General features: G+C 35.9%; 1 protein-coding gene across 1 annotated transcript; it reads right to left on the bottom strand.

Annotated features, from left to right (window-relative positions):
• Positions 1-39,698: 39,698 nt before the first annotated feature.
• LOC110216354 (trafficking protein particle complex subunit 2-like) lies at positions 39,699-40,121 on the bottom strand. The gene has a single exon (XM_020998162.1). The coding sequence runs from the start codon at positions 40,119-40,121 to the stop codon at positions 39,699-39,701; it is 423 nt and encodes a 140-aa protein (XP_020853821.1).
• Between the last annotated feature and the right edge of the window lie 31,968 nt (positions 40,122-72,089).

Genomic DNA, 72,089 nt, shown 5'->3' on the forward strand with positions numbered 1-72,089 from the left:
GGAGAGAGAGAGAGAGAGAGAGAGAAAGAGAGAGGAGAGAGAGAGAGAGAGAGAAAGAGAGAAGAGAGAGAGAGAGAGAGAGAGAGAGAAGAGAGAGAGAGAAAGAGAGAGAGAGAGAGAGAGAGAGAGAGAGAAAGAGAGAGAGAGAGAGAGAGAGAGAGAGAGAGAGAGAGAGAGAGAGACAGAGAGAGAGAGAGAGAGAGAGAGAGAGAGAGAGAGAGAGTCCTCTTTGAAGTCTATGACATATTTTCTATCTAAACAACTCATACCATACTACATTAGCATTTGTATAGTGATAAAATTCTAAATTTTACAGTCTTGTAATATAAACATATGCGTATTTCTATGCATATTTGCATATAATGTACGCAAACTATATATGTTCATTCATTACAGTTGTGTTCAACTCTTTGTGACCCCACTGGATATTTGCTTGGCATGCATAGTAGAGTGATTTGCCATTTCCTTCTCCAACTCATTTTACAGATGAGGAATTGAGACAAACAGGGTTAAGTGATTTATCCAGGGTCACATATAAGTGTCTGAGACCAAATTTGAACTCAAGAAGATTAATCTTCTTGATCTTAGGCCCAGCGCTCTATCCACTGTACCACATAGCTGCTGACAAACTTTATATTCTTATCTATATATCTCTGTATCTGTATCTGTCAGTTATCAGTGTTCTATCGATCATCTCTCTGTGTTCTGTTATGTGTGGATATTTTCCCATGGCTGCATTTTTGTGTTCTTCTCTATCATGCCACATAATTCTCTCCCTCTTACATGCCACAGAATCGTCTACATCCTGCAATGGAAGATTACATCAGCTCTACAAGTAAAAAAAAAACACAAAAAACACAAAAAACTTGAACTTGGACCTCATGATCACCCTTTGTCCCTGAGACTCTTATCTCTCTCATAGAAGAGTGGAGATCACTTCCCAGAACCCCCATTTAATGAAGACCCTTAGGCCTACCAGCTCCTGATTTCCCACCCTTGAGTATCACTTGAATTTCGTTATGCTTTCACACTGGTTACCTCCTCACTTCCTACTAACTTTTACATGTTGTGTTCTCAATTAGAATGTAAGCACATTGAGGGTAGTGACTTTTTTTCCTTGTATTCATATTCTCAACACTTAACACACTGGTGGTTAATAAATTCTTTTTGGTAAACAACAACGTAGATTTTATATGTGTGTGTATACGTGGATGTTGCACGCGTGTTAATTGTCATCCTCATCATTGATATAACAATCATTATTATTATTGTCATCATCATCACTGTCATCATTGCCATTATTGAGAGACAGACTGTCATCCTGAGTACTTGACCTCTCAAATATGATAAGGTGGATTTGTCTTTTTTCTGTGCTCTAAGTTCTATGACTCTAAGGAAATCTTTTAACTTCTCAGGGCACTTGGACACTTTCTAGAACTATGAACCACCTAAAAGGGGATGATCTCTATTAGTAGACAGAGTTTGTTTATTACAGTAGAACTGTGGTGATGACATTTAATGCATTAGCATTTTTTTTTAATGGAGGTCACATAGAAGTGTTTCTTGGACAAGGATCCTGCTACTGTTTTCTTAAGCTTAATGTTCTGTCAACTTGAGGAAAATTATGGAAGGGATTTGGGGCAGGTAGGTGGTGTGTGGATAAAGCACAGGGCTTGAAGTCAGGAAGATCTGAGGTCAAATCTGGCCTTAGCCATTTATTAGCTGTGTGACCTTGAGCAAGTCACTTAACCCGGTTTATTTTAGTTCCTCATCTGTGAAATGAGCTGTAAAAGGAAATGGCAAACCACTCCAGTTTTTTGTTTACAGGATTATGTTCAAATGAATTCAACAATAGAAATACACACTTCTACATCAACATATATACACACATACATAGATGTGATGTTTGTATGCATTTGTATGCACATACTTATGCATGCATGTATATTTGAAAATGGCTGCTGCATTGTAAGCTTATCTTTTGTTGGATTATTGAAAGCATTTTTCATAACAAATTCTGTAGCAGACCATATGATAAAAATGAAATATACTTCTTCTGTTACTAGATAGCTTTGATTTCTTTAGCTAAGCTTTTTATTTCATGTACTTTGGAGTATGGAGATTGAGAATTCAATATGGCAACATGTAGTAAAATGGTTTTGTTTTCTTTTTTAGGAATTAAAAAATGTCCGGCCCATAATGATGATGCTAAAATAAAAATTGTGATTTCATCATGTGGGAGATTCCCAGGGCAGAAATTACTTTCCCCAATGTCAGTCAATAAGAGATTTGCAATTGAAGGAATAGACAATTTAAATGATTTGCCCAGGGTCACAGAAAATCTATATCAGAGCCATTTCTTGAACTTAGGTCTTCCTAACTTCAAGTTGGCCCCTGTTCTAATACAATGCCTCAATCACTATTGATGTGTGCTTATAGATTTTTTTTAAATAAATGGAGTTAGCAACATCTAGGTTCAAATCTTGCTTTTAGCATTTACTGTCAAACCATTGGCAAAACAATTGACATTTGATATTCTGTTTCCCAATCAGCAAAATGGAGATAATAATCTTTCTCTTGCTTATCCCACAGGGTTATTATGAGATAAAAATGAAACATCATAAGCAAAGCATTTAGAAAACCTTAAAATGTTATAGAAAGCTATTATCTTATTTTTACTACTATACATACTCATGTATAAGTGAATGTGTTTGTCTCCTAGATCTAAATGTGCTTTCTATAAAATAACTTTGGAAGGAAGTATGTGTGTGTATGTATGTATGTATCTATCTATCTATCTATCTATCTATCTATCTATCTATCTATCTATCTATATCTATATCTATATATATATATATATATGTGTGTGTGTATGTATATATATATGTATATATGTATATATGTATATATGTATATGTATATGTATATATGTATATGTATGTATACATATATACATACACACATATATGTATATATAAATACACACATATGTATATATGTATATGCATATGTAAATGTATATATGTGTGTATACATACCTACATGTATTTTCATATGTATACACATTTATATGTATGTGTGTTGTATTGCACATGCATGCATCTATGTGTACACACATGAATATGTATATGCATTGCATGAGGTATAGATATGGAGATATAAATGGACATAAATATAGAATTAGATGTAGATGTAGATAGAGATCGAGATAGAGATCGAGATCGAGATAGAGATAGATACTGGTGTGTGTCTATTTGAACCCGGTAAACTTTTTTTTTTTAAGATTTGGTTTCCATACTAGATACAATATAAGTATAAATGCCATTATCTCCCTCAATGAAGTAAACACTCCACTAAAAGGCAAAAGAAATTTCTTTCCCATAGTATTTTTAAACATGAGTATCTTTAAGTTTAAATGTTTCTGCAGTCTTTTGGCTTTTTTAGTCTAAATGTTGCATATGCATATGTGTATGCATACATTTATGTATATTAGTCTGGTATACACACACATCTATTGCGTTATTATCATTCAGAGATAGTGCTGCCTACTGAATAGCTTGCCCACTCTCTATCCATAATAACTCTCTGCCTCTCTATAATACATATATACATGAATATCTAATTCCTATAAGTATATGTATATGAATTTAAATAGTGAAGATTCTTCCCAGACCAGATTATAGAAAGAAGATTTAGACCTAAAAGTATTCATTTGAGCATAACATTGTAACCTTTTTTTTCCCTTGTAAATGAAAAGTGAGTTCATTGAAGGAGTTAACATTTCTAAATTTATTAACATTTTATCTTCTGAAAGTTAAAACAGATAGTAAGTTTTCAATTGTAGTTACTCTGATTTAATTGACAATTTCTTTTTCTTCTTCTAAATATTTGAGTGGATTGAATGAGTAAGTGCACAAAAGACTGTATGGCTTATTAAAGGGAGCTTTGCTTCTCCCTTCTGTCACTGAGGTAGGCTAGCTTTCTCTGTGTGCTTGTTCTCTCTTGTATTTTTGGCATGGCGTTTACTGCATGGGCTAAAGGTTGAATTTTGTTACATTTCAAGATTTTTTTTTTACTGACAAATATTAAGCAACAACAACACTTAATTAATTGTGTATAAACCAAAGCATTAAAACCTTTTCCACATCATTTTGGTTAATAGTAATTTTTGGCATATTAGATATCCAATTGAGACTTTGTTTCGAATATGATGTCTTGTGTCAAACTTTTAAAGACAATAATGTTTAATACAAGGGAAGAAATCAGTCTACTGTGCTGACCTGATAAAATCATATCTGGACTGTTGTGTAGAGCTTTGGCTACCACATTTTACAAAGGACATGCATAAGCTCAGAAGTCTTGGTAGCAGGAAAATTAGAAAGAAAGTCTTCAAGATTCTGCCCTATGAGAAAGAGTTAAAGAATTTGTTTGTGTTTTGTTTTGTTTTGTTTTGTTTTTGGATAAAAGATGACTTAAAAGGAACCTGATGACTATCTCTAAGTATAAGAGGCAAATTGCATGGTAACAATGATTTCAAGGTGTCTGTTTAACTCCAAAGGAAAAAAAAAAAAACTAAATCAATGAGCAGAAGTTTCAAAGTGTTGGAATTAGGTTCAAATCAAGAGTTAATGCTGAAAGTTAATGTTATCTAAATGTGGAATGTGTAGCCTCAAAGCCTGGGAATTAGGGTCCTTTTGTTCTAGAAGCATGCAGTAAGACACTGGGTGGTCACTCATTTGACAATGTTGAAGGGGAGATCCCCACTTAAGTACTTTCAGGTATCTAATTTCAGTGCTCCCACTGTCATTTATTTGGTATTTACACTTCTGTAGACTTGACTGAAGTGCATGAATACTTGTATTCTTAGGGGAAAATATTTTGATTAAATATTTGAGCAAACTGATTCTGTTGATGAATTATGCATTTTAAGGTATTTCATAAAATTCATGGGTGGAAATCAATATTGAAAAATTTGAAACTATCTTTCTGTCTGTAATTCTCTAAACCCATTTATTACTATATCTATCTTTAATTCTCTAAATCAATTTATTAGTATATCTATCTATCTATCAATTTTCTATCTGTCCGTGTGTCTATCTTCTGTCTTTCTGACTTCTAGCTACTTATATTTATCTGTATCACATCTTAGTACAAAAAGAACAAAGGTATACATTTGAGATTCCAGTCCACTCAAGGCAAACTGAGTTTACTGCTACCACTGGTGAAAAATATTCAGTGTATCCCATCAAAACACTTCTAAATTAAGAAATTGCATGATCCATCCTAAATTTAAGTTTCTTTATCCTTCCATTCCTTGGTATTTCCCAGGGAATTCCTGGATTTTATAAAAGCGTAGGATACATGAACTATTAAAAAGGCTGCAGGAAGTCAGCCACAGAGGGTGCAAATGTAAGTCCTTATTTTGCCCCTTTTATTCATATTCAATAGATAAAATATTCATTGTGCAGACATCCACTCTCCTTTCATGACCATTATGCATAATGAGATGGATAGGGGTACCTATCCATCTTGTAGATTTATTTGTTTAATCAACAGGTAACTAGGTGGTACAGCAGATCTAGCACCAGGCCTGGAATCAGAAAGACTCATCTTCTTGAGTTCAAATCTATCCTTAGACACTAGCTGTGTGACCCTGGGCAAATCAGGGTCTATTTGCCTCAGTTTCCTCATCTATCCAATGAGCTAGAAAATGGCAAATCCCTCCAGGATCTTTGCCAAAAATACCTCAAAAGGAGTCACAGAGTCAGATGTGACTGAAAAACTAATAAGCAACATGCATTAAACATGGGTTATATGATAGAAAATGCTCTGGGTATTGGAAATACAGAGACAAAATGCAAAACATTTCTCACCCACAAGAGATTTGCATTCTTTTCATGAAAAGTCATATGTACACCGAAAATTAAACAAGTTTGTACAAATTAATTTCAGGATAAAGGGTACTCACTAGGGAGGTAACCATAGGCTTCCTGTAGGAGATAGCATCTGAAATGATGGAAGCTAATAATTCAAAGTGACAGAGGTAAGGATGGGAAAGTCTTCCAGGTATCACAGAAACCATTTTTTTCTACGATGATCTGAATATTTCACTTGTGTTGTGATATTGTCCTAGACTAATTTAGGCAACAAAAGGACCCACTCATATCTGAAAAGGGCTCATTCATCCTTCGTAAGATACAAATTCACTCTGAGTAGAACACAGGCTTACGCTATGATCCAATATTAAAAGAACACTAATTGTCAAGTGAGAAGACCTAGGTTCAAATCCAACCCCCGCTGTTTACTTCTGATGTGACTTTAGGCAACTCATTTAACCACGGAGGTTCTTATCAAAAAGTCAAAAAGAGTGAGTTGGATTAATTAGATGGTTTCTGAAGTCCATTGTAACTTTAAATCTAGCATCTTACCAACCTAACTCATGCATCAAAAATTCGCTTAAAATACACATTTTCAGAAAAATATCAGAAGAGCAAAATATTGGATTTTGGTTATTGTTTTGCCCACATACTTAGCTAGTCTCTCTGCTTGGTATTCAGAAGATGTAGAGGAACTCATTTGGCTTTACAGTACAAAGCTATACTTCTATTTGTATTTGTATCTTTCTTTATAATTATTTCCTGACAAACTGCTTCCTACATATGCTTGATTTTGAGAAAGTATCACTTTATAATACTAGCCTACAAGCAGAAAAAGAAAGGTCTGAGCTATAAACTCCCATACTATCCCCCTCTAGTTATTTTCCACCCAAGTGTTTTGTCGACCTGGAGTATGTTTAATGTTTAATGACATCTGTTATCAGCTACCAGAACAAAATAATAGGGTTATTTGTTATTATTCCCAGAGGCCAGAAAAAATTGCAGCCAATTTTCACATGTGTTTCCATTCAAATAATAAAATAAAATATGCTACAAACACATTTAAAGACAGTTGAAAATGTAAAGCAACAATAAAATTGGGATTTTTGTGTGATTCTGTGTATGTATAGGGAATACCATGTTTTCCCCCCTACCCAGCAAATATAATTTAAATCGGACCTCATTCACCTCCTTCATTTAACATGAATATTCAAATGAAAATTATTTTCAGTTTTCATAGAAGTCTTGCTTCACTCAGATCTACATGTAAAGCAACTGTATTTCTTCTTGTATCATCACAAATATACTCTATGTAGAAAATGTGAACTTAGAAAGATGGAATTAAAGGAATGGATTGGGGAAAGCTTCAAACTAGCCAAAAAGGAACATTTTTTTTTTCCAGATAGAGCTAGTGGGATAATAAATATGAAAATTTGATGAACTTACTGTTTTATGAGAAGTAGCTGATATATGTCAGTGCCAGAACATGCTTATTTAATAATATAAATTTTATAGTTAGGAAAGACCTTAAATAGCATTTATACTAATGTCCTCATTTTATGGAGGAAGAAATGATTCTAAAAAGGTTAGGTGACTTGTCTAAGGTCACCCAGGCAGTAGATTGCAGAACTGGGATTTGAACCCATTTCTGACTCCAAATTAAAAGCCTTTTCTATTATTCCATGACTCCCTCTGTATTGGGAACACATTATTGTCCTATCCTTAAACTCTTCCTCTTTCTTAAATTGTACAAAAGCAGAGTGTATCTTCTACAAATGGTTCTCCTTAGGGTTACAATTCCTCCCTGATAAAGTACCAGGCTAATTTCCTTCCCTGAGGGAGTCAAACCTTCAGGACAACTGGAGCCCTGCATAGGAACCAACATCTTTACTTACTAGGTGTATATGTTTAGAATTAGAAGAAACCCTAAAAATATCTGGTTCAGTGCTCTCATTCCACAATGAGGAAACTGAGGCCCATAGATATTAAGTAACTTGTCCAAGGTTACACAAGGAGCAGGCAATAGAATATGATATGAAAACTGATCTTTTGCTTCCAAAGTACACAATATTTCCACTGTACCACCTAGTAGGTGCCTTATACATTTCCTATTGAATTGAACTGGGTTGCCAAAGGTAATAAAAGGGGAAAAATCTGTGATGAATGGGATCCACATTAAGAAGTGACTCTTGCCATAACAAATTTTAGGCTTCAAAAGTGTCATTAATGAGAGTAGATAAGGGTAGCATAGCAACAGACAGTGCTCTCCAGCAGTGTTTTTGCAAATGCAGTTTTTTTTTTTGTGACTAATTATGATCAGGAAGCACTGGCCAGAGTGCTTAATCAAGCACTCTGGATTTCACTTTCATTTATCATCATCATCATCATTCCTATCATCAACAGGGCTCATTTCCTAAGTGGCCAGCCATCAGGACATCATTTTCATTGTAGTTGTTGAGTCCTGTGCTACTGCAGGAAATAGGTTAAATTCACTTCATTTCAACACTCTATGACTGTTCTGCCCTTCCCTTCCCCTACACATGCACACACACATATATATATATATATATATATATATATATATAGTACACATAACTGAACACACACACACACCACTGCTCAGCATGACATGTATTCATTGTTTCAAATCAAGTGCCTAAAATTCATATTACCATGAAACATGTACTCAGGTTATCAGAATATAAGTCTGGAGCATTCAAATTTTGGGGTTGAAAAATATTATTCAAGAAATTTAGAGTCTAAGCCTTTTTAGAAATTCTCTTCAGGGACTGACATCAGAATTTTATATGCACTGGCATCCTTAACAATTCCCTTTCTCCAGGGTAATCAAGGTTTTCAGCTAAGCAAGTAGTGAAGAATATTGATTAAGGTGATCCCCCACCCCTTATATGTCCTGGAGAATTTGTTTGGTTACAGTATACTCTTGCTAATGAACTCTGCCCATGGACTTGAGCCCTGTGGGATCTCTCAGCTTAAATCTGTCCCAAGGACAAAGACTGCACCCTTCCTCATAAGGGGCCAATCATTTTGCAAATCGGTACCATTGGCTCCAAGGGAGCTGGGCCAAAATACTGCTAGGAAAGCAGAGCTAAGCACATTTTCTATAGATTAAGAGACAACTTCAGGCACATAAGAAAACCAACTATGTTTATGTATAATGAATAAATGTATAGGTAGGTAGATGTAGAAGCAGAGTTCTTTTGTGTCTATTTTACATATTCCTATTGTTGTTGTTGCTGCCATGTTTTATGGTAGAAAGATAATTAAAAGTAGAAATAGTATAAGGGGGTTCAAATTCTGGGTCTGCAACTATGGAACATTGGGTGAATTTAATTCAATTTAATAACCATTAATTATCTACCATGTGAAAGGTGCTGTTGTTTAGTTACTTTTAGTACTTAAGTACTTTTGTTTAGGATATAAAGAAAAAAAATGAAATTATTTGACACTCCATTTTCTTGTTTTTAAAGTGAGGTATGGCCAAGATGATATCTAAGATTCCTTTTGTCTCTGAATTTGTAAAATTTTCAGTCCACAACTGACCTTCAGAGTTTTAGGATGGTATGATTAGAAAATCTGGATTTCTAATGTAACTGGAATTTAAAATCAGTGAGATTTTATATGTTCAATAGAAGGAAAAAGTACAGAAAATGACAGTGTTGGCTAAAAGGTACTTTTTTAAAAGTTATGGGGATGATAAGTTTGACCATCAGGGAAACAGATACATCCTTTCAAAAGAAATGAAAGAATTGATTTGGTTGCAATTCCAAATAAGGAAAAATCAAAGAAGTGGGAAACTCCTACAAATAGTCCTCAGAAAGACAAACTACAAAAATATGCATAGTGCTTCTTTTAGGGGTCAAAAAGAATTAGAAACTGAAAATAGTGGAATAGCTGAAGGAATTATGGAATATCAATATGATACAATACTGTTGTGTAAGAAATGATGGCTTGGCAACACCTGTATGAAAATTGTGATCTATAGAGAGATGAAAATATTGTAAAGACAACTTTGAAAGACTTGGGAACCTAAGCAATATAGGGAGTAACTACAATTCCAGAAGAAACATAATAACAACATACTTCTTACTTGTGAATAGAGAGATGGATTCAGATTGTAAATTGAAGTATATGTACGTTCATTTGTGTGTGCAGATATTTATATACATATATGAAAACAGAATTCATATTTATATGTATATGAAATTTCATATGGCAATACATTGTACATTAATATGTATATATTTATACACATATTTTATATAATCTAATCTATCCATCTATATACACATATATACAGAAATAGACATAAATAGAGATCCATGGCAAATGCAAAAATTTGCATATATACACATATATAAATATATACAAATGCACACACATACACACACATATATTATATGTATACACACACACACACATATCCCCTTAAAGAGGTTTTGTTTTTCTGACTTTCTCAGGTGGAAAGGGGATAGGTGAAAGGGGAAGATAGGTGGAGTTTGTTGATTAATTTTTAAAAATAGGTATGGAGTCTACCAATTAGACATTTATTTGAAAGCAAAGCAAAGAAATATTGATTAGCCGTGGTTGTCCATAGGGAATTATTTAATATTTGTAAATAGAAGAGTGGTACAATGATAATGAAGTAGAAAGAAAATTGGCCTTGGCAAGGCTATTGATACCATATATGATGTTGTATAAATCTTGGTTTTAAGAAGCATAAAGAAAGGAGGGTGGAGCCAATATGGCGGAGTGAAAGCAGTGACTTGCTTGAGCTCTCCTCCAAACCCCTCCAAATACTCACAAAAAATGGCTCTAAACAAATTCTGAGGCAGCAGAACCCACAAAAACAAAGAGTGAAACAAATTTCCAGCCCAAGACCACCTGGATGATTGATCAGAAAGGTGTATCGCGCCTGGCTGGGAGCGCAGCACAGCGTGGCGTGGGCGCACAGGCCGCAGCAAACCTGGAGCAGGCCTCAGAGGACTGAATTGGGCAGCTGTGGAGATTTCCAGACTCCTCAATCCATGAATGTCAAAGACAATTTAGAAGGTCAGTGGGAAATGTCTGTTTCTGTTGGTGCTGAGAAAGGAAGGTGGTGTCTCAGCTTCATTCCCCAAGAGCGTGGCCCTGAGGGGGGCAGCTGCTTCCAAGCTTCCGGCCCACAGACTGAGGGGAATCCAGTGGCTGATCAGAGAGGTATTGCAGGAATCTCTTTGCCAGTGCTGAGGCAAGAATATCTTGCTTTGCCCATGTTTGGATCTGGGTCACAGTTCTGGGAGGCAGTGCTGGGGTGAGGAGGAACGCTGGTAGAGCTTGCAGTGGTTGTGGAGAGAAACCCCTCCTCACAGTTACAGGACAGAAAGGAGTACTTGTTGTCACAGGCCAGGAAAGGACTAAACACCTCGCCCCTTATCATACTGCCTTGGAAGAACTAAAAATTTACAGGTCCCTACAAGTATCTCTGAAAACAGCTGTACAGACCACTGAAGCTTGGGACAGTACACTCTCCACATTGGAAGCAGACTCTTACCTTAACAAAGAGTTTAAAACTCAAGTAATTGGCCGGGATCATGAGCAAGCCATGCAAAAAGAGTCAGACTATATTGTCTTACTTTGGTGACAAAGAAGATCAAAATATACAACCAGAAGAAGACAACAAAGTCAAAGCTCCTACATCCAAAGCCTCCAAGAAAAATATGAATCAGCCTCAGGCCTTGGAAGAGCTCAAAAGGGATTTTCAGAAGCAAGTAAGAGAAATAGAGGAAACACTGGGAAGAGAAATAGAGGAAAAACTGGGAAGAGAAATGAGACTGATGCAAGAAAATCATGAAAAACAAGTCAACAGCTTGCTAAAGGAGACCCAAAAAAATACTGAAGAAAATAACACCTTAAAAAATAGCCTAACCCAAATGGCAAAAGAGGTCCAAAAAGCCAATGAGGAGAAAAATGCCCTAAAAAGAAAAATTGGCCAAATGGAAAAGGAAGTCCAAAAGCTTACTGAAGAAAATACTTCCTTAAAAATTAGAATAGAGCAATTGGAAGCTAGTGACTTTATGAGAAATCAAGACACTGTGAAACAAATCCAAAAGAATGAAAAATTAGAAAACAATGTAAAATATCTCATTGGAAAAACAACTGACCTGGAAAATAGATCCAGGAGAGAGAATTTAAAAATTATTGGACTATCTGAAAGCCATGATCAAAAAAAGAGCCTAGACATCATCTTTCAAGAAATTATCAAGGAAAACTGCCCTGATATTTTAGAACCAGAGGGCAAAATAGAAATTGAAAGAATCCACAGATCTCCTCCTGAAAGAGATCCCCAAAGGAAAACTCCTAGGAATATTGTAGCCAAATTCCAGAGTTCCCAGGTCAAGGAGAAAATATTACAAGCTGCCAGAAGGAAACAATTCAAGTACTGTGGAAACACAATCAGGATAACACAAGATTTAGCAGCTTCTACATTAAAGGTCCACAGGACATGGAATGTAATATTCCGGGGGGCAAAGGAGATAGGATTACAACCAAGAATCACCTACCCAGCAAAACTGAGTAGAATCCTTCAGGGGGAAAATGGTAATTCAGTGAAATAGAGGACTTTCAAGCATTCCTGATGAAAAGACCAGAGCTGAATAGAAAATTTGACTTTCAAATACAGGACTCCAGTGGAACATGAAGAGGTAAACAGGAAAGAGAAATCATAAGAGACTTATTAAGATTGAACTGTTTACATTCCTGCATGGAAAGATGATATTTGTAACTCATGAGACCTTTGTCAGTATTAGGTAGTTGAAGGAAAAAAAAATATGTATGGAGAGAGAGAGAGAGAGAGACAGAGAGAGAGACACAGAGAGAGAGAGAGAGACAGAGAGAGAGAGACAGAGAGAGAGACAGAAGAGAGAGAAGAGAGAGAGAGAGAGAGAGAGAGAGAGAGAGAGAGAGAGAGAGAGAGAGAGAGGCATATGGTGAGTTGAAGATTAACGGTCATATCTGGAGAATAAAATTAAGGGATGAGAGAGGATGATACTCTGAGAAGAAGAAAGGGAGAGGTAGAATGGGGTAAATTATCTCACAAAAAAAACAGGAAAGAAAAGTCTCTTACTGTGGAGGGGAAATGGGGGAAGGTGAGAGGGTATGAGTGAATCTTATTCTCATAGGATTTGGCTTAAGGAGGGAATAACAGACACATTCAATTGGGTATGGAAATCTGTCTTACCCTACAGAAAAATAGGGGGAGAAGGGGGCAAGAGAGCAGGGGGATGATAGAGAGAATGGCAGATTGGGAAAGGGGGTAATCAGAAGTAAATACTTCTGAGGAGGGACAGGGTCAAAAGAAAGAATAGAAGAGGTGGGAGGGCAGGATAGGGTTAAGGGAAATAGAGTTAGTTTTTCATAGCATGTCTACTATGGAAGTGTTTTGCATAACTGCACATATATAACCTATATTGAGTTGTTTGCATTTTCAGTGAGGGTGGGTGGGGAGGGAGGAAAGAGAAAATTTGAAACCTAAAGTTTTAAAAACATATGTTACAGGAGATGGGTATAGAAGTCTATCCTGCCCTACAGGAAAATAGAAGGGGAAGGGGATAAGAGAAGGGGGGAGAGATAGAAGAGAGGACAGACTAGGGGAAGGGATACTCAGAATGCATACCATCTTTGGGTGGGGGAGTGGGGAGATGGGGTGAAAATTTGGAACTCAAAAACTTGTGGAAGTGAATATTGAAAAGTAAAAATAAATAAATTGATATTAAAATAATAATAATAAAATTTAAAAAAAAAGAAGTATAAAGAGTTTGAAAGCTTTAGGAAAAATATACATCAAGATATGGGAAGAGATATAGACAAGAGCTTGCCATTTCTAGTGGCCAAGGAAATAGGTTGCTTAATGTTTGCATTTTGAAAAATGGACTAGAAATACAGTGGAATGTCAGATAGGATTCCCAAAGAACTTGGAGAATGTTTTTGGAATATTTTTACCTGTCTTGCCCCAACCCTTTCTTAATATGAAAAAGCAAAAATCAATTTAATTAGGAAAGGAGTATGCTGTTGGTCTTTAGGATAATGTATGGATTCATGAAGACCAGAAAAAATTTTCAATTTTAATTAGTGTTTGATGAGAAAGGAATATTGAAATACTGAAACTAGAAGCAAAGAACCAAAGGGTGGTGGTTAAGGAAACAGAGAAAAACAAAATAAAACATGATAATATCAAAAAAAAAAGAAAAAAAGCAAATAATTGTGATGCAAGAATGAGCTAAATGATTTTTTTATATTTTTAAAGAATTATCTAAAAATGAATGAGCCTGAAATGGATGTGTGTGACCCTGATAAAATCTCAGAGAAAATATCAATTATGCTTTTCACAAATGGTTTGTGTTTTTCTTCCCTCTTTTCCTTGGTTCTTTTATTCATTCTATTTTTAGATAAAGTCATCTAATTACCTCCCCCCTCTTTTAGCTCTCCAGTCGTAGTAGAACTTATACATTGTCCAAAGGCAAGAAGGAACACGAATAACCAACAATAGAAAAATGCTTTTGACTTTTCAATGTATGTTACATGATATTGTATCGTTTGAGCTACACAGCATATCTGTATCTCTTATTGTTTTTCTCTGCATGGGGAAATTGAGCCCAAAGAAATGAAGTGATTTATACAGGATCATAAAGCTCAGAAGGTCAGAAACTGGATTCACACTCAGGTCTTCCTAATTCTGAGTCTTATCAATATATAGGTTATACCAAGAGGGTTGACTTTTTATGGCCAATGCAGTCACTCAGTTGCATTTATATTAAAAAAAAATACAGAGGGAAGGAGAATATAGTTCTCTCATTCATCAAAAACAAATATCAGTACCAATGAACCACCTTCAGAACTTTGTCACAGAGAACTCAATTTATCAAGAAGTATTAATTATGTGAATGAATGAATGATAAGCATTCATTAGATACTTAGCATGTACTAAGCACTGTGCTAAGTTCTGGAGGTAGAAATATAAGTAAGCAAGACTGTCAATCCCAGCAGCATGGATTAAAGACAGCTAAGAAGTGAAAAAGAGGCTTGGTTGTAGTCAAGATATACTGAAACCTCACTTGTTGAAGCCCAGATATTCAAAGCCAGCATCAAGGAAGATCTGGTGGAAAGAAGTAGAGGAGGTAAGTCAGAGGGGAGATAGGGTGGATTCAAAACAGTTTTTCCAGGAACTTGGGATATGAAGAAAAACAAACAGTCCTTCCCTTCAAGCTATTTATAATTGTACCAGAAGTGACAGCCCCTCCCCATATGTGTGTGTGTGTGTATGTATGTATGTATGTATGTATGTATGTATACGTTGTTGTTGAGTAATTTTTTTTTTGTTGTGTCCAACTGTTTGTGACTCCATTTGAGGATTTCTTGGCAAAGATACTGGACTGGTTTCCATTTCCTTCTTCAGCTCATTTTATAGATGAGGAAACTGAGGAAAGCAGGGCTAAGTGATTTGCCCAGGGTCACACAGCTAGTAAGTGTCTGAGTCCAGATTTGAACACATGAAGAGGAATCTTCCTGACTCCAGACCTGGTACTCTATCCACTGCACCACTTACCTGCCCCAGTATATGTATATACATACACATATATAGGGAGAAATATACAAAATAAAATTTAAAAACAAGATAAATTCTCTGGGTCCACCAATATAATATTGATTATTATAACAAGACAAAAATCAGATTGATCTGATTGTTCTCATTTGCTTTGCTGTCTTCACTGTGAAAATTGTTTTCCCAAATTCTGATTTCATTACTTCATGCAAGTCACATAGTTTCTGAAGTTTCATTATCTTTGCCTTTGTTTTGTGAGAATGTTTGCTTTTATTTATGTTTCAATATAGATGTAGTCAATATGAACACTATTTTGAGTTTGTTCATCTTATAATCATTTCCAAATGTCCTTGTCTTCTTTTTATTTATTTGTGTGTTTCTCTATATGTGAAAGCTTAAGTTTCTGGCCCGTGATCGTATAGACAATACATACTGAAGTTAGTACTTGAACTCAGGCTTTCCTCCCTCTAAAGCCAGCCATCTATATGAAATAAACATTATTTCATTTTATCCTAACTTTACTGGCAAGTAGGCCTTATCATTGTATATAGTTATAGATGAACAAAGTAAGGCAGCAGAGGTTAGTGACCTACCCAGGGTCAATCACACAACTACTTAATGTCTGAGACTGGATTTGAACTCAGGCACTTCTGACTCCAGGTCCAGTGTCTTATTTATTCTTCCACCTAGTCGCCTTTCTGATAACTTTAGGATAAAAACAAAACAAAATAAAACAAAACAAACAAATAAAAACTGGCCGTGGTATTGCTAGAGAAGCTGTATGAGAGGGTGAATCTTAAGCTAGCCTTTTAGTCAGGAAGATGGAGGTTCAAGCCTGCTCCTGGTATATTTTAGCTGGGTAGCTAGAGACAAGTGATTGCCCAAGCTGATATAAAATGTTGTAAGTGATTTTAGTTTTGTCTTTGTATTCTCTTAGTGCCTAGCACACAGAGAACATCTAATCATGACTGATTAGTTGCTAAGTGATAGAAGAATTTCTGACTTGCGTAGTTAGGAAAAAGAAGTTTTCACATTGGAAGTTTCTTACATGGATAAAATCACAATATACCAAAAAACAAATCACTAAATCAGAGATTAACTCCATAGCGTGGCATGTGGATTAATTGAAATGACTGAAGAAACAAAGGTTTGAGCATCTGAGCATATGAATTTATGAAGCAATGCATGCCGATTTCATAACAAATCAGGAACAGGCCGCCTCAGATTGGCACTGGACCCAGAATACGGAGGATACAGATTTCTATGCATTAAAATAAAATAATTAACAAGCTATAAACCAACATACTAGATTGGATAATCTGATTTCTATTAGAGGAAAGATTAGGATGGAAAGAATCAGTGATTCCCTGAAATCAGAAAAAAAAGGGCTATCCTCCACTAATGTGTATATTAAATCAGAGTCACAAAGAAACAGTAACCGATCAGTATGGGGTCAGTTTTCAGACTGAGGTTGCTTGAGATGTATAATTATGAGGAAACTCCTTGCATTAATCTTTGGATCTGACTGAGTTTCTGGTCAGCAAAGCCTAAGTCCTTAGTTAAAGGTCTCTAAGCAATAGGTAGAGGTGGTCCATCTTCCAAGCTATTCAGGGCTAAGTTCAGACAATGCAATCAAGTCATCACACAATTCTCCTAATTGAATAACATTTTCTCACAAGACAGAAATTGAACTAGACCCAATTCCCATAATTGAATAGAGAGGGAACTGACCTAGATCCAGAATTGAGTCACCAGATGGAGTCAGTGTGGTTTGCTCCATTCCCACACTAGTTCTGATTGTCTCTTCACAAAGGGACAATGATAGACACTGTACCTCTGATTTAATTTGTTTAGGGAACACTGTGTGAAGAAAATCCTTTTAGAAAGGCAAGCCAGCACTTCCTTTGTAAATTCTAACCTTAAAACAGAGTTGTTTTTGTTGTTTTAAATCTGTATGAATATGTATGTATGAGAATACGTGCATGTGGGTGTACGTGCTCATTGGACACTTTTGTCATTCTGTAAAGACTATGGATGCATTCACAGAGGTTTTTTTTTTTAATAAATGATAAAATGTTATATTTAAGTAAGAGTTTAGTGAAACTAAAAATGAAATAACACATTTTTTTCCTATTGCAAGTTTGTGGAGCTTTGTAATCTGTCCCAGAGCTTCTTGGGATTCCACAGAATCTAGATTCAGAATCCCTGGATTGTATTTGACTAGAGCATTGAGAAATCAAGTGACTTGCCCAGAGTCACACACCTGATATGTAAGGACGTTGAGCTTAAACTGAGGTGTTCCTTACTTTTAGGCCACTTGTCTATCTGATAGGCCACACTGTCTCATATTGTTTTTGAAAGATTTTCATTTGCCCCACAAGAACATGGGATGCTTCATAAATATGCATGTAATATTTGTGTAGGGGGCATGCTAATCCCTCCATTTTTTTTAATTTCTGAAAACATGCACCCGAAACAAACATAAAATGAAGGGTGTTTGAAAAGACTACCCTTAGGGATTGTTCTCTCTATTAATAACCTTTTAAAATGTTAATTCAGTCTTTAAATGTAACTAGGCAAAGCAATAGGACTGCTGAAGAAAATGGCATGTTTTGTATACCATATCATGCTTAAGTTGACACCCAGAATGAGAGTGCATCCTTTGTATGTTATGTGCTTCACCAAACTGGTAATCAAAATTATTGGCAGATTCCACAGGTAGAACATTTTAACATGAATAAAAGAAAAATCTATAGGACTTAAATGTCCCCCACACTCTTCCTCCTTTGATGTGCTATATACAGCTACTTTAATTGCTGTGGTTATTTAGAATCATATTCACAGAGGTGTTCATTTATTAGTGAGGAAAATCAAAGAGGAGGAAGACAACTGTTCTCATGATGTGCATGGTAACACAAAAAATAGCAGATGTGGCATAAGCAAAAGGAAATCAGTGGAGAGGACAAGCAAATTTCAGGTAACAATATCCAAAAAAAAAGAAACATTAAAAAATCCATATTGTCAGATACGTGTGCTATTAAGTTCAATTCACTCAACAAGTCAACAGACATTTATTAAGAGCTTATTTTGTGCCAGCAAGTGTACTGAATGTTGGGGATGCAAAGAAATATCAAAACAAAACAAAACAAAGTCCCTTTCCTTAAAGATCTCACATTCTAATAACAAATTCAGGTAAAATGGTCAACTGGACTGTGTATTCGATTTGGAGACTGAAGACGTCATTGCTGATGCTAGCTCTTCATGTGTCCTCAAAATTTATTTTCTGTGCCTCAGTTTCTTCATATGTTAAAGCAAAGGGTTTGAACTATATGACCTTTATTCCATTTGAAGTCAATACATGTGTTATCTTAATAGTAATTGGAGGTTACAAAATTAGATGTAGTCTGCTTTAGGAAGCAGAATACGGCTTACAAACAGGGACCCTCCCTGTGTTAAATGTCTTCAGCAAAGGTTAGATGAGAGTTCTCTTGTATGTTCTAGGGGGGATTCTTAATATAAGTATATGTTGTACTATATGAGCATTGAACATTCTTCCAACTCTGAGATTCATTGATTCTCTACAAAGGTATTGCTGAATGTAATCTGACATTTATATAGTGCTGTAAGGTTTATTAAATCCTTTACCCTCAGTTGTTGTCTCTCTGTCTCTGTCTTCTTCTTCTTCTCTCTTCTTCTTCTTCTTCTTCTTCTTCTTCTTCTTCTTCTTCTTCTTCTCTCTCTCTCTCTCTTCTCTCTCTCTCTCTCTCTCTCTCTCACACACACACACACACACACACACACACACCCCTACCTTTAAAATAAGTAGTTCAAATATTATAATTCCTGTTTTATAGATCAGGAAACTAATGCTTGGAGTGGTTAAGTGATTTGTCTACAGGCATACAAATAGTAATTATGGCAGAATTTATTTGTAAACCAGCTCCTGATCCATTGCTTTGGCAATTAACCAAATGGGTAGGGAATGAATAGGTTCATTCACTAGCCATAGAATTTGGAAATGGAGTTCATTAGATAAATGAAGTAACATTGAAATACTTTATATTAAAACAAATGATATTGAGAAAGATTGTCCTATGCAGAGGTGTGAAGTGTGGTGGGAGTAAAAGGTCAAAAATTTATTATCAAGGGCAGTTGTTAGGAATTCAATAAGGGTTTAAGGAAGGGCAAAGTGAAGGTACTTCCCTATTGAGGGTATTAACTAATCTATTAAATATAGAACTATAGTTTAAAAAATCTTAGAAGACAAAAGGCTACTTTTCAGATAACAAAAGGGCATAAAACATGGTAAAATGCAAAGCCCTATATCACTGATGGGAAAAAACAGAGTTAGATAGCATTTCATGGGAAAGTAGCCTGAGGATTTTCATTCTCTGTAAGGTCCATTGGAGCTAACACTTTGATGTGGCTGATGAAAGTAGCTAATGAAATTAATTGATAGATCCATAGTATACAGATTCAGGGAGGTTATAGTCTTACTGAACTTACAGAACTTGCTGAATTGTTGCCAGGGTAGACCACATCTGGAGCATTTGCTCTTTGTTGGGTACCATGTTGTGTGCATGAAGACCACTGAAAAAGCTGAACTGGGTCCATAAAAGGACAACAAAGTTGGAGAAGGATCTGAAGACCATATCAAATAAGAAGCAGTTAGAGAAACTAGGGGTATTCAGGCTGGGGAAGGGAAGAATTGAGATAGCTCTGAAAGCTCTTACCTAATGTTGTGTAATATTTGGTGTAGGTCTAGGTTAGACTTGTTTTACTTGGCCACTAGAGGTGGTCTCAGAGTAGAGCTAAGAGAACTGCATGCTCTAGGGAATATATTTCAGTTACATTTAAGGTCAAATTTCCTAATATTCCCTACCTCATTGTAAGATTTACCAGCTTATAGGTCATCACAGGATGCTGAATAACTATACCGCCTTCCAAGAATTTGTAGAGATAAAGGATACCTTCTTAACTATCAGTTGGTTTAGAGCAGGGGTGGGGAACCTGCAGCCTCTAAGCTCCTGTGGTCTTCAAAATCCTTTGGTGTGGCTTTTTGACTAAGTCAAAGTTTTAGAGAACAAATCATTTTATTACGGGGATTTGTTCTATGAAGTTTAGATTCATTCAAAGTGCCATACTTGAGGACCTAGAGAGTTACATGTGGCCTCAAAGCCCTAGGTTCCCCACTCCTGGATTGTAGAGTGCCTTAAAGGGACTTTCCAACTCTGGGATTCTCTAATTCTGTGAAAATTTATAGACATGGAATAAATACACACATTTGCTTAACTGCCTGAAGAGGATATGTGAATAGCACGTTAAAACGGGTAAACAACAGTTTGGGTATCTTGGAAGGATATGTAGTGATGGGTATATCTTGGAAATATTCTTGGAAATTATGGGCATGTTGGGTTATAAAATGCTATATATACTTAATCAATGAATGTTGGCAGTAAATGGAGTTTCTCAGGATTTTTTTCCAATTACATATCAGAAATAGGGAAGAGGAACACAGAGGAGTGACTTCCATTCTTTCCTTCAGGCCAGAATAATGGGAACAGTAGGAAGATAAGGATAAATGAGGTCAATTGCATACATATGGTAGATTGCCTTGACAACTAATTAAATATACATAATTCTCCTAAAATAAATTAATTTGTGGAAGTATTTTTAAACAGAGAAATCTTTATGTTTTCTTAGATTAAGTGAACATGGTCAAGTGGAAAAGAAGTGAATATAAGTTACAAACATAAGTGGCTTTAAGCAAATTATTTAATCTCATGATATCTGAATTTTCACAACTATGTCATTAAAATTAATAATTATTAAGCTCCTATTCTGTGCAAGAGCCTTAGAAGACAGATTGGTGTTGTGTAATAGAAAGAACACTTCTGCTATTCTATTTCTAACGTACATGATTTAATTGGTTTGGTCAATTGTTCTACCATATACATTATAACCTCACTAAAACTCAGTAGGCATCTAACAATTCAATTCAACTTAATAAATACTGATTAAACATCATTCATGTGCCAGGCACCTTATGCGGGTATAGAGATATAAATGAGAAAAAGAAATATAGCCCTGCCTTCAAGAAGCTTACACTTTAGAGGTCTAATGAAGGAAGACAACGCACAACAGGAAGCTGTAAATGGAAGGTGGAAGTCAAATCTAAGCAGAGCAGAGGGTAAGAAGTAGTTGGTATGTAGGTCCTCTTAAAGTGGAGGAAGAATGTTTTTGCTCTGTCCTCTAGCCCTCCAAGGGCTGGGAGAGATGCTGCGGTCCAAGACTTTTCCACTCTTTGGCCAACCTGATGATGAATATCAGATTGGTCTTTGTGTTTAAACAGAACCTTTGCCAGGTATCTATATGTATGTGTATGTGTATGTGCATGTTTATGTGTATGTGTATATATGTATATATATATATATATATATATGTATGTGTATACATATATTTATGTGTATATATACACGTGCATCTGTGCACATGCACACATTTGTGTATGCAGATATATGCATATAGGTATACGTATGTGCAGACATATAGATATCTACATCTGCATCTGTGTATATCCCTATCTACTTCTAACTGTGGCGTGTGTGTGCGCGTGTGTGTGTGTGTGTGTGTGTGTGTGTGTGTGTGTGTGTGTGTGTGTATTCCTCATGGGTACTGATTATTTCATTCTTTATATTTGAACCTCTATAGTATAGTAGTTCATGGAACATAGTAGCTATTTAATTGATTGATTGCTAGTGGATAAGTCCATTCTTGAAATCTTTCCAACTTAGTAAGACCTCTTAGAGTTTGTACCCTGGTGGGGCAGCCTTTGAAAAATGGCAATAACCACCACTACATGAAGAGTTATTGCTGCAAGATTTCATAGTGGTATAATGTAGCAAACATTGGTTCTGGGGTCAAGGGAGGCAGGTTTCAAATTCTTTATTGGCTTGTTATAACCCGTGTGGACTTATCCACTTCCTTAGTAATTCTGGGATTCAGTTTACTCATCCATAAAATACAGAGGTTAAAACATAAGCTCTCTAAAATTCCTTCTAGGTTTAAAAAATGAAGAGAATATTAATAGTGATGATGGTATGATGAGAATGACAAGGATGACAATGATAGTCATTATGATGATAATAACAAAAATGATGATGATGAAGAAGAAAAGGATTTGGTCTTGACTCCTTTTCTGATGTCTTATTGTGCTTGTATGCGACACTGGTTTCTTGAAAGCCATTCTACTTGACACAAGCTTTGGAAAATAGCACCAAAGGTTAGCATATTGACTCAGAGAAATTCATATGCGTTTTCTGAAGCTCAGCCTGGCCAAGTTTGAAGAAACTCATCACCAGTTCTAACTTAGAGTGATATATTTACCTACCATAACAATGTCCTGTTTTCATCTCATGATTTTATTCTGAGGGTAGGGTCACTCTGCAACTAACATTAATGTTGGCATTCTGCTTATAAGGTTTACTTACTGGTGTTGGTGGAACTCTAGCAAATACTCGACACATTTTGAATTTTGCATTGATATGGCATTTCCACGTCCTTAGATGCCGAGTATGTTATAGAAGTTTCCGGGGCAGTTAGGTGGTGCAGTAGTTAGAGCACCAGCCCTGAAGTCAGGAGGACCTGAGTTCAAATCTGACCTCAGGCTAAACACTTGACACTTACTAGCTGTGTGACCCTGGGCAAGTCATTTAACTCCAATTGCCTAAAAATAAAAAAAAAAATTAAAAAAAGAAGTTTCTATTGCTGTGATACATTTTGAAGGCTCTACTCATTTAATTTGATTTTAATTCAATTTAACTTATCAAGTGTTTATTAAATCCTGGCTATATGCCAGAGACTTTGTATGGTGCATGGGATACAATATATATATATATATATATATATAAACAATAAATCTTTAGTCCCTCACCTCATGTAGCTTAGAATCAATTGGGTCATGACACTATTTCAAATTTCAAAATGACTGTTTGTGGTTTTTTTTTTTTTATTCCTGTAAAACATGTATTGTTGGTAGCTATCTTCAATAAATATGGATGAGCCATACATGGTAAGAATAAATAAGTGATCTTGGATGTCATACCTGTACTCAAAGGAAATCATAAAATTCCAGATTTGCAGAGGGTGGAAGGAGGTATGTACAATTCAAAATGGTCTTATGAAGGAGGTTAGATTCAATATAGTCATGAATAAGTGTTCCCTTCCTCAGATTCCTACTACTCCATGAGGAAGATTAAGTTAGAATTATATTTCTCTGCCACATATAAAATGTCTGTAGTCTAGCAGTATGAGAAAGACTTCAAAATAAACTTCAATTTATCTATTTATTCTCAGGAGGGTAAAATCTTCTACCAGACAGGTTTTTTTTCCTTCTACCAGACATTTCGTCCATGTAAAATGATTGCAAATAGCTCATCTCATTGTTAAGGTTAAACTGTAAACATATATTGGGAAAGTTACACAGATTAGAGCAGGTGAAAGATTTCACAAGAACAGATGAGCTATTCAGGAGGAAAAATGTGTGGAGTGGTGAGTAGTGTGCCCTTAGCAATCTGCAGGTTTACAGGCCATAGAAGTCAAGAGATTTTGTAGTGCCTGACTTCCCCCATAGTCTCTGACACTGGAGCTATCTCCTGGCTGCCATTCAAATGTTCGTGTTTTGCTTTTTGGTCTGGACCTTCCTGGAATTCCTTATCTCAAAGGTCTACCCCCCTCTCTCCATTCAAATGCCCAGGTTCTGAATCTACTTGATATTTTATACTGGAATCATATGGCATGACAGAGTCTCTTCAGCCAAACCCAATACCCTTCCTGAGCAATGTTATTTCATTTAATCCAGTGCCTCTAACTCCTTCCGAACTAATAAAGATCAAATGTGACTTCAAGCTATAAATCAATAGCTTAACTTTCCTTTAATGTATGAAATAATTCCATTGTTTTCCATCATGAATATTAGAAGTTTTGAAGTATTATTTGCATCTAATAAAGTTTAATTCCAAAGACTCATCTTGGATAAGTCAAACCAACAAGCATTTAACAGGTCACTATTGTATGTTAGGGAAAATAATATGTTACAGAGGACCAAGAAAGATTTCTTGCAGAAGATGAGATACTTTTGAGATTTCAAAAAAAAAAAAAACCAGCAAGGTCACTAGGAAAAGGGTAATGAACTGAGAGTTCCAGGAAAGGGAGATGGCCATCAAAAATGAATAAATTCAGGAGGCCAGAGTTGGCCTTGGAATTTTAAAGGCAGCTGTAAGGGTCACAATATGTGGAATATCTCACAAACTTGGGGATGCTTCAAGTATTATTGTAGTTGTTGCTGTATGTCTGTGGTCCAAGGACAAGTCTAAATAATCCTGGAAAATCTCATCACCAGTTTGACTACAAAATGGGAGATTTTCAGGTCAAGAATTTACTGTCTGCTGTCACAGAGAAGTTGCAATTTGTCTTCTTATGGAACATTCATTCCTTGAGAGTGGAGATATTTTCTTATTGTGTTTACATTCCCAGTGCCAAAGGCAGAAAAAATGTTGAATAAATTTATGGTGTTTGATTGGTTGACTTCTCGATAGTAAAATGTAAGCTTCTTGAAAGCAAAGGCTGTTTTCTTTGTGTCATTACGTTCCCAGTGCATAATAACAATACTTCATACATACTAGGGTAGTTTATTGATACATTCTTATTAATTTACTAACTAATTACATTTTTTGGGAAAGAGTGCTAACAGTGATAAAATCCATATTGTTGATGACAGAATAATATATGGAGGGAAGGGAATAAGAATTTCCACAGTATTTAAACTAGTGCACATGAGATGATTTCATTTATAACAGCAATGAGAAAATGATCCTTTGTTAAATTATCTTTTCTGTTTTTCTCCTTTGTTTATGTAACTCTGCATAGCATTCATTTGAAATGTTCTATGTTCCCACAGGTAAGTGATGAATTACAATTTTAATCAGAGTTGTACAGAGGAAGCTTCTTCAATAGTACATGTGAAATTACCATTTCAGGAATAATGCCTCTTGTGAAAAGGCTTCACTTGATCAGAATGGGAAAGAGAAGAGAATTTGAAATGATTCAATGATTCTTGTATTGAAAAGCAAGGTGAATCCTGCCTGAGATTTGGGGAACATAGCGCCAATACAGAGTCAATAAGATGGAATTGTCCTCAAATGCTTAAAGCAGTTTGAATAACGTGTTTCAGGAAGCTGTGGATATCTCTTCACGTGAAAGGTACAAAATTTTAGTACTGGACAAAATTGAGCACTAAGAAATCTCATCTAACATGCCACATTCAACCACTTTTGAGTTAACTGGTGTCACTAAGGCATACATTTACCCATTCTACTTTCCTGTTCAAGAAGATGAGTGTTCAGGCATCTTTCTGCTAATTGTTTCTTCCTTATTTTCTCACTGTTTTATAGAAATGCTCATTTTGTGAATTTCTTTTGTTTTCTGATATTTTACTGAAGTTATCATTCCAATGTTTTTCACCCTTGTATTCTTGGAAGCTTTTTAAGTACATCATGATTTCATATGTAAAAGGGGATAATTTTAAGCCCTTTTGTCAGTGATTATATCTTTGATTTTGTTCTCAGGTTTTATATCAAAAGCTATAATCCCTTGAGCTATGGGAGAAAAATCAGTGTGGAGAGGAGACATCTTCAATTTACCCAGTATTATGGTATTTCTCTCTTAGAACTACACTAGTTATATTGTGTATATTTGGTTATGATGCTATATAAACTTACAAATACATACAAACAGAAGAAAAAAAGTATAAATATGTAAACAATGTGTGCACATAGACATACCTTTTAGGTATATTTATGCATCTATATTTCTTTAATTTTTGGTTTTCAATTTATTCACTTTTAGGCTATAATTTTAATTCAACAATTCCTTCTGTATTTTTGTTTGTGTTATCTTAATTCACCAGAATGTTTATTTTGTTTCAATTTATAAAATGTTTTTAAAGATTTCTGTTTTCTAAATTTGCTTGAGTTACTTATGCTCTGGCACATGATAAATTATCATAAAAGTCCTAAGTGAAGGTAAATGATAAGCATACTCTTTAAAAACCCCATTAAATTGTCTCCATCTCTCTATCAAAATCTGTCTTGGTAATAATCTGTACAAGTCTAAAATCAGGTTTAAGTTTCTATTAGATTTGCTAAGTGTCAAAACTGAATGGTAAGCAATTCCTATAATTGTTACTTAACTACCTATAACCTTCTTCACTGAAATAAGCTTCAAAATGATTTACATAGTTGCTAGGCCTTTTGCTAATTAAAAACTGATGTTTTTGGTTCATTTTCAATGGTGCCTTTAAACACATGGTTTCTCTTGATGATTTTCATTTTTTTAGTTATCAAATCCAAAATTATGACTGCAGCTCCTATATTTTTTTAATCCAGAAAATAATAATTAAAAGAATTCTGTCTTGTCTCTTTAAATCTAGGAATCCCTATTGGCACAGTTGAAAGGATACTCACTTTGAGATCAGTATGCATTATTTTGTGTTTTGATATGGCTAAACGTGTGATGTTGAGAAATTCAGAAACATCTCTGAATTTCTCAGTCTCTTCTTCTATAATATAAATACAAGATATCCTCTGATGTTTTTTTCAAATTCTGAATGCTGTACTCTAATTATCAATAACCATTAAATGACAATTGAGATTGATGTCACATACACACATATATTCACACAACACATAATATTTTCCCCTCAACTTTTACACTTTCTAAGGGAAATCATTCTTATCCCTATATAAAGGAGAGAAAGGGTTTGGAACTCCCCCAATAGCTCCCTACAATTAATGTAAACAGAAAAGGCACATCATTCTGTACTGGATCAACCAAAAGTTGAAACCAAGTTCAAGTAAGTCCCTAATTAATGTGGGAGTAAGGATGTGCTTTGTTCATCGGCTAAAGACTGAAGACACCATAAAGGATGTATTATATGATTCCTTTAAGAAAGTTAGTTGTATATTGAACTAGGGATAAAACAGCAAGTATATACAGAAGTTTGAATATTCCAGCAACAAGCGAGTTGAGTAGTGGTTGAGGAAAGGAAGGAAAAACTGTGGTAACCCCACCCATGTTACAAATTGGACTAATGATCTTGTAAGCCTGTAAACATCTGAAGATTTGGAGTTCCCACTGACTTTGGTAATACAGTCTGCAGAACAGTAATGATTGATGGTAAGAAAGGAAGGCAGATTTAGGACTACAAAGACATGGACTCACAAGGGGCACTCATGAATTATATTAAAGGAGAAAGAAAAAAATATGTTTAAAAAAAGAGCTGCAAGTGTACCATTTGGCCACATCTACTCTATAATTTTAATACGAATTGCTCTGGTTACCTGGCATGGGCAGAGAGACAGTGCGCCAAAATTTTAAGGGAGATACTTCTGAAACAATTATTCTTCTTGGATATGAACAGGCAGTTTTCAGACAAAGAAATCAAAGATGTATATAGTCAAATGAAAAATGCTTAAACTGAGTAATAATTAGATAAATGAAATCAAAATAACTGAGATACCACCTCACACCTATCAGATTGGTCAATATGACAAGACAGGAAAATGATAAATATTGGAGAATATGTTGTAAAATTGAAACACTAATGCATTGTTTGTAGAGTTGTGAACTGATCCAACCATTCTGGAGAGCAATTTGGAACTATGTCCCAAAAGAGATTTTAAAAAATGAAAAGGGCTTATCTGTACAATGTACAAAAATATTTATAGCAGAGCTTTTCTGGTGGCAACAAATTAGAAATTGAGGGATGCCCGTCAATTGGGGAATGGCTGAACAAATTGCGGTATTTGATTATGATGGAATAATATTATGCTATAAGAAATGATGAGCAGGATGCTTTCAGAAAAAGCTGGAAAGATTTACATGAACTGATGCAAAATGCACTGTACTGTGTACAAAAAAACAGCAATATTTAAGATGATCAACTGTGAATGACTTAGTTATTCTCAGCAATACAAGAAGCCAAGACAACTCTCAAGGATTTATGATGAAAAATGGTATCTATCCCCAGAGAAAGAATTGATGGTGTTTGAATATAGACTGAAGAATACTTTTTTTTACTTTCTTATTTTTCTTGAGGGTTTTTCTTTTTTTGGTCTATGTTTTCTTTCATAACATGACTATTATGGAAGTGTTTTGTATGACTACACATGTATAACCTGTATCAATTGCTTGCCTTCTCAATGAAGGGTACTGGGGAGGGAGGAAGGGAAAAATTGAGTTGATATTTGAACTCATTTCTTTTAAGTATAAGTACAAGATATTTTTGTCTACATTGCATTGCCTCCTTTGTTCATTTTTCTTGAATCAACTTGTGATTTACCTTCCATAAGAAAGTTTAAATGATTAATCTTACCTATTCAAAATACTCTTCTTTGTTATATCCCCTTGGAAACTGAATGAAATTGACATGTTGTATTTTATATTATCTAAGCCTCTATATTTATATTTTGATCATTTATATGGATTTAATCATTATCTCATTTAATTATGCATAAATGTGATGCACCCACATCATGGTAGTCAGGAATTATTGCTACTACTTCTTTTGAACCACTCCAAACATTTAATGGAGAAGGTCTTTATGAATTGTTTTTGGGGTTGAGGGAATGAATTAATTAATAGCAATTGATGTATTTATCATTTTAATATTTCCTAAGTTTTTAAACTTATTTGAATGTAACAAAAACTCATTGTGATAGCTACTGCAAGTATTATCATTTCCATTTTGTAAATAAGAAAAGTAAATCAGAGGGGTCGGATGACTTGCTTAATGATTGCAATTAGTGAGTGACAGCAGCAATATTTGAGCCCGGAGATTTTATTTTTTTTTATTCCAAATACAGTTTTCTTTTCACTACAAAATAAATTAAAGTGTGACTGACATCAATTGCACAAGGTTATACACCTATCTTTATAATCAGAGATTACATTACAGCTGATCAAGTAAAATTCACCGCCTCACTATCTTCAGGTTCTTAATTGAATTATAGTCCATTTTCCTAGGATTTAGACCTGAAATTGGCCAAAGAATTGCAAGCTACCCTGAAATCTTTCAGTTCTTATTTTAACCACTATTTTTTTCTCTTCTACCATAATTGTCATTCTTTTTTCTTCAGTATTGTATAATACATTTGTTGGAATCTGTTGTTAATTGTTATTCTTTAGCTGCTGGCTTTTATGCACCTAGTTTTCTTCCCTCGATTCCCTGTAAATGATTCTCTCATAAAAGACGTCTCAGAGTCAAATAAGACTATATATATTTTTAGTTAATGCACACAGAGAGAGTCAATCACATGAAGAATTCTTAGTTATTTCAAGTAACAGGGAATCTTTCCAAATTCCTTTATTGCTGCATTGACTCAAGAGACAGTTTCCCTGGAAGCGATTCAGAATCATGAAGTTATCTCAGCAGGAGCTGTTTTAATGAAGTGCCAGATAGACATTTCAGCCCTCTGATAGGCAGGTGAGGCAATATGAAACGATGTCAAAGAACTCTGTATAGAATTCCCAAGTCACTAGGATCCATTTTTATGCTGCTGTCCTGGTGTCCTATAGAAATAAATGGTTTGTCTTGGTTTTTATTTTTGGTGTTACCATTATAGTTTGTATGTTAGTTTTCTCATGCTCAGGAGGAATATTCCTGGTTATGAAACTTGCAATAAGTTGTCCTTTGATAATTCATGATATTCCAAAGTACAGAGTATTTATCGCATTTTGATAGTTTAGGAAAAGAGGTATCTTAGTAAAACTTACAGTCTGAGACCCAGGCTCTGATGTTTTTTGAGAAATAATAGATTTACGTTTCTGTACTTGCTGCCTCTATTAACATTGTTAAGTCATTTTCCTATTCTAGTTCTCAATTCCAATTTTTATAAAATGAAAAGTTTAGATGAAGTTGTCACTAAGAGTATGGTAATTCTACAATCCCTATGAAAGAGTTAATATGGTAAAGAGAAGAATCCTAAATTAGAATACTCCTCCTGCTACTTCTACTATCACCGGTTATAAATGGCTACATAGCATATATATATATAGTGCTTTAAGGCTTATAAAGCCATTTTCATATCATCTTAATAAAAATGAAAGGGATAGTTCAGGGGTTCAAATTCTGTTTCTTCCTCATACTACTGGTATAGCTTTAGCTGAGTTATTAAGTCTATCTGGGTATCAATTTCTTACATTTTAAAATGAGGAGGATGGGCTAGAGAGCTTCTGAGCTCCTTTCTACCTCTAGAATGAATATACTATGTATGACATTGCAGGCCATTCAATTTTTAATTCTAACCTCGAATAACAAATAAATATGGATATTTCCAAAAGCTGTATTTGAAGAATTAAACTTTTAAAACATCAGAATCATTCTAAATATAATCAGAATATAATATTTTTGAAAGCTGGATCTGATCAGTTTTTTTTTTTTTAATGAGGCCTAGACTCTTAGATTAACTATTAAAGTAACCATGGGTAAATCACATAAAGTGGTAGAGTAGGCGGTTGGAAAGGACCTTTCCAAAACAAATCTCTACGTGTCTATGAACCTTAGACAGCGTAGATAGAAGGTATCACAGCATAATAGGCTTTAAAACTATCAAAATGGAATGGAATTTGCCATGATGATGATTCAATTAAATTTCCTTTTAATTTTATAAATAAAGCAATATTTAGGAAATACTATTTTTAAAAAATCCAAGAATTTCTAATACACAGAACTGTAAGTCATTCAACTAACTACTATTTAGTAAATGATTGCTATGTGCCAAACACTTTGTTAACCACAGGAAATACAAAGAAAGGGGAAAAATTTTCTTATCTAAAAGAGTTTAAAGTTTAATAGGGAAGGCAATACACACATGCTGATGCACAAACAAGATAAGTGCAGCATAAAAACATTGGCAATCTCAGAGAGAAGGCACTAACATTCAAGAGGGCTAGGAAAGGCTTGTTTGCAAAAGGTGAGACCTTAGATGAGACTTCAAGGAAGCTGGGAGGAAAAACTGAGGAGGGAAAATTCCAGTTATGGGAAACAGCCAATTATGGTATGTAGGGTCATGCACAAGGAATAATAAGAAAGCTATTGCCACTATATTAAAAAGGATATGAAAGGAAGTAATGTATAAGGAGCCTGGAAAGGTAGGAGTGAGCCAGGCAATGAAGTTCTTTGAATACCAGAAGATTTAATATTTATTCATGGAGTTGATGGGAAGCTATTGCAGTTTTTTGAATAGGGGTATGACACAGTCAGCAACACTTTAGGAAGATGAATTTGACTTCTTAATGGATATTAGGCTGGATAAACTTGAGGCAAGGTGTTCAAAAAAGGCTATTGCAGCAGTCCAGGAGGTGGTAAGACTATGCACTAGGGTAATTGCTTTGTCAGAGAAGAGAAAGGGACATATACAAGATATGTTGCAAAAGCAACACTGATAGATTGCATATGGGGATCAAGAGAATATGAGAAACTGAGGGTGCAAACTTTGTTGACTTAGTGTATGATGGTATCAGTGACAAGGAACCTTCAAAAAGGGAAAGGTTTTGGGGAAAAGATAATGAGTTCAGTTTTCAACATGTTGAATCTAAGGCAGCTATGGAACATCCTGTTCAAGATATTTAATTGGCAATTGGAGATGTGAGAGAGTGGAGAGCCAGAGAAAGGTTAGGGATGGACAAATGGATCTGATTTATCTGCATAGAGATGATTCTTAAAACTGTGGGAGCTAGTGAAATCACTAAATTAAAAAAAAAATTAGAGAGGAAAGAGAAGAGTTAAGGACAGAGCCTTGGGCCATACCTATGATTAGCAGTCATTACTTGAATGCCGATTCATCAAAAGACAGAAAAAGTAAGACAGGTAGAATTAGTACCAGAAAAGATCAGTGTCATGAAACGTAGAGAGAAGAGAGTGCTGGGGATGTGAGGAGGCTAGGCAGTTTTAAAAGCTACAGAAACTTGTGAAAATAGAGAACTGAGTACAAGGATTGAGAAAAGGCCATTAGACTTAGCAACTAAGATTTATTTTCAAGCATCAATTGAGAGAACATATGGACTGCACAGAGGTTAAACAATTATGTCATACTAGGACATCTTGGTTGCACAGTGCATAAAGTAGCATAAGTGAAGTCAGGAAGACTTGAGTTCAAAGCTGAACTTAGACATTTACTAGCTGTGTGATCATGGAAGGCTCACTTACCTCAGTTTTCTCATCTTAAAATGAGATTTTATGTGTCAGAGATTGAGCTTGAACTTATCTATTCAAGATTTCAAGGTCAACCATATATACATTTGGCCATCCTGGCTCATTATGTGTGAGAGTCCAATAAAAGAGGTATAATACAAGAGATATGACATTGAAGGCATATGTTCCCTGACTTTAATATTGATGGACTGTCATATGGAAAGGGGATTGGACTTGTGATGGTTGGCACCAAGGGACAGAATTAGTGACAATGGGTAAAAGGGACAAAGAAGCATATTTTAGCAATTAAAGGGAGAATAAAAAATTAAACTTTCTCACAATGATTCTTTTTGGAAGTGGAATGGGCTATGTGAGGAGGAGAGAATGACTACCCAGACCAAAAAAAGTAAAACAAACAACTGTATGTATGTGTATCTATATATCTCTATCTTTCTAGCTATCTGCTTTGATCTGCATTCAGATTTCATCAGTTCTCTCTCTGGGGGTAGATAGTGTTTTTCATTATGAGTCCTTTGGAATTGTCTTGGATCACTGTATTGCTGAAAATAGCTAAGTCATTCACAACTGATCATACTTACTGGTGCTACTGTGTGCACTGTTCTGGTTCTACTCACTTTAGTTTGCATCATTTCATCTAAGACTTTCCAGATTTTTCTGAGAACATCTAGCTCATTTTATTTTTCTGTCTTATTAATCAATCTGACGGGTGTGAGGTCATACTCCAGAGTTGTTTTAATTTACATTTCTCAGGGCAGCTAGGTTGTGAAGTGAATAGAGCAGTGTCCCTGAGGTCAGGAGGACCTGAGTTCAAATCCAGCCTCAGACCAACTACTTGACACTTACTAGCCATGTGACCCTGGGCAAGTCATTTAACCCCAATTGCCTAAAAAAGTTTTAAAAAATTCCATTTCTCCAATCAACAGTAATTCAGAGTATTTTTTATATGACAATAGATAGCTTTACTTTCTTCTTCTGAAAACTGCTTGTTCATGCCCTTTGACCATTTATCAATGGAGGAAATGACTTGCATTATTATAAATTTGATTTGATTCTCTACATATTTGACAAATTATGTGTTTATCAGATAAGTTTTGTAAAAACTTTCTACTAGTTTTCTTCTTTCCTTCTAATATTGGCTATGCTGGTTTTGTTTGTGTAAAAAATATGCATATACGTATATACACACATATATTATATATCCACACATATATAATATACAAATATGCACATACACATATGTGTATCTATGTATGTATGTATAGATGAACTTTTTGTGATAGCAAAGAACTGATAATTGAGGAGGTGCTTATCAATTGGGGAATGGCTTAACAATTTGTAGCAAAGATCTTGACAGAATACCATTATTATGCTACAACAAATGATGAAGGGTATGGTTTCAGAAAACCTGGGAAGACTTACATGCATTCATGTAAATTGAGGGGAGCTGAACCAGGACAACATTGTACATGGTAACAATAATATTATAAGAATGATAAACTGTGAAAGATTTAGCTGTTCTCATCAATACTAAAGAGAATTCCAAATAATTCATAATGAAAAATACTATCCACCCTGAGACAGAGAACTGATCATCTCTGAATACAGATTAACACATACTTTTTACTACCTTAATTTTTATTGTTTAATTTTATTTGGTGTTTTTTTTTTTGCAACATGACATACGGAATTGTGTTTTACATGACCTCACATGTAACATCAATATCAAATTACTTGTCTTCTTAAGGAGGGGAAAGGGGCACTATGGAGAGAAAGAATTTGGAACTCAATATTTTTAAACACTATTAATTTTTAAACATAATTGGGAAATGTTTAATGAAATAAAAATAACTTTAGAAAATGAATAAAGATGTTGGCAATAGGACCTCTGAGGTCCCATTTAAACCATTGTGGTCCTATGATCATTCAATATTTTGCCCATCATTAAGAAAATTATGAATGTTACTTTCCTAGACTTGCTCTGTTTCCCCTGTGCCTCATCCTCAAAATGAGAACAAGCTATTAACAAAAGAATACATGCTTCATGGTAACAAATAGCATGCAGATATAAAGTGCTGGTGTGCTTTTTTTATTCCTTCAAAGCAATGCCTACTTCTTTTTCAAACAATTTAAAAACTTGCCAAATACTGTTTTGCTATATTGCTTTTAGCTAGAGAGTTGGTGAGAGGGTTATTGAAAATCCCTTTAGTTCAAAATGACTGCTTGGAGCAGTTTGCTTTTTCCTTGGTGACTCATTAATTCATGTACTTTTATAATGCAAATCCTCTATATCATTCAGGAATATTGGTGATTTTCATCCAGTGAGGGCATCAGAGAAGTACAAATAAGGAACAAGGGAGGCTGGTTTGTAAGTTCATCCAAATCTCTTTTGCCCTTGGTTCAATAATTAGAAAATTTGAAAGAAGTCATTTAAAAATTGTGAGAAAGAGCCACACAAATATAGGCATATTTCATTATGCCCAAGATCATTTAACGGATCATGTCTTACTTACTTAGAAAGCAATCTACTACATAGGTATATTGGGTATTTGGGGAGATGCTTGAACTTTTTCAGATAATTGGAAGAATTGTTTATTAATGCAGTGGTCAGGTAGGGAGCTCATGATATATCCTCAAATTGTTCAACTTCCATTTAGAAAATGGTTAGCTTTCTTCATAAGAGCATGTCAAGAGATTTTTTAAAAACTCATTTCACATTTGTATGCCCTTTAAAATTTATCAGCACTTATATTCTATAAAAGACACATGGCACTACCAATGTCTTGTTAAATAGCTTTTTATGTTTATAGCTATCTCCTTGCCTGGATATTAACTAGTATAACATATAAAGACCAGAGGCAAATCTTAACATTTTTTTCCTGACAAAACAGCTGAACATAGCTAGCATTTAAAGGATATTTGATGATGATGGTGATGGTTTTTTTTCTCTCATATCTATCTAAATCTATCTCCCTACCTACCCATCATCTTGGGTCAATGATTGTTTTGTTTATGTCTTTATATTTCCAGAATCTGGCAGAGTGCCTTATATTTGGTAGATAGTTAATAGTTGCTTGTTTCATTGAATTTTTTGAGTTCCTCAAAAGCAATGATTGCCTTCCACTTAACTGAAAAGTTCATGTTATCCTTGCATTCTGTATATTTCAGTGTGAGAGAGTCTTAATACTGGTGGGGAGAAGGAAGGAGGGAAGGAACGAAGGAAAGAAAAAAGAAGGAAGGAAGGAAAGAAAGAAGAAGGAAGGAAGGAAGGAAGGAAGGAAGGAAGGAAGGAAGAAGAAGGAGGAAGGAAGGAAGGAGGAGGAAGGAAGGAAGGAAGGAAGGAAGGAGGAAGGAAGGAAGGAGGGAAGGGAAGGAGGAGGAGGAAGGAGGGAGGAGGAAGGAAGGAAGGAGGGAGGGAAGGAGGGAGGAGGAAGGAAGGAAGGAGGAGGGAAGGAAAGAAGGAGGAAGAAGGAGGGAGGGAAGGAAGGAAGGAGGAGGGAAGGAGGGAGGAAGGAGGAGGGAGGGAGGGAAGGAAAGAAGGAAGGAAGGAAGAAGGAAGGAGGGAAGGAAGGAAGGAAGGAGGGAGGGAAGGAGGTAGGGAAAGAAAGGAAGTGAGGAGGTCAGGGAGGATAAATGGAAGTGAAGAAAGACTAAAACTTTTCCTTCGACAGACAACTAGAAATGTTCATAGATTTTAGGGCTGGAGGGGATCATGGAATTCTTTGAATCCAATTCCCTCATTTTATAGCTGATACAACTGAGACATAGAAATGGGAGAGTTTTATTAATGCTTACACTACCATTAAATAGCAGAGCTAAGATTTGACCACAATTTTTTGTTTGATTTGATTCCAAATACTCTCCATTTTCTGTTGCTCTATACTACTTATCATTTATTAACATTAACCTTTTTTTATGATGAACTATGTTTAAAATCTTTTTTTAATGTAGCTTAAAGTCTTTCTTTGCTTTTAAAGTAATATCTACACAGTTTTTTTTTTCTTAACTCCATTGACTAACATAAAGTCTTTGGAATGTACTGGTTATAAATTAGCAGTGACCCAGTCCAAAACACTAGAATCAGAGAGATAATATGAAAACTTTGTAGCCAACTAGTAAACGTATACTTGAACAGGAATTTCCACCATGACATCTCTCACAAGTGATTATTCAGTCTTTCCTTGAAGTCCTCCAGGGAGGACTTTGCCTCCAATAGAAGAAAGGCAGCCCATTCAACTTGGAGATAGCTCTCATGCTTAGGAAGCTGTTGTTGTTTTCTTCATTAGTTTATTTCTCCCCAGGCATCAAATACATTTCTGTAAGTGTATGTTTTCCACATTCTGTACCTTCTTTTTTTCCTAGAGAGGCAAATAAAATATGTCTAATCCCTCTTAGATGAGATACTTCTAGTAATGAAAACAATTATTACCCCTCAGTCCCATCCCAAGTCTTCTCTGTCTTAAAACTACTAGTTCTAACAATAGTCATGTGGTTTGAATTTGAGTCATATGAGATACAGTGTGTACATGCCTTTTTCCAAAATGACAGTTAGCAATCAATCATGTTCATAACTGTCTTTTAAGTTTCAACTCAAAATATTTTTGTTTGTTTTTATCTCAAATAAATAAGTCTGAAGTTTTGGTATACTGGCACCAGCTGGAAGTAATGTGCTGGACACATGATCCAAATATGACACATTTATTTCCATAGTGAATCCCCAGTGGCACATTTCTATTTAAAACATCTAAAGAAACTCAGTAGGGTACCAATCATGGTTCTTGGACTTAGATAAGCTAGATTTAACTGATACTTCTTATTTGAAAAAAGAGTATATTTATTAGATACTTAAACTTAAAAATTGTTTGAAAAGATGAAAAATCATGGTGCTTTTTTCAGCAAACTCCAAAGATAAAATTAATCATTGTAAATCACTAATCTATTGTTATTATTCATAAATCACTCTAATGTTAAGCTTTATATAGACTTCAATTACAAATGAATCTTAGAGTGAGGTCTGCACTAATGTCTGCATCTAAAATCTGCATCCCTTTGTGTTATATACTGGAAAGAATGATGAATTCGGAGTTAAGGGATATGGGTTTGACAACTAGCTATGCTACTTACTCTATGTATGACCTTGGGCAAGTCAGTTCACTCTAGTTGTTTCAATTTCCTCAAAATAAATTAATACAGCTGGATAATGTTTAAAGTGAATTTACACTCTAAATTATCTGATTACTATCACATGACAGTTGGCAAGTTCGGTGTCTTTGATTGTACTAGGAATGTTTTTAAAACTGTCTATATCACCTCAAACATGTCAATTACCATTTTGATCCTCAGTTTACTTGTCTCTAAAATAGGGGACTTGGAGTAGAGACCTCTTCTACCTTCAAATCTATGAGCCTATCATCTAAAATCATAGATTTAGTCATGGACAGGATGTTTGAAGAAATAAAGAATAACACTGATTTTACAGCTGAAGAAACTGAGGACATGCAAGTAAACTGTTCCACCAAGATCACAAAGAGAGAATGAAAAAGTCAGTATTTGAATCTAAGTCCTCTCTACCCTCCCAATTAAGAACATTGTGATTACAAGTAAGAGAATACATTTCAATCTTATGTTTCTTTTCTTGCCAACTTCCCTCTGTCTTTTTTAGCTTTTCAGTCTCTCTTTTCTTGAGCCTAATTTCAATATAACATTTCAAGGTGCTGGGGTGATGAGCCTCTGTTGATGGAAGTGTCCAGAAATGAACATAGGTGATGGGGACAATTTGCCTTAAGTCAATTTTCTAAAAGTGATACCCTTATAGCCTCCATTTGATATTTGGAATCATTCAAGATCTTCTACACTCTACCAAAGATTTAGAAGCTAAGAATAAAGACTAGGACTAGTCATTATGGCTAGTTTATTTTTTTTACTTGAAAGCTCCCTTTTATTATATTGAATTCAATAATACTTTTCTAGACATTTGTAATTTTTCCAGGAACTATTCGGTTTTGATCATGGCATCTGTTTACAAACATAACATATAATTTATAGAATAAGATTCCATACTTCCTACAATGCAAAAAAAAAAAAAAACAGGCAACTTTCCTAGTTATAGTCTGCTCTGTATGTTTTCTATCAAACTGCCAAACTTTTATTTAATTCAGGTTATTCTTGAAAGCTAAAATACGCAAATAACATAAATACCATTACAAAAATAAGAAACTAATTTATCAAGAGGCAATGAAGTTCTCATTCTTGTTACTCTAGTTGAGGAAAGAAAACATTTTTAGGATTCCAAATACATCACAATGGTAAAAGATTATGCTAAGGTATACTGTTTACACACTTAACGTTAGGTCTCAGAAACTACTTCATTGCATTTATAGATAGAATCTTCTATTCACACTCTAAGTTTGCTTTTTTTTTTTTTGGTATTACTGCCATGCATGATACCTGATGCTCTCAGATAAATACTTAGTACAAAATTACAAACAAAAAAAATATTTTCTTCAGCACTATGAATATTGCCTATATTTAGATATGCAAAATCCATGCATATGCTGTAAGTTTTATTTCCTATTGTGAGCCAATGTTTATATTTCAGTTTAATATCTGGTAACCAAATCGACAATATGGCATGTGCCTAATTTACCATTTAATTAAGATGACTGCATTGGACTAGTCAAAGTGGAATCTTCTAAACAATTTTTAAAGCCAAAATAATTGTCAGGGCACTTCATCTAGCATTCTTCATAAATACAGTATTTTTCAAAAGTGTAAATTATTTTGGTTGGATCATCTACAAAAATGCCAACAAAAAGGTGCCCTATAGTCTTTCTAAGTAGAAAGGAGGTTCATTTACAGAAGCTTAGAAAGCCAAGACTAGACACAGTAGACTTGATTGGCTCTTACTTACAATGCATATTATGACATCGCATACTGAAGAAGTTTTCTGTATTCAGCTTAGAAGGTGTTTCTTCCCAAGAAATTGAACTTTTATGTCAAATGTGCTTGATCCAATGGGTGAATATGGTTTATAAAATAGATTCATTGCTAACTTTATATATAACTCATAGACATCACTAAAGAGGTTCTTTATTCCGTGATCTTGTCTTACGTCATGAAGTGTAATAAATTTCACATGGTCTGCAGTAGCAAGAACAGAAACAAACCACTCATTGAATTTGTCCACAGTTTTCAGGTGCATATTATTACACAGCCACCTATTTGCATCTACTAGGCCAAGGGCTGCATGAGCTATGGACTGGTTGAAATGATGATGATCATGCTTAGATTCTACTTTTTCAGCTGGTAAAAATTCTATTTCAAAACCTGGATTATCATGATGGCCAACAATTGGAAAGTAGAAGCTTCCAGACATTGCCTCCAAAGTACAGAGTCATAAGGATCATCCTAGGCATCTTTACAGCCCTGACTTAGTGGGGTCAGGGGAAAAAAGGAGGAGGAGAAGGAAGGCGAGGAGGCAGCAGGTGGGAGAGAAGAGGAGGATGAGGGAGGAGAAATGATCAGGCTAGCTTTTTTTAAAACAAAATTTGGCAAAAAAGAGATGCCATGTCATGAGAGAAGCATGGATATGGAAAATGGGGATGTATGACCCTGGTGTCTTTCTACTCACTGAAAGGCTCAGCAAGAGTAAACTAGCATTTCTCCAGAACCTACTGGAAAAAAAAAAAGGCACTGTGTGAGCAGATGGGGAGACAAAGATGAGAAAAGGCATGCTCTTTAGCTTTACATATTCTACTACAAGGGGAAGTCATGCACACAGAGATACTAATATGAGATAAGGAATGGTGAATGTAAAGGAGAGAATAAAACATGATGCCCCAGGGAATTCTGAATGAGGGAATGTTTTCAGTGGAGAAAATCAAGCATGGTATCAAGGAGGAGGTGACATCTGAACTGGGTTTTAAAAAGGGGAAAGGATATTAACAAGTAAATTCGACACGGGTGTGCATTTCTGTCTTGGCAGACAGGCGGTTCTATGGTAGAAAGGTTTTAGGGAGCGGTTTGCGGCCCAACGTGTTTGAAACTTAAATAGCATGAAAGCAAGTTTTTTACATAGGACTGGGAAAGTAGGTTAGAGCCATGTTGGGGAGGACCTGAAATTCCTTGCTAAAGAATGTCTTACCACAAGTATGGTTGGGAGAAACTAAAGGTTTCTGAAAGATTAAAACTGTATCTGAAGGAGAACACTCTGGAAACTGTGCTTAACATGATGATGGGAGGGACTGTAAGCAGGAAGAATATTTAAGTGGCTTCTACAACAGGCAAGAGAAGATGAGGGAGTTCACTGAGGTCAGGGCAAGGGAAGTGAGGAGCACTGTGTAAGAGGGTAGTCTACATTTTACAAGTTACACAATCACATTCAAGTGGCTGACCTTTTTCCCTTGACAGGAGTCATCCCCTCTAATTTCTATGTATTAGTAATGCCCCTTTTCACCAGTCAGCTCCTACCAAAGAAGCTTTACTTTAAAAGGATTCCTCCGGGACTAAATACGCCCATTTGATAATTGTTGTTATGTCACTTACACTCAAGAACAAGCAGGCAATAGGATTTTGATGATCAGTTTTAAGTTTTTCTAGCCAAATAAGTCATACTATATAGCCCTGTTCTGATTAATGACTGCCTTTCCAGTACTGCTTTTTTTCTTTCCCTCACCTTCCCTCTGATGAAACAAGCAACTAAGATCAAATCATCTTTACCATTGTTTCTGGATGGGGTATGTCAATCTACTTCTCTTTTCCTCTACCCATCATCCCTAAAAGTTTATGTGTTTTGGCTCCTGCATTATAATGTTAGCTCCTTAAGAGTGGGGACACTTTTTTTGCTTTTGCATTTGTATTCTCAGCACTGGGAGCACTCAGCCCATAGTAAGCACTTAATAAATGCTTTTTTATTCACACATTCATTCCAAAATAATAATAAATTCATGACTGAAAACCAATTGTCACTAGGTTTTATAAGGTCCGTGGCTTCAAAAATAGGTACTTTACCCTTAAAACTTAATCTTCTACGAGGCTGAATAAGTATCATATAGCTGTTCTACCCATCAATTAGCATTTTATGAAAACTCAACAATTAATAAAAACAGAAATACTTCTCCAAAATTGAAATGAATACTTTCTCTTGAAACCTTAAGGAATTACAGACCAAACTTCATGGTTTTTGTTTTTTCAAGGACATCTAACTATAGTCTTTAAAAATAGCTGTAGTTTTGGGTCAGAGTTGGAGAGCTGATTTACAGCAACAACCTAATTCTTCCTAGCATTTATGAGCTCTTATATTGAAGAATTTTAGCATTTAATTCAAAGTGAATTATTTAATCAATAGGGATCACTTTTAAGAATGTGAATCTGGCTAGCTCAAGAGAAGTTACTAATCCTTTAAAGATGATTTTGGCCATCTAGTGCTTTATTTTCACTGAGTTTAAAGGCCTCTGACCTTTTAGTCTGAAGATAGCATTTTTTGTGACTCATTTTGAATTTGAAATGAATAGTGAACGTGTCTTCTCCACCTCTTTCTAAGTTTACCTGCAGGAGCTCGTTCATACTTATCCAAAGGAATTTTGTTAGGGGCTTTAATACATTCCCCAAATACTTTGTTTATTATGACTGGATATATTAATTATCCAGTGTTGACTATAGAAACAGTGACAGGTTTGTCTCCTGCCTCTGACATAGACTTGCTCTGCAGCCCTGAGTAAGTAAATCACTTACCCTCTCACTGTCTCTGGCTGCTCTGTAAGATTATAAATTTCAAATCAATGCTCAAGCTCAATCTTACCGGTAGGAGACATTCTCTAATACAATCAATACACACGTAAATGCAAAGAACACAGCTCTGCGTGGTGCTAGATTCTTTGAGTGGCAATGTAGTGCAATGGAAAGAGAAACAAATTTGGAGACAGAAAAAAGGAACTCAAATCCTGACTTTGCCATTTACTACCTATGGGATCTTAGGAGTCACTTCTCTCTGAGGCAATTTTAGTGTCTGTCACTTGGAAGGATTGGCCTAGATAATCTGAAAAAAAAAGTAGAGATTTTAGTGGACTGGAATTTCAACAGTGTGATATGCAGCAGAGAAAAATGATTGACTTTAGACTACATTGATAGAGTAAGGGAAAGTAATAAGCATTTATTAAGTGCCTAACATATGTCAAACATTGGATTAAATATTTTACAGATACTACCTCATTTGATCCTCACAAAAATTCTGTGAGGTTGGTGTTATTTTGTTTGCCAGTTTCCAGTTGAGAAAACTGAGGGAGGCAGAGGTTAAGTAATTTGCCCAGAGTCACACAAGCTAGTAATTTCTGAGATCATATTTTCATTCAAGTCTTCCTGACTCCAAGCCCAGCACTTTATCCATGATACCACCTAACTGCCTCTGTTGCGTTTAGAGGCACTGTTTTTATAGAATCCAGAAGTAATAAATAGGTCTACTATTTTGCACCACCTAGTTGTCCCATCTCAAAGCTAATATGCATCAAAAATGAGATTTGAATCTATGTCTTCTGATTTAAAGGCTGTCCACAAAAGATGCACAGATGCTTCCAGTTTCCCTCCTCTCACTCTTTTCTTAACCTCTTACAACCCAGCTTCTGACTTTAAAATTCCAACAAATGTTACTGATCGTTCTAAAGAAAGTAATCATTACACAATAAAACACACTAAAAGAACTCTAAAATTGCTAATGATTTCTTGGTTGCCAAATCCATTGGCCTTTCCTCAACCCCTATTCTCCTTGACCTCACCTCAGCCTCTGATACTATTGATCTCTCTCTCTCCCCCTTGATACTTTCTTCTCTCTAGGTCTTCCAGATACCATGCTCTCCTGATTTTCCTCCTACCTATCTGACTGTTGCTTCTCTCTCTTCTTTGCTGGGTCTTCCTGTGGATCACACCTTCTAATTCTAGGTGTTCCTTAGAGTTCTGTCCTGGTTCTTCTTCTCTTTTACCACTATACACCTTCATTTGATAATAATAGAAACTCACATGGATTTAATTTAATTACCAACTTTATGCTAATGATACTCAAATCTGCCTTTTCTGCTCCATCTTTCTGCTGGTCTCCAATCTTACATCTCCAGCTGCCTTTCAGACATCTCATAATGGATGCCCAGTAGACATCTTAAATTCAGTATGTCCAAAACAGAACCAAATATCTTTCCCCAAAAATATTTTCACTCTGCTCTTCTCTATTATTGCAAAGGGCAACAATTTCATTCTTTTAGTCCCTCAGGCTTTCAACCTAGGAAACATCCTGGATTCTTCACTATTTCTCAACCCCCATATCCAAGCTGTTGCCAAGACCAGTTGATTTATCTTTGCAACATCTCTTGAATATGCCCCTTTCTCTCCCCTGACACTTTAATATAGGCCCTCATCACCTCGTGTTCTTATTGTGGTAAAAGCCTACTGCTCAGTCCATCTGTCTTGTCTCTCCTCATGTCATTCCATATTTCTTTCAGCCACTACAGTGACTTTCCTAAAATGCCAGATCATTCATGTCATCTCTAAATGCAATGTACTCTAATGGCTTCCTGTTGCATCTAAGAGCAAATATAAAATGCAGTATTTGGCATTCAAGGCTTTTTACAACTTAACCTCCCCCCACCCCCTAACCCTGCCTTTGTAGTCTTCTTACATCCTACTCCCCAACACTAAGAAAATCCATCTCTTCTGTTCAGGCATTCTCTCAGTTCTCTCTGCCCCACCCCCCCACCCCATGCCTGTAATGTTCTCCATTCTCCAATCCAACTACTGAATTTCCTGGATTCCTTTAATTACCAATTAAAATTCCATTCCTACAGGAAGACTTTGCCAATCTTTAGTAATTCCAGTTCCTTCCCTTTGTTAATTATTTCCAATTATCCTTTATCTAGCTTGTTTTATTTATATTTGCTTGCATGTTGTTTCCCATTAGATTGTAAGCTCTTTGAGGGCAGGGACTTTCTTCTGCCTATTTTTCTATCCCTAGCACTTAGAACTATGCTTTCAGATAGAAGGCTCTAAAAAGTGTTTATCTATTGATTATTCATACAGCTCTTTTGGATGTTCACAATATAAAAAAATAGGAAAATTGATTACTATGCAAATTCCTTTATGGATTCCATCTGTACCCTTCATTTAACTTTGTATAAGAGAAAACAGAAAGAAGCTTTTGAGGGGCAGGAGCAACAAGAATGAAAAATTCTCAAATAATATAAATTTGGTCAGAATAGTAAAGAAATAAAATAGACTGAATGCTACCAAAGAAATTTAATATGTATCATAAAATACATTAGAGTTCTTTTCTAATACTAGTCATGGTGCCCTGCCCCTAAGCAAGTGAGGTGCCTGGAATGTGAGAAAGAAGACTGAGATGTAGACGTTCCTCTTCTTGGATTATCAGATCCAGCAAATGACTGCTTCCTAATTCTACTGGCAGGTGCTTCTAAAGAGCAAGAAGTGACTTTTAGCTCGAGATTACCTCCTTCCCTTACTTTTCATTCCTTTTTCAACATCTCAAAATATGTTGACTTAATTCTTCTGACACTGCAGATGACTTACCCTTCCCTTTTTTTTTTGAGGTTCCCTACATTGTCATGCACCCTCCCTTCTCAAAAATCATCTCTCAGTGTCTATGGGCCTGCACTTGGGTGATTAAGCTCTTGGGATAGAATTAGAATTATTCTTGGGTGACAGGACTATCCCTTGAAAAAAAACAAAAAAAAAACTTCTCTCATAAGTAGGGTGTGCCACAGCCTAGCTTTTGAGAATCCAGGATCACTTCCACGTTGAAATGAGAACTTCAAGGATGGGTGTTTTCACCATCCTAATTTCTTAGTAATATTAATAATAGCCTGCTTCTCTCAAAAGAGATTAACAATTTCATTGATGTGCATTTTCCCTCCAAAGATGCAGGTTACAGCCCTTCCTATGCAAGTGTAATCTTTTCTCTTTTATAAGTTCATCATAAGGGATATACCTAACATATTGTGAAGCCTTTGGGATGTAATTATTATATGGATACTAATACGGAATGGGAGCTATCCATTGGTTTTCCTTTTCCCTCACATACTTACTGGCCCATACTTTTAACAGTCATACATTTCTTTGACAAGATACTTCGTACCACATCCTCTGAGTAACATTGTGTGTAACGTGTTATAGCTTACCCTTAACCTCTCTGTGTGGTGATGAGAAGGATAATGATGACAGTAATAGAAAATTTAAAGGCAATAATTAATAGCAGCATGCTACAGTAGAAGAGGGATAGTCTCATAAACAAAAATTTAATTTACTTCCTCCCCTTGAGAAATTATATCTTATACTAGAGGTTGAGGGTGGGGTTAATTAGTGGTTAGCTAAATAATTGAGTCCTACAAAGCAGTAGAAGAAATTACAGTGATTCCATACTTTGAGTTGTCCCATTTTCAGGATTATGGAGGTATAAAGGGTAACCCTTTTAGGCTATGAGTGATTAATTCATATATGAAAGCATTAGGAATTTCAGCTCTGAGGCCTACCATCTCCTTAGAAGGATCCCAGTACCTGGTAATGAACTTCCAACTGTCATCAACTGGATAGCCAAGTTCTACCCTACTGGACCTTGCCATGTGGTTTAAGAAAAAGTTCTCATAGCTAATGTGAAACTGGATATGAAAGAAAAATCCACTCCACACCTTGCTGTACTTTTGAAGAAGAAAAAAAAATAATGAATTGGGTTCTCTATCCAACAAGAGAGTACTCTTGTTTATAGATGGAACTTTCTCTACCAGGATCAGTTTCTCTTCTTTTAAACTCTTGATGATTATCAAGTCCATAATTTTTACCAATCCTCAACTAGTTTCCAAATATTTTCATATATGAATGGGTCATGTAGTGTTTAATGAGTCACATCCTAATATCTCCTAATATATGTTGTCTGCCATTTACATTCTAAAAATGGGGCCACAAATGTCTTAACACCTTTAAATTTCAAATGGCTAAAATAAATACGATAAAATTTAGCAAGAGTATATGTAAAATCTTTCACTTGACTAAAACTTAAAGCAAACAAAAATAAATATATGCTTATTATATTGGGTGGACTGATAGATAGACAACAATAGCCATGAAGAGGATCTAGGACATTTTTGAGTCTATAAGCTGAATACGAATGGGGAGTGTAATACTGAAGTCAAAAATCTAATGAAAATTTGAGATATGTTAGGCAGGACATAGTCCCCAGGAATAATGAGTTGATGGTCCCACTTTACAATTCTTAGCCCTTCTGTTGAGTATTAATTCAGTTCTGGGCACAACACTTTACAAAGGATATTAATAAATATGAGAGTATTCAGAGGAGGGCAGCCAAGATGGTGAAAGCCCATGAATTTATAACATATGAGGATAAGTTGAAGTATTTGGGAACATTTATTTTGGGGAAAAGAAGACCCATGAGGGACATTATATCTGTGTTCCAAAGTTTGATGGCCTGTCATGGGTTAAGATTAGAATTGTTCTGTTTGGCCCCAGAAAGCAGAACCAGTAGCAAAGGACAAAAGTTACAAAGAACTCAATTTGGCCTGCATACCAGGAAAAATTTCCCAATAGTTTCTATAGACATTCCAAAGTGAAATAGATGGCTTTGGGAAATTCTGGCTTCCTACCACTTTCTTGATGATAGATTGAACATTGCTGGATGTGTTATAGCAGAATGCCTTAGTGAGGTGGCTTAAACTACATGACCATTTCTCAGATTCTGCAATGTTGTGATCTCTGATTTCAACTGTCCAAATTCTCCCCATTGAGACTGAGCCTAATACATCATAACCTACAGCCAAAATGAATTGCCTTTCTTAGCTGAATCATCTTACATAGTGTTATATAGCAATTATGTGTCAGACCTGTGATTTGAAATAAGTCCTGATTTCTTGAATCCCAATCAAGAATTCTATACATATCATGCTTCCTGAAGAATATTTGCTTAATATAATAATTGTCACAGAACAACACCAACAATATGTCTGTAGTGATTATTTACGTTGCTCCTTTTATAAATGCATTTGTGTGATTGGTTGTTTATTCCACCATCTTTCCTTCCTTCCTTCCTCCCCCTCTTCCATTTTTCCTTCCTTCCTTCATCTGATTTTTGTTTAATCTATTTATTTACTGTGACAGGATTAGGCTTCATAGTCCTTTATTTTTCTGAAAGTGAAGTTGCCATCACACTTCCTTCCTGCACTGGAGTAACTAAAATAAGCTATTCTAGAAGACTCAATTACTCATTTTTAGGTTTCTGACTTAGTTTCTGTTTTACTAAGCCCTGAAGCCATTTTGTTATTGAAAGGAATTTTCTTCAGTTTACAAAACCAGCAAAGATACCAGCCTCAAGGTACCACTTTAAGAATGATTCTTCCTCTGAGGCTCACAATATGGGGCCATTTTGCAATTACTTGGTATTTTCCAGTTTACAAAGTCCCTTTACATGAAGCTGCCTGTAGTCACCAATATGTTAGGGAAAAGTAGGAATGATAGTGTTCTCGGATCAAGGATTTCCAGAATTAAAGAATCTATTTTATAGCAGTTTCCTTGAAAGACCTTTGATATGTGGTACAGTTACTTTGAGGCAAAAACCTTCAGTGTCATTGCTAGTCTAGGCCTATTTTCAGCCCTCCATTCCCAGAAGAAATCGCTCCACTGTCAGTTTGTATTCACCTTCCTGGACTGAATGGCTCAAGGTGTTCTCAACCTTTGGATGTCCCTGCTAAAATATCAAATACTATTCAAATAGACATACGCAACGTGATGAGAAGCCCCAAAGCCCTAAGTGGCCCCTTGATACCTGAAAAGCACCATTTTAGAGGCCATCTTACTGTATGCTCACTTTTTCATTCTGCTCCTGTATTTCTTTGTACCTTCACGTTGCTGTCTCTCCATTTATTTTTCTGTGTCTCTCTGTCTTCACCTCCATCTCTTCCTTTCTTTCTGTCTCTCTTTGTCTCTGTCTCTCCATTTCTGTCTTTCTCCAGCTTTCTAATTCACAGTCACACTCTGTTTGTCTCTAGATGCTAATGAGTTATGCTGAGTAAAATAAACTGCTCAGTCTTTGTGTTAACCATAAAGGATCAGGTGGATTTCAATCATAGTGCCATTTCAATATCCATAGATGCATAATATGCATATATATATACATATATATATACACACACATAATTACATATTTATTATATTATCATAAATGTCTTTTCTCTTTCTATCCCTATTCTTTTTTATTCTCTCTCTCTCTCTCTCTCTCTCTCTCTCTCTCTCTCTCTCTTCTCTCTCTCTCTCTCGTTCTCTCTCTGTCTCTCTCTTTCTGTGTCTATCTATCTTTTTGTAGCAAGTAGGCACTGTCCCAAACCCCTGTCACTTTATCAGGTTGAGACTACAGATTGCAGCTGGCTACATCTCCCCTGAGTGTTCTATGTATAACTGTGAAAGGTTAAGGGGAGAACATTTGTAATCATGTTGTCATTAAGCCCCAATATGAGTAAGGCTCCTCCAGGAATAGTCAGGTAATATCTGGGAGCTCCTCCCAGAACCTCCACTCATCTAGCTCTCATTTCTCACCTACCTGTATTCCTTTGGATTTTTCCATCAGTTCCTCTGCCAAGTACTTTCCTTCCTTCCTCACCCCAGATTCCTTTTGTGTGCTATGTTCTTGTGTTAGATTGTAAGCTACTTGATAGCAGGGATATCATTTGCTTTTCATTTCTGTGTCCCCAGGGCCAGTACAGTGCTTGACACTTAGTAAGCCATTAAGGAATATTTATTGATGTACTGACTGATCTCTCTAATATCATTTAAGAAATTAAAGAATTATAGACTGAGTGTTTATACAAAGTATAAAAATCAAGTATTCCAAACTTACATCATTCCTCTACCACTTGTTCTCTGAAGAGAGTAGACTTCAAACTGGGTGGGTGGGTGCTACAAAATATTCCCCACACATAGTACATTTCTGGGTGTGGTATAGCTAGAGAAGAAGTTCCTTGCTGTCAGGTCAGGGTGTTTCACCTGTTAGAGTTGATTCACTGCTGGGCTAGGTAGTGAAGGTCACTGACTATTTACTGGGCTCAGCTGTGGGAGCTATCAGCTTCTGATGCTGAGAAGACCTTTGCCCTTCTGAAGTTTCCAAAAGCCTAAAAGCTGGTTTGCCTGTCACTGATATTCATTCACCTATAATGTGAAGAAAAAAAAGGAATCACAACAGAAAGGAAAGGAAGATGTATCAAGGATTTATATTGCATTGGAATAGTGAGACAAGGTAAGTGAGGACAGGATACAGACTATTACCTCCTTTGCTGCTGCTGCTTCCCTTTCTACCTAGAGGCTTACGTCAGTCCTTGTCTTGCTTGCCAGCAACCAAGAAGAGAAAAAATGTTTTTTGTTAGAGAATTTGCATGTGCACTCACTTTTGACTCAGCTATGAGTTAAAAGCCTTTTTCGTGACCCCTGCATGGTAAATGAACAATAATCATTTAATATATGTGCTTATCATGAGGCATACATTGCCAGTCCTTCCTTCACTCGTTTCTGGAAACAGGGTCACCAATCCTTTATACGGGTTGATCCAAGTAAAGCATATGATATATACTGTAGGGACTGGGATTTCATTGGACAGTCTGTTTCCTTCACAGACACAGACACAGACTCTCTCTCTCTCTCTCTCTCTCTCTCTCTCTCTCTCTCTCTCTCTCTCTCTCACACACACACACACACACACACACACACACACACACACACCCCTACACACAAATTTTTATGAGAATCCACCACTACCCTAGCCAAAGATCCTTAGGTAAAATTTTCTTTCTAATAAATCCCATTTCTTTCAGGCTCTTTCAGAGTTAATCAGAGATGTGGAAGCCTAGGCCCTGTGGTTATTGTTGTCACTGTTTTTGTTTCCCTTGTTTTATGATAGTACATTATGTGATGGGAAAGGGGAGGGTGAGAGAGCTGGGATGGCAAATTTTGAATTCCCTCCTCTCCACCTTTGTGGTAATTCAACCTGATTTTTTTAATCCATGGGCCAGAGGCTGAGTTTAGTAAAAGGGACTTAAAAGCTTTATTCAGGGCATGGAAATCTTCCTTGCCCTTTCCTGCTATACACTTCTCAGAAGCAACAGAAAATTCCACCACCCTCCTTTCACATTTCCCAAGGGCACTATCTTCTACCCCAAAGTGGTGGGAAGGGGAGAAGTGGGCTGATTATGGACCTGGCAAACAGACTGAGTAAGTGGGATAAGTGTCAGCAAGAGAATTACATACATGCTGCCAAAGACAAATGTGGTTTGCAGGTTATTTGATAGCATTTGGAATTTAGAATTCAGTGAAGATTCCCTCGTCATATCATTCATGACAGACTGGCATCAAGGAGAAAGAGTGGAAAGAAAACACCTGTTTGGAGCTGGAGGCAGGATTCATATTGTTCCAATCAGGAATATATTTCCTAATCAGCTTATTTTAATTTTTTTCATGGATTACCTTGAATGCTCAAAGGTAAGAGAAGGATAGAAAAGTTAGTTCAGTGGTCAATACAACATTATCTTCACCTGGGACATTCCCTTATCAATTCAACAGACAAGTGCTAGTTCTTTTATACATAAATTCATTGCCCAGGGCCCATGCACGCATGGCTGCCAGTGGCCTGCTTGGCAAGCCAAGTCAGTGATCTGGCTGTCTGTACTTTCCTCTCAGCTCTGTGTCCTATGTCTGCACAGTTGAATGTGCCTCCCACTGAGGACTGGGCTCTTGACAGTATAAAGGCCTGCCAAGCCCTCAGCATTGACGTTCTAAGCTTCATTATCCTTATTTAAACCACACTTCTATGGAGAAAGGCTATCACTTACCACATTACACTGCGAGTAAGCAGCAAAAGATGTGTTTAAGTGGGTGAAAATTATGGAGGCACATATTTGTAAAGTTTCGTGACTTAGTTTCATATTAAAGATCTTCTCCCCCTGCTCTGTAAGTGATATTGCCTTAAAGCATAAATAAATGCATTTGTTGAATACCTGCTAAAATTCTACCCATCCAATTCATTTAATGATTTCATGTTTAAAAAGTATTCATTCTGCAGCTCTTTCATTTAAAGAAAAATAAAACTTTGAAAGTTGAAATAAATAAGAAAAATTCAAAGGATTAATCTTATAAATTATATTTTTACAGTCTTTCATTTATTATATCCAGTTAATTTTCTCAATCAAAATAAATCTACAAACATTTGTTTTCTTTACATATTTCCCTTTCGCCTCTTAGTAAGGCCTAATTTCCATTCTTCTCCTTGTCTTCTGGACTTTGCAATCTGACATTATTTTTTCTCTGATTCAAAAACATTTTATGAAGCACTTTTACCTTCTGTGCCAAAGAATTATTTTTTCAGGATTAATTATGAGATTAATTTCTTTATACTTCTCTACTTCATCCCCTTACACACATGCACATACACTTACTCACTCATTCACTTGCTAACAGCCACATTTCTGAGAAAAATCCATAGTTTCTGGCTCCAAAGAGCAGAGTCAGGAACAGTGATCAGAAGTTATAAAAAGTCAAATTTAGCTTCAATGTCACAAAAAGCTTCCCGATTATAACTGACTCTAGGTGGAACAGGTTGCCTAAAGAGATGAGAGGTTCAGAAGTTTAGTAGAGACTGGATGAATAGTTGCCAAATGTATAGTAGTGGTGAATATTAATGTACAAGGCAGAGTGGAGGGACTTTATGTTCAGTGATGTTTCTTATTTCCTTTGAAATTTCTGTGGTTCTATGATTTCCCATTGGCATATTAAACTAAACAAAAGAACATCCATTTCTTCACTGGGGTGGAGGTATGGGTGATCTCTGCCAAGAACGTATAAGTCACAGAAAGTTGCAAGAGACACACAGACACAAAATGACTTGCCCAGGGGTATACTGTTGTTTGTATTTTGTTCTTGAAGAGGACCTTGGCTAGTAAAATCAAAGGTGGGATAAGACCAGAGGACTTCTTGACATAAAGCCCAGAGCTCTATTCACTTTTTGAGTCAGGCTCTATGAAAATTTGCATTATTTTGTAGAAGAACATGGAAAGGTGCCTAGGTATGCTGGAGTATGCTGCATGTATACATAGATTTCTAATAATGAATCTTCATCCTTATGCCCATTATACTCCACATCCAAAATTATCTTACAGTCCTATGTTGATCAGATATTACAATATACCTCCCTAGTGTGGAAATCAATCAGACTTCTGACAGAATAAATCCATGAAAGAGAAGAGCTAGGTGTGAACAAGGACTAGTTATACCCATTGAGTCCATTAGTCAATCAACCAAAGTCATTTCAACTAGGTGCATCAGGAAATGTGCTGTCCTTAGCTGGAGCCACTAAGTTATGACTCTTTTATGAAATAGTAAAGCAATTCACGTACCTGAATTTTGATGGTAAGCATGGCAACACCAATTCTAGTCAAGCCCCTGGGAGTGAATCACTTAGGGGGTAGGGAGAGAAAAGCTTCTGTCTCCTGACCTTTACTCACTCCCACCCCCTAGACAAAGGAAGACCTTGGGAACTTCAGAAAAGCAGAATTGGACAATTCATTGTCCTAGCAGCATCCCTGAATAGCAGTGACTGTAAGGTGTCTAGGACCCAAGGACAAAGCAGATACACTGAGTAGATATAATCTATGGACTCTCCAAGAGGGACATCTTCAGGATTCCAGCAAAGTGACCTCAAAGAGCTGAGAATATTCCCTTTTCCCCATGTTCTTTATTCTACAAGCTTGAGTCCACTTTCCTCTGGACCCTGTGCGTACTTGTGGGAGAATCTTTAACACACATTAGGGTTGGTGGAAGAACTATTTTATGCAAAGCATTATTATTATATTACCTGAGAAAACCTTCCTGAAGAAAGTTAATCAAAAATGACTAAATATTAACTTGGGAGGGCAGAGAAAAAACACTCCCCATCCCCTCAGTATTCTTTAGATCCTAAGGGAGAGGTATAGTAGCCACTGTACTTGTACCCAATGCACATGAGAGAATGGAGTTTGGGAGAGTTGGTCTAGAGCATGTATTCTAGCAGATTTGACCCTCAGCATCATGCACCGCATGACCAACACAAATCTTTATTTTTTCCTCAAGCCTTTTAAAAAAATCTTATATAACCACGCCATTTTTCCTCTGGCATTGTTTTCTGAACTTTCTATTTATAGTTTGCTTTTATAGAATTTTCATTAAAAAAACTTCACCTTTCTATTTTTCTTTTGAAAATTTTTCATAACCTTATTCTACATTAAACAATTTCTTTCTAGATTTCTTCATTGTAAATATACCCTTTGTACTTGCTAATGTCATTACTTTTAAAGGTCTTCTGACCTCTTGCTAACTACACACACACACACACACACACACACACACACACACACACACACACACACACACAAATTTACAATTTGCAGATGCCTGCTGATCCCCTTATTTTTATCTACATTAATGAAGTCAAGACCCTTGGGCTGTGGCAGGGTGGGAAGTGGGAAATAGCCAATCCGGGCATAAACCTTAAGGATTCTCCAGGCCTGCTCTCCTGTTCTCTGTAGAATAAAGATAAAAGGAAGGGGGGGGGGGAACAAAGGACCTCTATGGTGATATTTGTTTAGCTGACCTGCTGTTCCTGAAAAGTCCCTTCTCTTGATAGAATGGAGAGAAAATGAGACCTGTTGCTCTAGTACAGTAGAAAGCACACTATTTCTGGTGTCAGAAGCTGAGGTCAAATCTCTCTTTCATTTATGATATATATGATCTTGGCCAAGCCTGCATCTCAGTTTGCTCATGTACAAACTGAGGTATTTCAGCTGCATGGTTTTTGAGGTCCCTTCCAGCTCCACATCTCTGATCGTATGGCCACTTAACGATAAAGGAATATGGCATCAAGAGCTTGCTGTTCTTGGGAAGATTTCCATGTATCATTCTGTTTTCCTACATAGGGTCACCTTGGCAAAGATTAGTTGTGAGCTACCTGAGGTCTTAGGCATATTGTTGTTGTTGTAGTAATGCATTCACTCAACAAACATCAAATTATAGACTACATTTGAGGCCCTGTGCTGGGCACTTGGAGGACACTCAAATTATAGAAATCCATCTTTTTCATCTTTCTGTTTTATATATACCCAGCCAAATCTTTAAGTCTCTGAGTTGCTTACCTTTAAGATGGCATAATATACTCACAATGGAAGTTTGCTATCCAAGCAAAATTGTCCTGAATTCCCCTCCCCATTAAAAAATTGACAAATGAAGATACTATGTACAAAATCCCTTGTATTGTGTCCTGAATTTGGGACATCAGTATGAGAAAAAGGTGTTAAGATATTAGTGTTCATCTCTTGTTAAAGTACTGAGTTGACTAACCTGGATGGAATGGAGGAGTCATTTTGGGCAATAGTGGGAGCTGAAATTGGGAAGGATTTATGGACTACTTTATATAAGGCCACAAATGTCAAGAAAAGGTGAAAGGTGTTTTGTATATTTTCCCTAATGTTAGTTTTGAAACAATTAAGGAATTCCAGGATTTTCTCTAATTGGCCATTAGGATTACCTCTCACATCTAAACTTTAAGCAATGTAAACAAACAACAGATTTAGGAGATTAAGATTATAATCCACCAATTTACAAGACACCAGATCTTTAGTCTTCTGAATTTAGGTTATATAACCATGTGCATGCAATGATAATGTCTGTCTTCAAGTACTAGAAGGGCTAAAAAGCAGAAAATGGATTCAGCTTTTACTGCTTAGATTCAGTGGGCAGATCTAGGAGCAATGGGTGGAAACCAAAGTAGCAATTTTATGTTTGGTTTATTGCTTTTTTTCCTCTAACAAAACTATTCAAAAGAAGAATGGGTTACTTCAGGGGATATTGGACTCCCCTTTTCTAGAAGTCATAAAACAAAGGTGACATGAACACTTATTTGGTGTGTTGGAGATGGATTCTGGCTCAGGAAGGCCTTGGTTGGGTAAACATTGTTACCTTTTTTTTTAATCTCAGATTCTGTTGTTCTGTTTATTTAAATGTAGTTGTGTTGTTCTTATTACTTAATGCGGTTCCTCAAATTATTTAAGATTTCTCTTGATTACTTATCTCCCCTTCGTATTTCATCTCTTTTTGGTTCTTTTCACTAACTTTAAGTCAGTAAATATTGTGCTGGGGTACAGTATCAAAGCATACAAGTAAATATGCAGACATTCAGCCAACAAGCACCTACTATGTGCCAGGCATATGGCTATACACTGGGAATATATAAACAAAAAAAAAAAGAGAGAAAAGCAAACAAACAAAAACAATAATAAAACAAAAGCAGTCCCTTATCTCAAAGAGCAAATGACCTAATGGAAGAGATTACATGTATATAACTATGTATATATAAGATGTAGTATATATTGGGGATACTCTGACATGGAAGTCACTAACACTAAGGAAGACTACTGTCTGAAGCATGGCTCAAACACTAGCACACAGTTAGTTCCAGTTTAAATTGGGATCAAATGAAGCACATGCAAGTCATGGAACATTTAACTCAAGATTTACTTTGTCCTAACGCAATTATAATATCACCTAAAGATACAGTGGCTTCTCTGGACACAGCTCTTTTCCATTTATAAAACTGTCTGATCAAGATGCATCAGGGAAGCACTAATCCTATCAAAACTGGAGAGGGAGCCCAACAGAAAGAGGGGAGTTATCTAAGAAATGAGGGAAGCTAGAAAAGCAAAAAGTTTGGCATGGGAAGGGAGAGAATTTCAGGGATGGTGGCTAATCAATGAAAATGCACAGAGTCCAGAGAAGTGTTATTTGACAGGAACATCAAGGAGGAAAACAGGAAAACAACAGCCCCTGCCTTCAGGGAACTCACAATTTAATGGAGGAGATAAGAAAAAAATAGGAAAAAATACACAGATTAAATAGGAAATCATTAACATATGAAAAGTGCTAGAACTAAGAGTCTAGAAAGGTTTCTTGCAGAATATGGAATTTCAGTTGGGACTGAAAAGAAGTCAAGGAAGCCACCAGGTAAAAATCAGAAAGGAAAACATTATGGGGACAGCCAGAGAAAATGCCTGGAAGTGAGAGATGGAGTGAGTGTCTTGCTCATAGAACAACAAGAAGACCAATGTCACTGGATCAAAGAAAGCATGAGGTAATAGCAGTGTAATGAAAACTAAGAGAGAAGTGAGTATCTAGGAGAAGAAGGTGATTGACAATGGTGAAGGCTGCAGAAAGGTTAATAAGGATGAAGATGAAGAAAAGATTTTACAGTTAAGTTATCATTAGTAACTTAGCAATGAGTATGTTTTATTGACTCATAAATTCAGAAGCCACAGTACAGAATTAAGAAGAAAGTGAGAGGAAACAAAAATTATAGAAGCTCTTCTAGATGTCCTGCTCAAGTTTAAAAGCAAAAGGGAGGAGATCTATGGGATCATAAAAGGGATGGATGGATGAACCAAATTCAAGTTTCTTGAAAATAGGAAGTACTTTGGTATATTTATAGGCACTAGGGAAGAGCAAGTAAATTGAGATATATTAATGAGACAATTTCATTTGCTAGAAGGGACCCCCCAAAAGCCTTATTTTATATAGATCACATCCCACTGAAAGATTCTGGGAGGACTCTAGAGTACCCAGACAACACTTTGAGAGCCCATTTTCTATCATCTGCATGTGATTCTTAATTCAGAATGACTTGAAGATAGAAACTGTGTTTTACCTAATCTTTAAATCTGTATCATACCAGGTGCAGTGCATATTTAATATATGTTTGTTACATCACATCACATTGTACCATACTGGATTATATAGTTTCACTGTGTTGTTTTCTTTGTCATTGCATTATCTTTTTTTTTGCTCCTTTACTTTCATTCTGATATTCATACCCATCTTTTTCACTTCTTCCTCAATCTAAAGGAACCCTTTTTTCCCCTTTATGCTAGTCTTTTCCTTCATAGAAGTGGCCACTTTCCCAATAATTTGTAACCCCTTTCCCATTTTTTTCTTAATTATCCTGCTATTAATACCATAGCAACACAGAAATGCTACCCTTCTTTACTACAGTACTACAGATTCTTAAGTAAGGACCCAAAAGGTCAACTAATCTAACCTTTACCTAAGTGACAATGACATCTACAGTAGCCCTGGCAATTGGTCAGCCAGCCTGTGACCAAAAGCTTCCAATGGTAAAGGAATGTAGTAACTCATGAGGAGGTAGCACATTCCACTTTTGGACTATTTCCATAGCTTAAAAGTTTTCCTTAAAGGGAGCAGATATCTGTGCCTCTGAAAACAGCTTCTAGTTCTGCTCTCAAGACAGAATTAAAATTACTACAATCCCTGTCTTCATGATATATCTTTAAATCTTTGAAGGTGGTGATTGTTCTTTTCCTTTCATTATCCAACCCTCCATCACCCACTTCCACATTCCCTGGCCACGTCTTCTCTATGCTAAACATTCCTGGTTCTTTCACTTAGTCTTTTTATACTAGTCATTTTGGGATTTCTTTGCTCGTATCATGTCATGCTGGCTTTGTAATCAGAGGCTGGCTTTGTAATCTGAGTCCAAATCTTGTCCTTCTTTCTTACTAGTCACATGAGGTTGAGTAAGTCACTAAACCTTCCCTAGTCTCAGATTTTTCAGCTATAAAATCAATGATCCCATCACTGATATCATTGGTATGATCAACCTCACCATTTGGTCACCATTCTCTAATTGTTCTCTAAACTGCCCAATACTTTTCTAAAATGTAAGATGCAGAACTCATTACAATACTCTAGCTTTGGTCCAATCAGCATAGAGGACAACAGAGATAGCACATCCCTTGATATAGCCTACAAATTTCTCCAAATATTTCCTAAGGTCACATTAGATTTTTTTTTTCTGCCATACCATTGAGCTTACCTAGGATTATCCTTTCAATACCTATGCAATTTAGTTTCCTCACATGAAATTGTGGAAAGAGGACTCACTCTAGATTAAGAAATCCTGGGTTCAAATCATACTTTTGATACTTAAATACCTGTGTGGCCTTGGATAAGTCACTAATCAAGCTTTCTTGGACTTAAGTTTCCATCTATTAAGTGAGTAGGGTGATTTATATGGCTTCTATTTTACATAGTTCTATTACCTTGGAAAGTCTCGGAATATCCTTGGACTTCATTTTCCTTATCTATAAAATAAAGGAGTTGTACTAGATGGTTTCTAAGGTCCCTTGTAACTTTTAATCAGTGATCTGCCTTTTGACACAGGCTTTATTCCTTTGAGTTCCCAGCCCTCTGACTATTTTTGTTTATGTGGACACTACTGTTTTCAATGTTTCCATCCTGGCTAAAGACCATGACAGGCTATTATTTCTACCATTTTATTCGGGTCTGTTCAGCACTTCTGCCTGTCTGTAAATGTGGAAAAAGATTCACTGGGAAATATATTTACAATGCATCCTTCCTAACACAAACTCCCACTCACCATCAATTTCTTTCCTCTACATGGAAACAAATGTTCCAGCAACCCACACAGCATTCTTGTGGGTAAGTGGGGATTGCTTTGTCAGGATCTCTCATTAGCTTAAAGGATTCCCTCACCTACCTTTAGTCATGGGACCCCCAGCTTCTCCCAGGCAGGTCAATCAGTTGGAATCCATAAGTGGCTTTATTTTCAGTTCTGCTGACCTTAGGCTTAGAGGAGAAAAATTAATGCCATCTCCTTCCTCCCAGAAGCAAGAGCATTTATTATGCAAACCCATGATTCCTACTATTCAGAGAAGAATATTGGTGCCCAAATTAGTTCCTCCCCCCAAAAAAAGTTGGGCCCCATTTCTTGGTCAATTGCGCTTTATTAATAGACAAAGAAAAACAGTCTAAATGAAAACTTCATTTTCCATTCATTGAATAAAGCAATAGCTTATTGAACAAAATATGCTTATCAGCAGAGTTGGGCTTTGCACAGATAATTTTATCATTAATTTGCGGTGCTGCTTCTTTGACTCAATAAGCCAGTCTAATCTTGAATCTCCCAAACTGTAATTTCACATGATTTTTCTGCTCAGTGCTATAATTCGTTGATCCATTGATCTTCTTTTGAGATGAGTTTGAAGCTTGGTGGTAACAACCACAGCAGCAGCAGCAGCAGCAGCAGCAGCAGCTAATATTTATATACCATTTACTATGGGCAAAATATGGTGTTAAGTTCTTTAAAATTATCTTATGTAATCCCCACAACAACCCTGGGAAGTAGGTACTATTATTATCCTCATTTCACAGACAACAAAAGTCAGGCAAATAGAGGTTAAGTTACTTGCCCAGGGTAAATATCTACCTGGATTTAAGCTTAGTTCTTCCAAAGTCAAAGACTAACACTCGAAATACTATGCCACCTCACTGTTTTGATGGTGAGGTAAGGATCTCAATCCCTTTTCTCTCTCTCTCTCTCTCTCTCTCTCTCTCTCTCTCTCTCTCTCTCTCTCTCTCTCTCTCTCTCTCTCTCTCTCTCTGTCGCTCACTCTCTCTCTATCTCTGTCTGTCTGTCTGTCTCACACACACATACACACACACACACACACACACACACACACACACACACACACACACAGAAACATGCCCATAAGCATACATAAACATATTCAGTTTGAAAGATAAGGGTTTTCCTAATTCCAAAACCTTTTTTATCCACATCAGTTATGCTCTTTCTGGGTTACAGTTAAAATAAAAGGTCCATATCTGAGTTGTATCTGTCTGCGAGCATACATTGTTTAAAGAAAAGAAGCATTAAAAGCCATCTTTTCTAGCTTTCTGAAAAGTGTTTTCATCCCCCTCCCAAAAAAAATGCCCTTCACTATCCCCTCTTCATTTTGTGTAAAGGCTGTGAATTCTTTTTTTTTTTTATGTGCTCAGTTGATTTGGTACCTTAAATATTAATTTTTTTCCACATAAATCTAATTTAACCAATTAGAAAGAAGAAAAAAAAAGGTAAAGGTAGCTGAATGATGTCTCCAAGGAGCAGGGAGAAAAATTTCATATAGAATGTGAGTAGGGCTGAAACAACATTCAAAATATGGGAGTAAAGTTTCTTCTCAGAACTACTTACAGATGTCATCCTCAAACCTTTCAAAGTGTGTTTGCCAAACAGAAAATATGTTCTGCTCTAGCTCACAGGAGGGGCCATGATGGAGGATCCTAGTGTGGGAAAGTTCTATTTGAAGAGCAATGTTTGATGCCATAGACATTCAATGTAATCTCAGAGTACTACTGTAACAATGGGTTGGCAGGCCTCAGAAACTATGTAATATACAGTATAGAGCACTAGATATATAGTCAGCAACTTGTGATTTCAACACCTACTAGAGTCATTTGTTATCTAACTTTGGACCAGTTGCTTCATCTCTCTCAGTTTCTTTTTTTCTATGAAATGAAATAATAATACCAAATATCACACAAAGTTGTTGAGAAGAACAGATAAGATAACCCACATAAAGCACTTTGCAAACCTTAACACTTTCTATGAATGCAAACCATTATTATTATTACAAAATGGAAGAGATAATAGCAAGTGACGTTCACTGCCAGAATATCTAGAATTCTTAATAAAACTTCTGTAAGTCAGAAGTCTTTGAAAAAATCAGCCTGCATTTAAGGGAAAATAACATGCCACATTTTACTAAGCTTTTCTAGTTCTCTCTTATACATCAAAAATAAAATTGCAGAAATAAGTATCTTTCAGTATCTGGTGGAGGGAAGACCATGACACAAACTCAAAACACAACAACGAAAACAGTTAAAAACAAAGCATAAAAGAAAAATATGACACAAGTTGAACATGAATTTCTGGAGCAGTTAAAAAAGGCAGAGTAGTAGAGGAAAAATTAAGAAAAGAAATGAGAGTGAAGTGAGAAAATTGTGGAAATAGAAGCAAGAACTTGGTAAAAAGAGACACAAAAATACTGAAATAACACCATAAAAAACAGAATTGGCCAAATGTTAAGAAGGCACAAAAATTCATTGAAGAAAATAAATCTTTAAAAACAGAACTGACTAAATGGGGGAAAAGGTACAAAATCTAACTAAAGAAAATAATTCCTTAAAAGTTAAAATTGGGCAACTGGAAGCTCTTTTAGTGGGGGCAGAAAATCAGAAATTGAGGAGATGTCCATCAGTTGGGAAATAGCTGAACAATTTGTCGCATATGATTGTAATGGAATACTGCTGTATTATAAGAAATGATGAGGAGGATGCTCTCTGAAAAATGGCAAGACTTACATGAACTGATGCAGAGTAAAGATAACAGAAGCAAGAAAACATTGCCCACAGAAATAGCAGTATTGTATGACGATTAACTGTGAATGACTTAGCTATTCTCAGCAATACAATTATCTAAGACAACTCTGAAGGACTTGAGATGCAAAATGCTAGCAACCTCCAGAGAAAGAACTGATGGAGTCTGAATGCAGATTGAAGCATTTTTTTATAACTCTCTTTCTTTTTCTTTTTTTGTCTGTTCTTTCACAACATAAGTAATACAGAAATATGTTTTGTGTAACTGCATATGTATAACCTATATCAAGTAGCTTGACTTTTCAATAAGGGAGAAAAGAAAAGAGAAAGGGAGAGAATTTGGAGCTCAAAATTTAAAAAAATGTTAAAAATTGTTTTGCATTAAATTGGAGAAAAATAAAATATTAATTTTTTAACAAGAAAAACATGGGAAGACCTGTATGAACTGATGTGAAGTGAAATGAAGCAGAATCTGGACATCAGTGTACACAGTAACAGCAAAATTGTAAAGATGATTACTCAGCTACTCTGATCAATTTCATGACAGATAATTCCTAAGGATTCATGATGAAAAATATTCTCCACCTCCGAGAAAAACTGATAAACTTTGAGTGCAAAGTGACATATAATTTTATCATTGTCTTTATTTTTCTTACTTTTTTGTGATATGAATAACATAGAAATAAGTTTTCATGATTCACACGTGTAATTTATGTATTTCTTGCCTTCTCATTTGGGTGTGGGAAGGGCAGGAGGGAGGCAGAGACTTTGGATGCAATGATATTTTTAAATAAAATAATGCTAAAATAAATATCTTGAAAAAAATTACAAGATATGAAAGGAAATAATCAACATAAAGAACCATCAACACCATCACCTATCATCATCATCATCATCATCTTCATGGTTCTTCTATAGCACCTTCCTTTTTACAGAATATTTTCCAATAAACCAATTTTTCAGGAAAATACAAGTGTTATTATCCCGATTTTGCAGATGAGAGTACTTTTCCTGCAAGTGATGTGACTTGTCTGCAATCTCATTATAAGTATCAAAGTAACATTTTATATCTCATTGTAATTTTGTATCATCTTTCCAATTAGAGTTTTATATACTTAAGGATAGAAACAAGGTCTTTTTAAAAATTTCTACATCTTACTCAGGGCCCAAAATTGCATCTTATATTTTTGCTATTTTTTCCCCTCAGAACCTGTAATTTCATCAGTGTAAGAAGGCCTGTCAATACACAATGGCACCTCCTCTTCAAATTAGAGTCTTAGAGAAGTGTCAAAGACAATGAAAATTTAAGTGAGTTGCCTACAGTTACACAGATTGTCCCACCAATCCTACTTTTCAGGAATCCCAGCAGAATGAAGTAAGAGACAGATGGAACATTTTGCCAAAATTATTTGGCTTCCAGTTTGGCAGATACAACACAGGCCTTAAAGAAACAAATGGAATTAGGTTTGTCAGAGGAGTATAAAAACAAATCTTCTTGTCAGAAAGCTCAGTCCTCTTTCCTGTGCTTCACACTGCTTCTCAAGAGCAGCTTTAGTCTCCAATAAATGCCTTTAGCATTTGTGAGAAAGAAGTTTTTCTAAAACATCTCACTCTACCTGACCCAAAGAAACACCCTTTTGGCAATGCACTTACGCTCCATATAACATTTCATTTCATTCACTGTTTTGGTTGCTATAAGAGCTATAGCTTTATTAGCATAGAGAATTTCCAGTGGGGACACTCTTTTCATTAATGCAGGCTGGCAAATTTTCTCAAACTTATGTGCATGTGGAGTAGTGAAAAATTGAAATGATTTGCCCAGAATCGCAGAGCCAGTATGTGGCATGGGTGGAACTTAAACTCCTTACCCATGATTTCACTTTCTAGCGTGATTACAAGCTGAACTTCATTTTGCACATAGTATAATTAATCGATATTTATGAGTGTGAGAGAGACACAGAGAGAGAGAGAGAGAGAGAGAGAGACTGAAAGAACTGACAGCATTGATTTGGCTGGTCTGTATACAGTTGAAATGTAAAACAGCTAATGAACATTTTTTTTAATCAGAATATGTTTGTAAATGTTTCAACAAGGCCTGAATATTAGCTTCTTAATTGGTCACAATCATTCTAAAATGTTTGTTGCTTAGCAGTCTCTTTTGTCTATGTGGGAATATGATTCCTCTTTTTAATCTGGGCACCTTTATTTTTTACTTGCTCTAGTCAAGTCAAGAAGCGTATATTAAGGACTTTATGCCAGGCCCTATTCAATTCACTTCAATTAACATTTCTTTAAAAATGGGCCATGCTTTGTTCTAAGGCCTATGGTTAAAAATAAGAAAAAGAAATTGTCTCTTTCCTCAAGAAGCTTATAATCTAATAGGGGAAGACAATATACAAAAAGAAGCTGGAAAGGGGAGGGACCTGGAATTTCCCAGCCCAATGCTCCATGAAGTAGAAGCCAAGAAGAGCTGCTAATGAAAAATTGAGGTAAGCAGGAAAGTTTAAATCCTACCCTCTAGAAAGGAATGCCTTGGGAAGAGTTTAGTGAGCCTCCCACCAGACATACAAGCAGTGGGGAGAAAAGACTGAGGGAGATGGAGAAGTGTTGGAGTATCCAAGGCTGAGTTAGCAGCATGGTGATGATATTTGGAATGATCTTTTTATCCTTGAATGGTCACCTTGTTTCTAGACTTGAAATCAAGAAGAGCTGCTTGTGAAAAGTAGAGTGAGACACTATAACAAACATTAGGGATATAAAGCAAAGCAATGACCAAAATACATTTACTCCTCAGGAATATATGGTGTGTGTGTGTGTGTGTGTGTGTGTGTGTGTGGGGGAGGTGGAATTGGAGCATTAGGAGCCTAGTTCCATCATCAGAGAAATACACAATCTCAGACCGATGAAGTCAGGGCAAACCAGGAGAGCAATTAAAGAAGAGTCATTGATGAAGGTCACCAGGTTTTGTGACTTTGGCTTATCAGTATCTGGTGCAACAGTTTTCCTTGAAGAGCAAAAGCTTCCCAAGTTCATACCTTCCATTTCTTGTGCACGGTGCATTCAGGAAAAAAAAATTCAGTTGGTCCATCAGCGGATCAATATCCTTTAAGTTTTATTAGATTTCAGTAATAAAGTGAGCTTACACTACTTGGATCAACCTTGTCCCCTTGCCCCACCATTCCAAGCCCTCCTCAGGACTTCAGGCAGAATGCAATGATGAAAAGATATTTGCAAAAATTTCTCGGATTCCAGGTATGTAGATACAGGGTAGGCACTGGGGAGAAGTAGACGTAAATGAAGTTACCTTTTAATATCTAAAAATAGGCTGGCAACATAGAAAGAGTGATCTATTTGGAACCAGAGAAGCTGGGTTCAAATTCTGCCTCTGATGGTTAGTTACTACCTGTGTTACACTGAAAAGATCATTTAACCTTTCTAAGTCTTGGTTCCCTCATCTGTAACATGATAGGCCCCTATTATGTAGTCCTTACAATCTTTTTAGCTCTAAATATCATCCTTCAATGCTTTCCATGTCAAATTCGAATTTCTCACCTGTGCTTCCAGGAGCTCACCATAGTCAGGCTGCTAGAAGTATCCTATTCAGGCTTACTATCTCTTGTAAGATATCCATTCTATAACCTAACCCCTTACTGTTTTGTTTTTGTTTTTAACTTCCTCTCCTAAAAATCACCATCTGTTTGATATGAAGTATCCAGAAAGCAATCTGATTAGATTATATGGAATCTTGTAGATTTTTCATTCATTTTCAAAATTGTTTGGTACAAAAGTTCTCTCCCTCAGCAGTAGGTTGGCTTTGTTACTGACCTCCTGGTGTTTTTATATCTATTGCTATACCACACTGTATAATGCGTAGCAAAATTGTTTTTATACTGCTGTGAAAATGTAGCTGGTTTTATACTCTTGTACTTGACCTTGTGCACTCCTAACATGTCCTGTGGTGGTTCTAACATCTCCTGGTTATTAAAAATAATCATAATATGAGTGGGAATGCAAGGATTACAATGTGCAACAATTCAAGCTAACAACTGTTTATGAATTACTTTCTGTCTACAGAATATGTGGTGGAGCAAGCGTATAGGAGAGGGTCTTTCTTGAAGTCAAGTAGATTTGAGTACTTTGGTAAAAACTGATTCTCATTCCTGATAAAGGCATTTATCAGAGTATAAGAATGTTCTCAAAAAGAAATGAGGTATAATAAGAAGGGCAGATTTCCCCCTACTTGGAGAACTTTAAGTATGACCTGGACAAGTAATTGCCAGATTTGTTGTAATAAGGATTATTTTCACTTTATAGTTGGACTAGATGTCTGCTGATGTTTCTTGAAACTCTAAACTTTTGGGATTCTTGATAGAGGAATAGCTCTGGATGAAGTACCAGACCAGATGGAATTATAGATCCACTAATATTCATGTGCAATTCCTTGTCTTGATCATAAAGATGAATCACGATCATCATAAACCACAAACACATATTAAGCATCTATTGTGTAGCCAACATTGGGGGACACAAAGCAAAATAATAGCCCCTGCTTTCATGGAGCTCATGGTATAATGGAAGATATAACATGCAAACAACTATCGAACATACAAGACACATACGGTATACATTGAAGATAATCTCAGAGGAAGGACACTAGTTGTGGAGAATTGGGAGATGGGAAAGACCTTTAGAGAAAGTGGGATATAAACTGAATTTTGGAGGAATCCAGGGAAAGCAAGAGGCAGAGGTGAAGAGTGAGAGCCCATTAGATGCAGGAAACAGCTAGTGTAGAGTCATAGAGTCAATAAATGTAGTGTCATGCTGGGAGCAATAAGAATGCCAGTGTTGCTGCATCAAAGAGAGTAGAATAATGTGCAAGAAAACTGGAATGATAGGAAGATGCCAGGTGGTGAAGGACTTTTATAAGCCAGGCAAAGGATTTTATTTTTCATTTTGGAGGTGATAGGGAGCCACTGGAGTTTATGGAAGAGGTCTAGCTCAGTCAAACCTTTTCTTGAGGAAGATTAGTTTGGCAGCTGAGAAGAAGGTGGACTGGAATAGGGAGAGACATAAAGCAAGAAGACCAAAAAGCAGACTGTATCATATCTTTTTTTTTGAGAAAAGGTCACCTGTCTTTGCTTTTAACAGGTGCTTGAAGAATATAGAAGTATAGAGAACCTATATTTGAAAGGTAAGTTGGCAAAGTTTCTAGAGAGCTGAGTTCAGAGTCAGAGAGAGCCGAATGCTAAATCCTACCTTTGAAACCTACTGGCAATGTGACTCATAGATACCCTGAGCACTTTTTATTAGGTTGTATATTCAGATGATTTTATTTACTTTTAAGTGAACATCTATTGGAAACAGACATAATGTCCAATTTTTACATTATTTTAGTCATTATCCCAAAAACTATAAAACATATCTTTTTTTGCCAATGAAATCTAAAGCTGCAAACTGTGCCAAGGCACCATTTTGATCACAGCTTGTCCTTACCTTAAAATATAAAACAACTTATTCAGCCTTAATTTTTTGGCTAAAAATCTCTGTATCTAGTTCACCCTTCTCTTTTAGCGCCACACTCTACCATACAGTACCTAGTAACTTTGTTGGAATCTGGGGACTGGTATATCTTATTTCTGCATCTTTTTAAAATTAAAATTTACCTTTTTATTATTTGCCTTCTGTTTCTGGGCTAAATATAGCTCCAGTGCCACACAACCTCAGCTGGGCTGCACAAAACAAAGTTGTCTGAGGAGCCAAAGTGGGAAATCAAACAAAAAAAAATAAAGTTTAATTGATTTTTCACAGGATTCTAGATCATATATCTCTATATCTAAAGCTGAAAAGATGCCTTACATCAGCAGCACTCTGGCATAACGAACTGGACTTAGACTGAATTTCAGAGTTCAAATCTTGCCTCAAATACTTCCTAGCCATGTAATCATGGGCAAGTCACTTAATTTTTTCTGAACCTCAGTTTCCTCGTATAGAAAATGGTCATGAAAATACTTCGTACTTACTGGGATGGTTGGGAGGATCACATCTGGTAAAATTTGTAAATCCTTTGCCAGCCTTGAAATACTCTATAAATGTAACCAAATTATCATCTAGTCTAGCTCTCTAATTTTACATGATAAGAAATTGAAGTCCAGTGTTTTGCTCAAGGTCACACAGTTTGTAAATCAGTTACAGTACATAGGCAATACCATACTATGCTTGATCTGTGAAAGAGGATGTCTGTTTGCTTCCCACAGGAAGTGATCTCTGAGGCATATTTCTGAGTATTAGTGGAAAATGAAAAAGTGAGTTGTAAGATCTAGCACTATCTAATTAAGAAATGCCAAGTAGCCTCCATTTTTCTTTGGTGAGAGGATCATTGAACTTGTAGATCAGGGAGATGCTATTGATATACGACACTCATATTTCACCAAAGTTTTTGGCAAATATTTTTCATTTTGGACAAAGTCTCCAGAGAGACATGGAATAGATGATATAAATCAGTTCTAACTGAATAATGATCTGCAAAGAGCACTTCGTGTGAGTTTGGAGGGAGGTCTTGAGTGGAGTACCTTAGGAAAATGATCATTAGTCCTTCACCATTGACCACTACTATCAATGACTTGAAAATGAAGCCATAAAAAGTATGCTTGAGAAATATACAGATAATAGGAAACTAGGAGGGGCAGGTAACATAATAGATTACTAAGTTCAGAACCAAAATAAAGGATCTTTACAATATATAATGATAAACTGAATATAACAAAAATGAATTTTGACATAGAAAAATGCAACCATCTTTGAGTAAAAAAATTATTTTTCAAGTATAGGAGATTTGTACAATATCAGATATAGAAGAGTTATGCCACAGGCCAGGATATATTTAGCCTATAATAGAAAAGGAAGACAAACCAAAATTTACATCAACCACAATAATATGTATAGAAAACTCTGGATATAATCTATTGCTGGAGATATGCAAAAGAGGGGTTGTAGGAGAAAAGTAAACAGTCTTAATTTTTTCCCTAAAATTACATTTTTTGCAATTTTCATAAAATAGAGATAGGTGAGATAGAGATATCAAAAACATTAACAGCAGAAAGACATGTTCTTCACTACTGTAATCGATATTCCTAAATTCCCTTTTGGTTCTAGAAGTAGACCCCTGAAAACATGTCCTAGGGGGAGTGGGAAGATAAAAGCCAATAGAACCAAGTGATTTCTATCCAAAAATTAATTGAGAGTTTAACTGAATGATTCAGAGGGAGATTATAGGGGCCAGAGTAGTTTAAAAGAGTTCAGTGATTAGATGTGCTCTTAGGTCCTTCACTATTGGAAAATCTTCATGGCTATAAGCTAAGAGACCTAGTGAGGATAAATAAGCAGATAATAAGAGAAGAATCTTGAGTGATCCATGATGAATTCAAGTCACATGGCCAGATGAGCTTTATCCTCCTGTCCTGAAAGAAGTAGCATCTGTGACTTCTGAATCACTGCCTAGGATATTAGAAAGATCACAGAAAACAAGAAAAAAAATTGAAGAATTAAAGAAAGACAGATGATGTACTGATTTTTAGGAAGGCAACAAAGTAACGAATATAGATCTGTGGACTGACTCCTGGAAAACTTGTAGAATAGAATTGATTTGTGTATTTTTAGAAAAGGAAGTGATGATCACAGAAATCTACAATGTCTTAATCAAAAGTAGACTCTACCAGACTAATATTTTCTTTTGGCAAGCATTTCTGAACTGATTGATAAAGGGAAAGTTGTAGATAGTACAGACTAGGTTTAAACAACACATATAATAATTATCTCATATTTTGTGAGAAAAATGTGTATAGACTTGGACTATATGATAACATTTTTGATTTGACAATAATTGAATGATACAGTTTGAAGAATTATTATTCATGGTTGAATGCTACTTGGAAAGGGGTCACGAAAAGGGCTATGCCTCAGGACCTGACTCTTTTGTATCTTTGTATCTATAGCACTGAATTATACACACACACACACACACACACACACACACACACACACATATACACACACACATATATATACATATATATATACATATATATATATATATATATATATATATATATATAATTTAATAAATGCTTTTTGAATTGAATTGCATTGCTATTGCACGAGTTGGGGTGGATTCCATGGATTCAGAACCTTCCAGTACTTAGTCTCTCAGTTCTGTTATCCTCAGGCTGCCAGTAAGATCGTTGCTTTATACAGATGTGAATATCCTCAAGTGGAAAATGAGACTTGAACTACTTTATATCTATAATTGATTCTTGCTGTAATCTTGTAAATTCATGAACTATTATTTAGATCAAGAAATATACACTTTAAAAATTTTTTTAAAAAAAGAAATATACACTTTTTCACTTATGATATTCCTAGGCTGATTCTGCTTTTCTGTTATGTCATTGCTTCCCTACTATTGGTGCTATTAACTGATTCCCCTTTCACTTCAAATAATGGACCAGCAGAAGATCTGGCTAAGTTAAAATATCAGGAGTAATGAGAAACAATGGTGACTGCATCTGTTTTTCAGTCATGTCCAACTCTTCATGACCCCAACTGGGGTTTTCTTGGCGACGATACTGAAATTGTTTGCCATTTCTTCCTCCAGCTCTTTGTATAGATGAGGAAACTGAGGCAAACAGGGTTAAATGACTTGCCCAGGGTCACAGAGCTAGTAAGTGTTTGAAGTTGGATTTGAACTCACATCTTCCTGATTCCATGTCTGGTGCTCCATCCACTGTGCCACCTAGCTGCCCAGTGACTGGATGATGAGTGTCAATCATCATAAATTTCAGTTTAAAGAAGACTGTCGAATTCTTCTAATCCAACTCATTTATCTTACAGACGATAAACCTAAGGTCCAGAATGGCTGTGATTTGCCCAAGATCATATCAGCAGCAAGGAGAAAACCTGCAATTTGAACCTATATTCTCTGTCTCTAAATCCAAAACTTTCCCCACTGTGCTGTGGTCAGACGGGCAAGAACAGAGAGATGCTGTTTAACGGAATTGTCTTTCCCCATCCCAATCACTGGCATGGATGAGAAATAACTATCTTAGACCTGAAATAAGCCATAATGATTATTTCCAACCTTTCAGGTAACAGAAGTGCAGAAAATGAAGTGACTGACCCAAAATCACACAGCCAGTTAGTGGCAGAGACAAATAGAAACCATTGGTCAGCTGACTCGTAGTTGGGTCTACCATAGCTCAGAAATTACGTCTCAGCTCCTTGATGACTTATCTTTTTAACTTACAAATGCAAGGGTAGGATGAATACTTAAAGAACCTATAAATTTTAGAGTGAATAGCTAGCTATTGGAAATGAAAAGACTTTTCCATTCTTTTCCTTTGAGTGAATCTGTAGGTGGCTGTGACGTGCATTTATTTTTAAACTTTGCTTAGAAGACAGAAGACTGATAAATAACTGGAAATCGTCATCATTACCCTTTCTTCATTTATCACCACCCTCATCATTATCATCATCATCTTCATCCATACATAATCTTCAGTATTTTCACTATCATTTTAGATTTCCTATTTTTTCTTCAAATTGCAGTTTGTAGATTATACTACCTCTAAATCGCTCACACATCTTGTGAGAGGGATATGCATATGTTTTAGTTATTAATAAGGCAAACAAAGAATCCCAGAGCATCACATTTAGAATAGACCACAGAGGCCAATACATTCTTGAATATAGATTTCCTCTACAAGCTGTATTTTAAACTTTTTGCAATGAGTCCCATTGAGAGGAGAGAGACTTACTACCTACTGGGCAGTAAATTACCCTATAGAATAATTTAAATTAGGATTTTTTTGGTAAATTGAGCTGAAATATTTCTCTCTGTGATGTCTAACCATCTTTTCTACTTCTGTCTTTTCAGTTATAGCAGACCATCACCTTCTTTCCCTAAAATAGCCCTTCAAATACTTGAAATCAGTAACCTTATTTCTTCTAAGTCATCACTTCTCAAGGTGATATA

This window comes from Phascolarctos cinereus, unplaced genomic scaffold (assembly GCF_003287225.1).
Source record: "Phascolarctos cinereus isolate Bilbo 61053 unplaced genomic scaffold, phaCin_HiC Scaffold_3;HRSCAF=262, whole genome shotgun sequence".
NCBI lineage: Eukaryota > Metazoa > Chordata > Mammalia > Diprotodontia > Phascolarctidae > Phascolarctos > Phascolarctos cinereus.

Bases quoted from the DNA above. Each gene is read 5' to 3' on its own strand.
- LOC110216354 (XM_020998162.1), bottom strand. From the start codon at position 40,121: ATGTCTGGAAGCTTCTACTTTCCAATTGTTGGCCATCATGATAATCCA.